This window comes from Argentina silus (genome assembly GCF_951799395.1).
Source record: "Argentina silus genome assembly, chromosome: 3".
Taxonomy (NCBI): Eukaryota; Metazoa; Chordata; class Actinopteri; order Argentiniformes; family Argentinidae; genus Argentina; species Argentina silus.
This window is the reverse complement of record NC_139657.1, coordinates 4,053,351-4,109,057: the sequence shown is the minus strand read 5'-3', so window position 1 is coordinate 4,109,057 and position 55,707 is coordinate 4,053,351. Positions and strand designations below refer to the sequence as shown.

General features: G+C 45.3%; 1 protein-coding gene and 1 pseudogene across 2 annotated transcripts in view; one reads left to right on the top strand and one right to left on the bottom strand.

The window, feature by feature from the left end:
• The first annotated feature begins 20,358 nt into the window (after positions 1-20,358).
• On the top strand, positions 20,359-38,832 carry LOC310802731 (homeobox protein aristaless-like 4; annotated as a pseudogene). Its single transcript has 3 exons — positions 20,359-20,701; positions 37,652-37,780; positions 38,515-38,832. The product of its transcript is annotated as a homeobox protein aristaless-like 4 (transcript).
• Positions 38,833-54,604: 15,772 nt separating this feature from the next.
• The window catches only part of tspan18b (tetraspanin 18b), a 39,126-nt gene continuing 38,023 nt past the window's right edge, over positions 54,605-55,707 (bottom strand). The window contains exon 9 of the mRNA XM_083667336.1: positions 54,605-55,433. Coding sequence (XP_083523462.1) covers positions 55,386-55,433 — 48 coding nt within the window. The 3' untranslated portion in view covers positions 54,605-55,385. The remainder of the gene's footprint in view (positions 55,434-55,707) is intronic.

Here is a 55,707-nt window from a genome sequence, read left to right as displayed (position 1 = left end):
TACATACATACATACATACATACATACATACAATCCCTGATCCTAAATGCTTCTTTATTGTGACACTCCAAATATTGACCCTTTTCACACATCTACATGATCCCCCAGTGTGATAGCATCATTACCCTACCTGATATACAGCGCCCTGCGTAAGTAATGGGACAGTGAAGCATTTTATTCTTCTTCTGGCGCTACATTGCAAAGGTTCGGATCACTTTTGGTAGCCTAAAACAGGGGGACTGTGTCTAAAAAGAGTTGTAATTTCTGAATGGTAAAACCAATATATACACAAATACCGTCGAATAAAAGCGGAGAACCTCTTCTTTAACCTCATAGTAATTGTTTGTTTTCAAATCCAAACATTTGGAGTCTAGTCTAGCCAAAAGAAGAAAAAAAAAAAGTTCACTGTCCCATTACTTACGCAGGGCACTGTATCTCACCTCCATGACAACGTCACTCCAACATCAGCTATATCATCTCATCTCGTGTACCACAGCAAGACTGATTTGTAGAGAAATCCAGGCCTGTTCATTTAGATAAGTGTCAGAATACTGAATACATGACTGCCACCCGCTATAAATCTAAAAAGGCACCCCCCCCCCTCCTCCTCCTCACCGCATCAGACATCAGTGAAAAGACCAAAAGCCAGACCATTTCCAGGAAGTAGACCGTGGCGGCGTATTACTCTTTTGGAAAGTCAATGCAGTGAAGTCCAATTAAGGTGATGGTAAAAGGCGGCTCCTGAATTTTCAAAAGCAGTGCAGATGTGCAGGGAAGTGATGGGGCATGGCGCGGCTTGGCATGACCGTACTGTATTTGGGCGCGCTGCAATTTCCGTCGCTAATTGGACTTCCCATGCCTTGCCTGCTTCCAATCAGCCCGATACAGATGCCCACGCCGGGCTGATGTGGGCGAGGCTGGACCAGGAGGGAAGGCCATGCACAGTTGCACGCTGAACTGAGACCTGCTCAATGTTGGTGCAGTTCAATTTAATAAAAAACAAAAAAACTATTCTGGCACTAGCAGGGGTTTATTGTATTTTCAGCTCTTGTATTGCATGTGTCTACAGACATGTACACACACACACACACACACACACACACACACACACACACACACACACACACACACACACCTACACTGATGCCAACCTCCTGAAGGAACTGCTGCTGTGTTGCCACCCACCTCAACACAATATTTGAGCCCCACCGATTCTCTACACCCCTTCCTCTAAATCCTGCCATAATGCCGGTAGTTTAGGAATCTTGGAATGCCATCCAGACTACGGAGCCTCTTTGGCTCTTGCCTCTCCGGGTCTCCCTCTCTCCGAGCGCTGCCTCACCTGGAACCAATCTGTAACACAATCAAAGTGTCCTGACATGAAAGCCAAGTTCCTCCCTTTGATAGTCCATTTCTCTCTCTCTCTCTTGCTCTCTCTCTCTCTCTCTCTCTCTCTCTCTCTCTCTCTCTCTCTTTACTCACACAATCCTGGCTGGAAGAAGAAGTTTGGTCTGTGTAATCTTCAGACCAAAATAGAGACACCCTTTCACTGAGCATTATGCAAATTGTCCCTGAGACAATGCTCTGGTGCACTTCTGTTCCTCTGAAGACAATAAAATTGCCTCAGTGGCTGAAAATAAACAGTGCCTCAATGGACACTAAGGGCCTGGCTTGTTCTGAAGCATTAAGAATATTGGTTTAAGACCTTGGGGAAAACAAGTTCCTTATTGTGCATCAGGTTTGGTCTGGTCTTACGGACTTTCGGGCAACAACCGCGTAACCTTTTGTTTGAGACCATTCCCCATTCCATTCCATGCATTACAATGAGCCCATCCTCCGATTTCTGCCCTCACCAGCCTCCCCTGTTGCCTCACGGCTCCAGAGCAGGTCCAGGACAGCAGGGCGATTAAACTCTAATAGCAGCCTATTGAGAGGTCCAGAGGGATTTACTCCTGAGTCAACATGCCAGACCCCATTTCCTTCTCTCCCACTGCAGCCTCTCCCAAACCAACAGGCCCCAACCACAGTAGGGCTCTACATGCTATATGTATGACCATTGGCCCCAGAGCCACGTTTACTAGGAGCCTCATTTACATACGGGGATTGTAGGAGGAGCTATATAATATATGCCATTTAGCTGACGCTTTTATCCAAAGCGACTTACATTGGAATGATATGGTCCCGGCGGGAATCGAACCCCCAACCTAAGCGTTGTTCGCGCCATGCTCTACCAACTGAGCCACAGAGGTACTGTATTTGCTCCTTGAGACCTTGAGGGTTGTACTCTCCTCTTCGCACCCTGTTATAACGTTTTTAATGATAACAACCAATCACTGTAGCCGCACCATCACAAGATGGATCTGCGTCACCTCGAAATTCCTAACAACGGACCTCTATGGCAAGACGCATCATTCACTGGAGTTTTGTAAAAATTGGACCAATCAGTGTAATTTTGTAAATGTCGCATCTGTATATGCCACATCATTCACCCAAGTTGTCACAATTGTCCGAGTGGTGTCAGAAATAAATCATGTGTCATACGAAACGAACGGACAGAGACCCGATCCATAGTCCCGTCCCCGATTTCATCGCGGGGGACAAATAACTTGTATTATTCAGTCATATGAAGTGAAATAAGCATTTGCAGCCACAGTGAAGTAGTTTCCCTGAACCACAGCATAAACTCCAGAACAGCGGACACCACCACCATTAGTAGTGGCTACAAAATGTCCTCTCTTTGTCCAGGGGCCACAACCCTCCCACTCCCAGGTAGTCATCCCCAAGACTGGTCACAGGTGCAGGGGATGGAGTGACCCGTCATGGTGCTAACATGCCAGGCTTTTTGTTTTGAAACTTCCCACGAACAACAACACTGCCCCTGTTATCTGGGGACCAGTGGCTTTGGCTGAGGAAACTTCTGCTGGTCCTCCATGTGACTCTAATTGAGTGATTAGACTTAATGCAATAAGCAGTCGAAGGGCAGTGCGCGTGAGTTTTAGGCGTAAAGCAAAAGAGAGCTGGTGAGTGGAACCCTTTGTCTATGACCCTCCGTCATAGCTGCTACCTTTCAGCCCGAATCACGCGCCCTGACGGGCAGCGGGCCAGCACCCCGTATGGACACCACCACCACCACCACCACCACTCTAAAGTGTCCAGTACACCAATTTGAAGAACCACGCACTCGGCAGGTTCTGTACTCAGTGTGCTCCCATGTCTTGTGTTTCCCATGTGAGTCACTATCTTTAGACGGAGACAAAAACATCCCTATTATGATTTGTCCTTGTCCACGTATTTCCACCAACATCCCTCCTTGCCGTGATGGTGACTTATACATTATGCTCCCAGCTCTGGCTATGTTCGCTGTCTGACTCATACTGGAGAGAGCTCAGTGAATAGAAATGCCAGGGGGTATATAGTCTCATACTGCAGTCAAGAGACCTGACTGCCCTCTGCGACAGAATAGACAGGACCTCCACTGTAGTCGTGTTAATGGTAGAGTATTGTGCAATTATCTGGAATTATTGAAATTGTGACATAACCCATCCCAGCATGCAGAATTGTCCCTGCGTGTGGATGTTGAGGTAGTCCAACACTCACACAGCCGTTTAGTGTCAATCTGCGCTGGCTGCTGCAAATCCGGGAGGAAATGGCTGGCGTTACAATAAAGGACATGAAAATGGCCTGCTCCATAGTTTTACAGTGATGCAGTGAAATAGTTCCATAAATTACTTCGAGTCTGCTAATTCTCAGACTAAATCAAAGTCACCAGAGGAACCGAAGTCTGTAAAAACCGTCTCATTACGGCACCAAAGAGACGTGGCCTTCGTCGGGATTTAAAAGTCAAGAGCAGTTAAGGAAAGCAAAGGAAATCAATAACAGTAAATCCTGGATTTCAGAAACACTGCACCACTAAAGCCTTGCCACCATTTTAAATCCTCCCTTGTGTTTGCAAGCAAACTGTTTTTTTATCCAACATGTGTCCTTAATGCATGGTCAGTCCACTTGCCAACCTTCTGTATTGTAAAAAGCCAGGCTACACCTTCTCTGCTTGTTCCGAGTGTGGATTTACAGTTTTGTACAATTGGTGCAATGGTGGAAGCAGAGGCTTGAGAAGCAGCCAGAGGACCTGGGTCTCTTGTGATATACTGTAAACTTTTATCACTATAATTGTTGCATACTCCTATGAGAGATGTGATGATTACTACTGCAGCTGGCCAAAGCACATCTAAATAGATAAACATACTGTGGACCAGCACTACATCATTCCTTCCGTTACAGAAACAAAGTGTTCAAGTAAAGCTGCTCTAAATGTCCCCTAATAGTAGATCAGTGGAGGCTGGTGGAGGTAGAAATCGGAGGATGGGGTCGTTGTAATGCATGGAATGGGATGTGGAATGGTTTGATACCATTCCTAATTCCATTCCATGCATTACATTGAGCCCGTCCTCCGATTTCAACCTCCAACAGCCTAGTAGATACATGGCTGTGATCAATATAGGGTCTTTTTTTTTCTGCTACGTAATGGATGCTATCTTCATCTTCCCCAAAGATCAAAGGGAGGACAGAATAAACATTACAAAACTGTGTCTCTCTCAATAGTGTAATCACATAAAGTTAATATCATTAATCTCTAACTCATTAAATTAAGTCTGGAGTCTGGTACAGTGCATCAGGGTTCAATATGTCAGTCAGACATCAGATCTTTGATGAGGATAAAGTCAAATGAAGTTACAACTGAGTTCAGTTGGACTGTTACTACTCTACTGTGAAATGTCTTGAGCCAAGCACCCATCTGTGGAAAAACACTTAACATCATCACATACTACCCTGAATAGATTATAAGACGTATAACTATACAGCATTAAGACATTATAGACGATGAGACTAAAATCTGATAATCTTTTATGATGATTTTTAGGATAAAATATAACCTCGGATTTGCTCATTCGATCAAGGTGTTATGCAATTTATCTCAGCTGTGATTCTTGCAAACACCTGCTGCTTCTACTCTCCTATGGAGGGATGTTTTAGAGGAAATAAGCGCTTCTATAGGAAATAAGCACTTCTTACTTTATGTGCTATATCATACCAACGGTTAAACAAGCCACTGACCAACAGTGGGGTTGTTTACAGTGGCCCTGAGGGGAGAGGGTATGGCATGGAGGGAGAGGGAGACACACATTGCCTTCAGTGTGGACAAATATTGTCCCGTAGTGCTTCCACAGGGGTGAATAGGACACCAAGCCTCTGCAGCCGTTTGAATGGACACAAGGGAGTTGTTCAAGAAGTGTCCTCCCAAATTAAGAGCAGGGAGCATGACTCTGATTAGGGCCCCTGTGAAAGAGCTTCTTTCTTGTCTCCATGAGGACATTCCAGACCATTAGGCGGATGAGTGCCGCTCTGTTTTCCTCCCGATGGCGACCTCGGTCTCTGGGGTCAGTGATGTTGCAGTACCTGAGAGCCCGGCCAAGAGATGCGCAGGGCAGGGGACCATGTGACGGGATCCATTCCTTAACATGCAACCCTATGTACTGTACATAGCCAGGAGCAGGAGCAGGTCAGCTGTAGTCCAGCATCAACTAAACAAACAAACACCATTGAGCTTTCGTCCCCTCTCCAACATGGCCTGATAAGAGGAGTGGGTGAGGAGTGCTACTCAGCATGGCTGGGAACGGGGGTTTACTGATAATGTTGGTGGCTACACAGCATTTGCCACAAGTTCTGGGGTTCAAGACCCACACACAACCACACTACTTTTCACACAAAACATGCCTATAATTTAAGACACTGGTTCAGAGAGAGAGAGAGAGACAGAGAGACAGAGAGAGAGAGAGAGAGAGAAATGTTTGGACTATCATCTTACACTTAATCGTGATAAAAAAAAATGTTTAACGATACCATGCAGTTTGTCATGTGACTGAAGTGGGGTCCTTATGTGTAACCACAGAGCGAGCTGAGTTCAGAGGGGAGAACAACTCGGCCAGGAAAGTTTATGACGAAGCCACAAAAACCCTATCCGGATATTTCCTTCTGGGAGATTGAATAACGTTTAAAAACCAAACCCACTTGCAAAGAGAGAAAGGGGAGAAATCAGAGAAAACTGAGAGGGAGGAAGAAAGAAAGATGAAGACATGGAGAGAGAGAGAGAGAGAGAGAGGGAGAGAGAGTGAAAGGGAGAAATCAGAGAAAACAGAGAGGGAGAAAGAAAGAAAGATGAAGACATGGAGAGAGAGAGAGAGAGAGAGAGGGAGAGAGAAAGAAAGGGGAGAAATCAGAGAAAACAGAGAGGGAGGAAGAAAGAAAGACTAAGACATGGAGAGAGAGAGGGGGAGAGAGAAAGGGAGAAATCAGAGAAAACAGAGAGGGAGGAAGAAAGAAAGACTAAGACATGGAGAGAGAGAGGGGGAGAGAGAAAGGGAGAAATCAGAGAAAACAGAGAGAGAGAAAGAAAGATGAAGACATGGAGAGAGGGGGAGAGAGAGAGAGAGAGAATTCTTGTGTGGGCTGACATGTGCTGAGCCCAAAGATGTAGGCCTGGCCCACCCTCAGGCGTGTGAAGGTAATACCAGGTTCAAGGTGTTGAGATGAGACCAGAGAACAAAGCTGTTCTCTCTGTGACCTCTTACCCTGACCTTGGCTTGAGCTGCATCAAGGTCCTGTGTGCGTCCTAGGAACAGGTCCCTGGTCAGTCGACCAAAAAAGCCAAACAGACACACACCACTGACATTATCTACAGTAAGAGTTTGCTTTGCCTTGACTTGTTAGTTAGTTTAATTTCATATTCTCACAAGTTCATATTCTTTCATACTTCTAACTTTCAAATGATCAAGTAATTACCTTTTCTCCCCCATGTGACAATAAGTGTAGCTTTAAAAAAACCTCATAGTTATGTCACTGAGCAGATAGACTGCAGGTAACCCGGGGGGAGGGTGACAAACCAAACAGTCAGGTCAGGAAGCCCTCTGTTCTCTGGCCCCCCTGAAGACATTTAGACCAGGGAGAGAATACTGTTTACTCCCGTCCACCGCTGACCCCGCAATGTCTTCCTGTTTAACCTCTCTTCAAGCAAACCTTCAATTGGATTAACTTGGGCCTAAGGGTTAGAGGGAATGGATGGGGGGTAACTCCGACAGAAGGGAGAGAGGGTCACTCAAACTGTTTCAAGTGAAAGTGGAATTTGTGGAATCTTCCTTGTTTGTAATTGGCTGTGTTTGGGGTTGATTCTGACATCCTGCAAAGCCTTAGGGTAGGATAGAGGTTAGCTCTTCTGTTAGCCTCAGTCCCACAGCCAGTGTCCCTGCAACCTGAACACAATGACCCGGAACACACTCCAATGCAGTTGAACCTGAACAAAGTCCCATTATGTCTGTGCATGAATTAGTAGGACTCGAACTAGACTCACAGTTGGTGACCTTTGAACCTGAATCTCTCCTCTCCTTGTCGCCAGTGCAGGTTATCTGAGGCCAGTGGTGTGTTCATCATGATGTCAGCTGTCGGCGTTTGCATGGAGGAGATAGCGGCAGCTAACAGCTTCGTGCTGACATCTCCTCTCCTCACCTCCACACAGATGCTTGATTCCACTGAGATGGCCTCCTGTGGAACTCCTGTCCTGTCAATCAGGACCTACTCCTCCCTCCCTCCCCCACCCCCCGCCCCGCCCCTCAAAGGCTGCTGCTCAGAAACATTACGTAGCATGCATTGCTGACAGCTACTGGAAAAACAATGTGTCATCTTGCTATTCTACTGGACAGTCTACTGGTGTTCATCTCTGTATGTTGTGTGCAAATCATTTGCGAAGACTACAGTGATTTGAATGTACACACACTCACTGAGAACTTTATTAAGAACACCTGTACAACTTCTCATGGTGGAGGTGGTGTAATGGTGTGGGGAATGTTTTCTTGGCACACTTTGGGCCTGTTAATACCAATCAATCAGCGCTTGAATGCCACAGCCTATTTGAGTATTGTTGCTGACCATGTGCATCCCTTCATGGCCACAATTTACCCATCTTCCAATGGCTACTTCCAGCATGATAATGCACCATGTTACAAAGCAAAAGTCATCTCAAACTGGTTTCATGAACATGACAATGAGTTCAGTGTTCTTCAGTGGTCTTCCCAGTCACCGGATCTGAATCCAATAGAACACCTTTGGGATGTGGTAGAACGGGAGATTCACAGCTTGAAAGTGCACCTGAAAAAATCTGCAGGAATTGCGTGATGCAATCATGTCATCATAGACCAGAATCTCAAAGGAATGTTTCTAACACCTTGTGGAATCAACGCCACGAAGAATTGAGGCTGTTTTGAGAGCAAAGGGAGGCCCTACCCAGTATTAGTATAGTGTTCCTAATAAAGTGCCCTGTGAATGTATATTGCACATATGTATTTTTTGAAAGCTTGAGCTCCATATGTTGTGTGCAAAAAAATTGCGAAGACTTTGATGACTATTTGAAAAACAGTGACTTTAATGTTTTATTGCACATACGTGTTTTTAAAAAACATCCATATTGACTAAAACAGTGTCCATAAAGAGAATAAACTGAATCCAACCAAATGTGATAATATAATTCAGGGCTCTAGGACTTCCTGAAATATGCACGTGTTGCAAACTCTGACATCTGACTAACCCTGCGGTCCAAGCTGGACTCCTGCGGCCCACCACTGATACTCCTGGGGTGAAAGGTCACTGCTGAGTCAGTGCCGCTCCTCTGAGAGTCTCCCTCCGCCGCAACAAACCAAAACACTGGAGGGCAGAGCGGCAGGGTAGTCTGGCCACCCCCCAGCCGAACTCCCCAGGACCCTAGCAGGGAGGGAGAAAGCCCAGGATCAGGGTCTCCCCCCTGCACAAACAGAGACGGGGTCGTGGGTCATCCGGGGAGCTCACACGGACCTTTCATCCCAGAGAAGCTCATTTCAGGGGAATGTGGCTCCCACTCTATCTAGATAGGACTCCTCCGTGAGCCCCTGTGTGGCGGCTCTGAACCCCGGATCCATGACATGTTCCCCCCCAGACCACGTTTGTTTTCCTTTGGTCCGGTGTGTCTGCACACACCGCCTCTCCCTGCCTAGGTACTGCTGTGGGAAGATCAGGCCGGGTCATCAGAACACACAGGGTTCTGTTACAACCTAAACACTCACTAAAACTGTATCAAACAGACAAGAGAGAGGAGACCAGGGGAAGAGATAGGCTTCTGGGCCCGGCACGCTGGTCTCTTACCACGTCTGGTGATCTCTCCGACTCTGAGCGGAGGTGATTGCATCGGCTGACATCTACCTTGGCTGAGGTCCCCTTATGAACAGACCGCAGAGCTAACATCCCTCATCTAATATAGTCAACTATCCATGCAACCATATCCATTAAACCACTGCTGCAGTGCAGCGAGGTCAACAAGCACATTACATTAATGTATTGCGTAACATGCATATATAACTGCTTTAAAACAATGGGGAGAAGTAGCATGGTATCTAATAGATACATGTTGCTGTGAAGAGATGGGGCAGTGTAGAATATACCAAACTGTGTGTTCATGTGGCTGCCAAGCCACCCAAGGTATAAACCTAATTACAATGTAATTAGGCTATTAAACTGTTTAGATGTGAGGCCGCTGAAATTGCATTCAATTAAATGAATGTATAGTTATTCTCTTTGAAAACCTACAAGCAAATAGCGAGAACATGTAGATTTAGTTACGTTCATTAACATACAATCCACATACTTCCTAAGTCTTTGTTGAGAAAGCCGTTTCCATATCTTGAGGTATTTAAGAGGTTAATGGAAGTATTTTGAGGTAGACCTTGAGAATACAACCCTCGTCAATCTACAGGTTTATCTGGCAACGCAATACGAAATAGAATAAATGCTTCTTTTCATGTAACTGCAGGGATAAAAGGCGACTGGTATGGAAAGACATAGAGGACTATTTTCAGATTGGAAGCAGTTGACTTCCATTAAGCTGTCCTTGAATGTAAGTCTTTGTCTGACAATGCACATACAGTACAGTGCCATTGTGTGCACGATACAACAGCACTGTCCTTATGGAAAATATATGAGCAGGGAATGTAAACCTCCTACTTGCATCACCAACTATTACCATTAGAGATGTTAGACTCTTATCTTTATATTTGTGATGGGAATGTTATGTTTCTACACAGGAGTTTCTGAGTGTATATCTTTCATCATGTCGGTCTAACACTGACCATTATTAGGGGTAAAGTAACTCCCATAACTCCTATTCTCTCCTACCATAATCTGATTCCTTATTCAAGACAGACCAAGTGGTGTGTCTGGAAACAACCTTGTATTGGTAGCAATCAGAGTTTGTACAGAGATAAATGCTAGAGTTATCCGTTTTAAAAGACACCACTTGATTTCAACTGACAGCACAGGCTTGGACTGTTGCACATGAATGTAAGGGGCCTGGTTTCTAGAATGGACTTTATCAGCATTTGGATCCTTCAGGCAAACCCAGATGTTTTTATTTGAACAGGGACATGGCTAACCTAATCAGTATCGGATGCTGATATAAGCCTTTATGGCTACAATGTCTACAGGTCTGACAGGGTGGGAAAAGGTGACAGTCTTGCTGTCTTTGTAAAAAAAAAAAAACAGTTTTGTATCCATTTCTGTACCCAAGCGATTTGAATGTCTTAGATTAAGTGTATGCCTAGGAAATGCCATTGGTTTGACGGTAATAGGGGTCTTACCCCCCCGCTAAAACCTCTGCTCTCGATAAACTTGCTGGATTGTTCTCCTCCTAATGCGGTATCGGAAATGTTAATTACGGGGGACCTCAACCTCGACTGAATTAAGTCTATATCAGATAAGCTTAAAGATGTATGCAGTGATTTAAACTTGACACAGTTAATATGCACGCCCACACGGCCGAATTTGAAAAACCCGGGGAAATCTACCCTGATTTACATTAACCGACAAATAGAAATATATGTCCAGTGGCATTTTTGAAAATGATAGTGATCACTGCCCTGGTCTCGTGATTTCAAAGAGAAACGTTAAGAATTTCGATACACAATGTCTTGCAAATGAACTGTATCAACGTGATCTACCCAGTACTTCCTTTATTCCTGATGCTAAGCTAGCACTCAACTCAATGTTTATTTCTGTGGCAGATAAGGCATGTTCCAGTCAAAAGGTCCAGAATTAAAGATAGATCCAATCCCTGGAGCTCTCTGAATTAATCATGGTCAGAAATCTAGCCAGGGCCAAGGCCAGATCTACTGATTTAGCCACTGACTGACAGCTCAGATTCATCCATTGTGTTTCCACCAGGGAAGTGTTTGATGTTTTGTTAAAAAGTCGACAGGGGTTGACATGATTTGATCCGTATCTCCTGCAGCTCTCTGCCCTACTGTTAGCTCAACCTCTGGCTCATATTTTTAACATGACAATTCTCTCTGGTACTATTCCCAAAGTGTGGAAGGCGGCCAATGTACTTCCCCTTCATAAGGGGGGTAAATCCCAGCGACTTGAATCATATAATATAATAATATAACACATGACTTAATAATGACGATAATAATAATAATAGACTTGAATAATTACCGCCCTATCTCAAAGCTCTCTTGCTTAGCAAAAATAATGGAGCGCCTGATCAATTCTCAGATGTGATCCTTTTTTATCAATAAATTGCTCTTTAAATGTGCACCAGTCAGGTTTTAGGTCTGAGCATGGCACCATCTCCTCACCAGTAATACATGACATTTTGATCTCTCTGGATGAGAAACTGCATTGCGCAGCCCTCTATATTGACCTCCCTAAGGCTTTTGATACTGTTGATCATGCTATCCTATTACAGAGGTTATCTGCCATTGGTTTGGATCAGGCGGCCTGTAATTGGTTTCAAAATGACCTGCAGGATAGTTCTCAATGTATTTTAGTAGATGGAGTTCAGTCTAGTTTTTTCAATGTTTATAAAGGTGTTCCACAAGGTTCGATTCTGGAATATAAGTACCTGGGCATTTGGACAGATGATAAACTGTCTTTTAAAACACATGTTGAAAAACTGATCAAGAGTTTGCGAGTTAAACTTGTTTTTTTTGGGGCAGAAATAAGTCCACCTTTGATAATAGGAGGAGGATTGACAAGGCGACGCTCCTTCCTGCCCTTGACTGTGGTGACATAGCACACAGGCATGTGGCAGACCTCAGTCCTCCAATCATTTTATCACTTGGCTGATCACTCAGCTCTGCGTCTCATCTCCAGGGATAGTTTCCGCACCTTTCGCATAATTTCCGTCTGTGGGTTGGGAGTCTTTGACTTCATTAAGGGCTTATCATTGGCTTTTATTTGTATATGAAGCAAAATCTCCACTTCACCTCACATCATTGCTTTTACGGCAGGCACGCTCTCCAGAGTACCAAACCAGGTCCCAAGCTTAGCTAGCTCTGAAAGTTCCACGGGTTTGATCTGAACTAGGTAAACTGGCCTTTAGTTTCTGCACCCAGAGTACTTGACCTACAAAACATACTCAAATTAGATTCTCGTGCCTACCTGTCCATATAAGACCTTTATAAATGATCTGTTGTCCGAGGAATTGATTATATTGTGTAAATTGTTGTCATTTTAAATGTACTTTTGATTGTTGGTGTTGTAAGCACGGCTCCCCTGAAAGAGACCTGGTCTCAGTGGGACACCTTGCATAAATAAAGGTTCAATCAAATATGCAAGTATGGATCCTTACTGATTTGAGAACAAAGCACATCTGGGCTTCCTCCAACAATGTAAGCGAACATCAAAATTGCAGGATATCGGTCTAATCTTCTCAGAATGCTCTGTACATGTGGCAATTTGTCTGCAATCAATTTGCACAGCATTAACAGTGGGACCCATTATCGTCATTATCTCGTGCTATATACTCCTACTGATGCTGTACTAGCTTACTATAAAGATGCCCTCTAGCTGCCATAAACAAGTGCTGAAACTATGGACATTTTAACACTGATAGCACAACAACCAACATCTCTGAAGTAAAAATGTATGGCTTTCACACCAATAAAGTTTATACAAATACCCCTTGATGGTGTTGTCATATTTTATGAGAGCACAGTCAATGTGCCTACAGGACTACGCACAGCTTGTGGCCACAACTCTTCAAAAGGACTTCTGAGAACCATCATCTTGGAATCCTCCCATATGTCCCTGGCCTAAACAATCAGGACATATACCTCAATACCTAAATTACTGTGGCGAGAGAGAGAGAGAGAGAGAGAGAGAAGCACCATGCACATGTTACCGCCAAAACATGTGACCAGCCAATTATCCACATACCAGCAGCCAAATGTAAAACACTTGATTTTTCTGTGGAGAGCACACACTGTACTTGTTTCTCCTCCGTGAAGAATTCGATGAATTCTAAATGTGGAACGTTTTTATTTGTACATCGATATCTCTTGGGTAAAATGGGTGAAGCTGTGATCCAAGAGCCTCCTTTCAGTGGTACCCACACACACACACACACACACACACACACACACACACACACACACACACACACACACACACACACACACACACACACACACACACACACACACACACACACACACACACACACACACACACACACACACACACACACACACACACACACACACACACACACACACTCCTGGGAGAGTGATTGGGACACACACCACTGGCCTCCTGAGCCTGGCTTACCCTCCTCTGCACAAGCCCACCTCGGAGGTCTTCCCCAACTCCAAAAAAACGTCTGGGTGTGGGTAGAGCAGGGCAGCCCGATCTACTGGGTTTTTCAAAACAGTATCACCTTTTTCTTCCTGTAGACAGACACACAGTACAGTACACATGTATGTTTCTCTTCTTGCGGAGGGTTATATGAGGTGTTGTCTGAGATGTTGATGAATTGGTGATGGATGGAGGTCTGCTCCTGTGTTGGCCTCTCATGTATGGGCTGAACATGGCTCTTGGACTAGATAAAGAGCTCAGAGAGGAAGGGCATAGTGCACCCCTCTGTCTCCCTCCATGGTCCTGTTTATTGAATTATAGATCAGTACAACCGCTGGCTCTTTTTTCCTCTCTCCTCATCTCTGTTTAATTTGATCAGAGAATCTGCTGACGCAGTGTGTGCCCGACTCATGTGAAACCAATTTAAGCTACACATAAAAATCTGGAGTCTCTCTCGGAGGGCGGGGCGCGCACCCATCTTCTGAGAAGCCATTAGACGTCGCCCATCCCCTCTGCTCCAGACCTCGCTATGAAGGGCTGTAAGGACCTGTCCACCTACTGTATAAGCCCGATGATGGCATCCAGGATATATATAACATATAGTTATACCATATAGCCGGTGGTAACCAAACCGAACTGTTACGGCGAAACGGTACCAAATGCTGCAGCAACATCGGCCAACATTTACACAAAAATAAACAAGCCAGCGGGGAGGAGGGCATACCTCAACACAGACACATCGCATCACCACAGAGGCTCATCGTCTGGTTGCCATGGCGAGAAATCAACAGCGTCGTGGAGAGTTTATATGTTTGCTATGGCAGGGGAGTCGTCGCTTTACTGCAGTTGGTTGCCATGGCGCGGCAGCACCCACAGTGTCACCAATGGCGGTCCATCATCTGATCCCCATGGTGAAGGAACCACAGCGTTGCCGCAGCAACTCATCATCTGGTTGCCATGCCGCACAGCTCCCATGGACTGCAGACACTCATTCATCAAACACCAAACAATCAATCATGAAACACGACACGTTCTCGGTGATAGGATTCATATAATATCTAGTGATAATAATAATAGTATCTTTATTTTCAGGATCACTTAACAAAACTCTTGTCCATGTCCTTGTCAAACACTGTTCATGGCTGGAGTTCTCTCTCATGTTTCAAACAGGGCAAACCACCACACTTGACATCAAGCTGAGAACATAATAGTGGAATACAAGAGACAAAATACAGTAGTCTTCCTATATATAATATATATATATACACTTTTATCCAAAGTGACTTATGTTGCAGTGAGTGCATACATTTTTCAATATACATGGTCCCAGCGGAAATCAAACATTTTTCAGTACACATGGTCCCGGCGGGAATCAAACCCGCAACCTAAGCGTTGTTAGCGCCATGCTCTATCAACCGAGCCACAGAGGACCGCCATGATATCCTTTCAGACATGAAGCAGCTGTCCCGGGACAGAGTGAGGGAAGTAGGGGAATAATGCAGCATTGAATGTGTGCAGACAGACACATCGGGAAGGTCAGTCTAAAATAAAACACACTGCGAAATGACAGGCCGTTACCATTAAATCTGGCGCGGTGCTGTCCGGCCACTGTGATGTGGTGGACACACTGAGGAGGGTTTGTTACAGTTCCGCTGGTATTCCATGAATTCCCAACGTTCCTTTAATTACGAAAGACTCCAAGTATGAGCTGGCAGGACCTCAGAGGGGACAGGTTCAATTCCAACTCCACTTTCAATAAACTCTGTGTTTCTCTTGCCGAAAAGGGGACATATTTTTGGTGTTTTCATTTATTTCGTTAAACAACACAAGAATGTCTGAGTGCAGCTATTTATGCGTATTTCACATAGAATATTAAGGACTTTGACTGAAACTGTTCCATATAGTTTGTACACTAAAAATATGGAGTTCTGTGAGAGATGTTTTTTTTAGAAAGACTATTTCAACATTTTGGATACGTTGAATATTATTCTAGAAAATTGAAATGGTCAATCTCCCATCTCTAGTCTTTCCCACAGGTAATGTGAACATGACTGCCTTACCTTCTCTCCCCCCCCCCCCCCACACTCCCCCTTTCGTACAAGGAATTGATAGCCGGGAGAGTTAGTGGGCCCTGTTACAGATCTGTAGGAGTCCTCTGCCAACATAAACCCCACAGGCACAGAACTGTTGTGTCTGGGGAAAACCTACCCCCCCCCCACCTACCCCCCCCACCCAACCCCCCACCCCCAGCACGGCACGGTGAATACCTGGATATGCTTCCTCCTGGAAGTCAAACAGACAGGAGAAAGGAAACAGTGGACCCCATTTACAATAATAAAAAATAAAAAAAATTCTGGAAAAATGGCAGGTTGAGTGATGTGTATGTCTGTGACATTTGGGGCTCCAAGACCCTGTGGCGGTGGGGTGTTTTGTGTTAGTGGTGGGGTTTTACTCATGCTCAAAACCAGGGGTCTTCAACCCTACCTATTTTCTTTGAGCTTAGACCTCCGTCCTCCGTCGAGAGAAAGAGTGACCTCCACCTTAGCTTTTCACTTCTGGCTCTGCATGAATTAATTCTACATTAGTAAGTGATTTGCATATGACATAAAAACTAAAACATTCCACCAAAATGATGCATCAATTTACCTCTTAAATGTACAAATCACATTATTTCAAGGTCTGCTTATATTGCTTATTATCTTCCTCTTTGTAATACAAATGATTGACATATATAGAGAGAGTGATTCTCTTCCTTCCTTGCTTCCCCCTCAGACATGATATCTGCCTGTTAATATGGCAGAACAATGTAAGTGATTCCTACCCATTTACCATGGCTTGTTATTTTAGACAAAGGTCAAAATTAAGCAGCTATGCTCTAGGCTACATGTGTCATATGGCATATAGGCCTATATTTAACTCTTAATAGCCTCCTATGTCTTGTACTAACTATACAACGAAAACAACAAAACATACAAGTTAAAGGCTTAATTTAATTTGAAAAGTATTGTATTCATGGCTATATCAAAGACAGACCTCAATGTAGAAACAAGTAAAGTGAAAAAAAAACAAAAAAACAAGTAAAAATATGTTTCGATGCAAACGTCTTTGATTCTCATGAAATAAACTTTCACATGAGAGTAGGGATAAAAACATACGAGGTTAGTTAATAACAGAGTTCACGACACAAAACGCGACTTTTCACACAATACAAGTAACCGGAGGGATTACAGTGGTATGCGCGCAGTCAAACACATTTCATTACATTGGATAAGGGAAAGGCCATTTTACAGGAGATTTGGTAATAAAAGAATGACGAAAATACACGAAAAGTCTAGTTAAAAAATACCTGCACAGCACGAGAGCTGCCAGTGGTACAAGACCAGACGAGGCTATAACGCATGCGCGCAGTGTGCGCAATTATAGGCAAATGAAGTTTAGTGTTTTAATAAATGAGCAAATTGGTATTTTTACAAGCGGGCGGTTGACTTGATTTTCTAAATGTGTTCCGTGGTTACAGAAGGAAAATTAAGATTTGATTTGTAAGATTGCCCCGGAGTAGTACACATGCAGAGTCAAACACATCTTGACAACTGTTTCTATTCTTTATACCGACTAACGTGGAATTAAATCAGGAAATACACATTGAACTAATAAAATAGTTTTGTTAGACACAATAACTAATCTTTGTTGAAAATAAACAAAAATGGTTGATATATTGTCCTACTGAACAATTTCAAAATGTGAAATCAATGGTTGATTCAAAGAAATAGGCTACCCATCGTCGCATATCTTCTTCTCTTCTTTAGTGATAATATTAATTCAATGCAACTTGCAGCTTGAAATGACGAAGATGTTATAATTCATTTGATATCCATCACAATAATAATTATCCCAATTGCTACAAGCCTAGACCTATACTACAAAAATAATATAAATCTGTGTAGACTTTGTTCAGACACATGAGCATGAATGCCGTCTTTCTTTGGGCTGTCAGTTGGAGGTGACATGTGGCATATGTGACTCCCTTCAGATCCCATCGAAAATCATAGCCAACTACTGTATGTGACACTTCTTACCCAGAAGGACAGTGAGCAGGTGCAGGGATAATCATAGCCTATCACAGAGCACAACGGCAAGGCTCTTCTCAACCCAAAATATTGGGATTATTGCCATGCGGCATCATCCTCTGCGCAGGTCCGCGCCTGCAACAAATACATGTGACATCGGACTGCAGCGCTAGTCCTCTGAAATGTAATTATATAGCCATTTAAAGTTTGTAGGCCTATTGTATTCATATATATCCATGTAGGCTAAATGGGCCTACAATGCATGTCTCATGATGTAAATTATATTTGGAAATCGTCTTAGGTACAGAGTACAGAATATCTCTAATGGAACGTCTGCACCTGACATGTCCTCCGTTATAGATGGCAAATTAAGGTAAATATTAGGGGGAGCAAGCGCAGATACTAATTTGTGTATAGAAAGAACTTCATGACGCACTTAAAAAAAAAAGAGGAAAAAAAAGGGAGTTTTTTCATTGGCTTGCTTTTTGGGGTTTATGGTTCGGTGTTAGTTCTTACTGTTTGTATTGCATTTATTGTTTATATTGTTTGGATTGTTCGTGTTGTGAAGCACGTAAAAAGCGCTATACAAACGCATGTTTATTGGTTGTTTTCAGGAGCAGAATCACATAGGCCTTCGATGTTTCCCTCTGAAGTCACGACTTGTAGAGACATTCAAATTATTTACAATGCTAAAGGTAAAAAAAAAAAGAATAAAATTAACATGAATCCAGTTTATCATGAATCGATTTGATAATGCAGTCTCCCGTTTGATAATCACACAGTATTTATCATCGAGGTAACTGTTAATGACTCAGTAACCCATCTATTAACTGTCCGTCATAAAGGCTTTATAGGGTAGACCTTAAGGCAAGTGTTACCCACAAGCTAATCAATAGATTTAATTTCAAATTAGATTGCAATGCCTTAGCCTATACATTGTCGCTTCCATCACATTAAGTTAGGCTGCTAAAACAACAACAAATCATAATGATAATACGACTAATACTACTACTAATATATTTATATTTATTTTGTTGTTGTCGATGTTGTTGTTGTATTTTTGCTATCCATCATTACGACTCTTGTCATTTCCGTTATCATTAGCCTATTTCAATTATAAGGTACTAAATGCAATAACCACACAATAAACCATAACGCAGTACATAAAAGGACAAAATTGATAAAGTAAACGTGCTTTCATTTCGGAAGAGCACTGCAGTGATTTAATTTTCGATAACCTTGTTTCCCCAGCAAGATTCATAGAGAACACTTTCTGCATAGACTGCATTAGGAAAAACACAATTATACGAATGGCATGCTTGCGTGTGCATGTGAAAAGATAGGGAAGGATTAGTGCGCGCAGGAAATGTTTAATCTCACCAAATAAAGCATTATTGAATATATTTCGATCGCCACGCAGTTCGCAACGCATTATCTGACTTTTGCGTTTGGTACTAATGAAATGACTCGAGTCAAAAATCGTATGAATGTTTGACTACATGTTGATGATTTTTTTTGTAGCTATCCACAGTGAGATCATCATCATAAATCACATATTTTCTGTAGCAAATATGTAGCCTAGATATAGGCCTAATAATGTTTGAACAACACCTGCCTCAACCAAAGCCCTACATACACGATGCACTGACCAACACAATCAGTCCTATCGATGTTCTATGAGACTCAAAAAGCAGGAAGAAATATTCCGCATGAGGCTGTATTTTGTGATTTGTAATGCAGTCAACATAAAATGCGTTGCTGTTACCCGCGCACAGTAAAGTCTGGTCAAAGTCTGAAATGGCTCACACCAAGGAATTATGTTGAAGAGCCTGTGTATTCTTATCATGCTGTTTCTAGGCTATTAACAAAAAAACAAAAACAAAACAGTCACCTCTCCACAAGTACACTCTTCAAATGAAACATGAACATTCATCCTAATTTAGTGATGGTATGTAGACTAAAACCTAAACCAAACCAGTGAAATAACCGACTAAACCCCGTGGAAATAAACTATTCTTGTTTTAAGCAAGGATAAATAATGTCACTCAAAACATCATTCCAGACGCACAACCATGAAATTGCACCCTGCGACTCCCTCCATGTGCATATCAAAGCAGTTATATTCATTCCCATAATTACATTAATGTCATGTGTCGTGTCTCCCGCGTGTTTACGAAAAAATGAACTTTTTTTTCCCTTGTAGCTTGACCTCCCATCTCTTGGGTCTGCATAATAGCCTAACGGTGGACAAGTTCTTCAAATCTATGGAGCGACCAGGTCGGAGTGGCGTGTTCTGAGGACTGTGGGGCGGCATCATCTATAGAGCACGGCATTTCTTTTACCCCGGTAAACCTTAAGGGGGCTTCTTAGCATTTGTTCAGTCTACAGTCTCTGGAAAACATCTGATTCATTTTCTAACCAACCCCAGATGCGGCAGTGTGTGTGAGAGAGAGTGTGTGTGTGTGTGTATGAGTGCGTGTGTGTTTGTCAGTGCATGAGAGAATTTGGGGAGAATATCTGAGTCGCGCTGCAAGGGAAAGGAAGAACGTTTGGATTTTTTGATTCGAATTTTTTTTCTTTAGGAATGAACGCAGATACGTGCGTTTCATATTGCGATATGACATCCATGGATTCATATTATAACACATCTACGCCGCAAGGTAGGGATCACCAAGGGAACCCGTTTAGGACATTCCAAACGAATGACACAAAATACAGCCCCTCTTTCCTACCAAGCAAAGGGCAATACGGTGAAAAGTCTCGGAGTCCTTTCCAACAGGAATGCCAGTCATTGGATGGAGGCGCTGAGGAGGGCACCTTCAACAAATACCACCTCTTCATGCAGCGACCTACTTGCAAAACTCCCCCGGAAGGCAGCAAACTCCACCAAGAGAGCGGACACAACGGTGCGCTCATCCCCTGCTATGGTGAGTCCAGAACGGTATGAGTGAAGTTTGTGCGAGTGGAACGATCAGCAGCCCAAACGGCTGCAATAAACAGTGGGGAAGGATGGAAATTAAAGAGAAATGTGTAGATCTTAAAAGAGGCCACGAGAGACATTAGAGTTAGAGAACCAAGCGTTATAAAAAACAAAAAAAACAAATACGCCCATGCATTGTACGAGATGGCCACATTAGGCCGAATTAAATCGACACAAAAATGCCCGGTCTTTTTTCACGAGCAAGTTGGCCAGATATCACCAATAATACTGTCGTTATTGTTGATTGAATATTTACTTCCACAGAATAGCCTATGAAGTCCATCATTTCCTGAAATTGACTTGTGTAACTTACTTGAATCTTGGTCATTTAAAATATTGAACGATTGAGTTATATATTTCACAGGACAATCCACGGAATTTGAGCCAAGTGTCACACTCGTCGCAATATATGCTACCACCACGTACATAATTGATAAATTAATTATTGCACAATTTATCACCCACCAATAGCCCATAGCATTCATTTGCACTGCAACTGTCTCACCGAAAGATGTGTCGCAGTCCCAACTCTTTCTCATCTCTCTCTCACTCACTCACTCACACACACACACACACACACACACACACACACACACACACACACACACACACACACACAGTCTAATTGGCAAATGTAATAGACTACTATTTGTGTAAATCAGCATAACACACAAACAGCAAACAAGAAAGAAGCCTTTAACGGAGTTAGACCTACAACCTCCTTATTGCATGTAAACGATTATGCATTTTCTTGCGTGCCCTATTCTTAGGCCTTTCTTAGCGCGTAAAATCGTATTTCTTCCATCAATGTAGCATATAGGCTTATGCCTCACTGCCACAAAACCCATGATGACCAATTAACATTTGTTTTAAAACAACAACAAACAATTTGACCTATTTGAGCCTATGGCACATGGTCCTATCGATCTTAATCGTGATATATAATGATGATTTCAATAATTCTGTCATTTTTGTCAATCTCGGTTATTCCAGAGTAACACTCCCATCATTCTGGCCAACAATCTTTAGTGCCTACACCTAGGCCGTAACTTTGTTTTTGAGTATGCCATAGCCAAAATCAATAACTTTGCCTTATATCACAGTTATGACAAATTAATTGACTAAAAGGCTAGAATAGGCAGTCTTCTGACCATCTTAGGAGGAAGACCGTTTCAAGACGCGCTGTTCAAGGAGTGCGTGAGATTGACTACGTTATGTCGACGGTGAGCGGATGAGGCCTGACACGTCGGTCCGAAACCAGACCGTGTGTGAAAAGCGTCTAATAGAAGAACATTGCAGTCTCTATTTTCACCTTGAGGATAAACACACGGAGGCTTACAGGCCTACTGTAGGCCCACGACAAATGCCAAAACCCTTATACCTCAAACATTTTTATGTGCTTTGACCATAATGAGGCGTCAATCATAGTCTATCCGCAACAGGCCGATAATTATATTATATATTAAATGTAATATGTGATAGGCACAGTAGCCTAAAGGTCATGAAAACAATTTGAAAGCCAATTTATGAGAACACAAAAAAAGTAACCACACGCTTTAGCCTCCTCAAAATTGGAATAATACAACAACACCGTTTGATCTCGCTTTTCTGATATTTTTGTTGGGGAGAATGACGTGCATTTAAAATGTTTAAAAGCGACTGATTTACAGATGGTGTTAGCCAGTCTGTGCTATGAGGAACAAATGCGCGACCTTTAGAAAGAATGTACCTATTCCATCATCCCAAATCGCATCTCCTTTTATGAGACATGGGAGGTTTTAAGCGAAAGTTAAAAAGCCCGTTCATTGAACATTGATTCAAACAAACGCTAAGAAAAGAAGGGATCAGATTGTGTCGCATTGAAGGTTAAATTCTTTACAAGATAATGATAAAAATATGACAATAAAAACAAAATGACAATAAAAACAATAACAACAATAATAATCATAACAATAATAACAATTATGTTAGCCTCATAAAAGGCCTTGCCTAGTAGTAGTAGTAGTAGTAATAATAATAAGCTCATCATTGTTATACACATAATCGCAGTGAACAGATCCAATTTGGGCAGTTGTTGAAATTTGATTGATAGGCTTAACCTCATCCAAATTATCTTAATCTAGATAATCATATTTCGAAGTAATAATAGCCAACATCATCGCTAGGCTTTCCTCTAATCAAGGTTTAGGCCCTTGCCTTGTTATACACTATTTCAACAACGTTATATCACACACATTGTGTCCTTGATTTTACAACTGCATCAGCGATAGCGCCACAACAAATGAAAGCCTAACCAAATAATGAGAAGTTGCATGTCTTCACACTAAAATCGAACACACACCGTGGAATTGTTGGCTTGTCCGTGGGCCTACATTGGTGCGAACAAGGGCTAACGCGTTTATTTGGAGATAATTATACCAAATTAATCCCACAAAACTCGACGTGATGCAAGAAGCGAAAAGTGGCTCACGATTCTAGACAGTGGAACTGCAGCTATATTCAGATAATAAGGACATTATGCTGCAGCTGCCTTCATCCCTCCAAGCCAAAGTATACGCCATAAAGCGCAAACTAAACTGCTTTCCCTTGACTCCAAACAATGGGAGTCAGATCTTTTTATTTTGGGTTATATCGTCATCAGACTTTTAAGTATGTTTTTCTTCTCAAGGTGAGAGAGCCTTTACCTCCAGCTGGGTTGTACACCCCTACATTGAACTAAAATACTTGGCAAGTGCAATGACAGAGTCATTTAAACGCCATCATTAAATACAATATGTCTCCCCGGAGGAAAACTCTGCAATGTTATTATTTAAAATATTGCAGCCAGATGAAGGCATCATAGCTTCGGGGAGGATGACGTTGGGACGAAGCCAAAGCCTCAGGCGTCAACAGGCTTGTGTTATCACGTGTGGTCCTCAATGGGGGACATGTTGCACAACATTAATGCATTATCCCCATCAACATAAGCACAAAAACTGTACACTTCAACAATTTAAAGGAAATGCTCTGAGGGGAACTTCTCCCAATGATACAAGTAATTAAATGGAGATCACAGACATCTATGGGTCCTTGTGACATGTATGTAAAGCAAAGGGGTTCTCACCCATCCCTCTAAAATGTTTCACAAAAATGTACAACAAAATACAACATGAATTGAACCGGAATCTCGGAACCCAGAATTCAATCTCATAACTAGTTTGATTCAGTACTACTCACAGCTGATCTTAAAAAAAAAAAAAAAAAGACACATGTTGAAACACATGTTTGTAAGAAAACGGTACAATCAATCAATCTCACACATTCCATTATTGTTAAATGTTTGGCACTGAAGATCTCCTTGTTCACACCTTACTTGGAACACATCCAAGTCTCCAAATGAGAACTATACCCCCTCCCCCCCCACTCCATTAATGTTATTTTTTATTTTAGTGTGGTCAATGATCTGGTTTCTTTCTCAACATCAAGTGTTGTTATGTGTATGTGTTACAAATACTACTGTGCCTCTATGCTAAGTGGCTGTGCTTGCTGTGTAATGCAGACTTTCTTGTTGACATGGCACATAGGGAGAAGAAAATATGCATGTGTTTTTGTTTCTGGGAGGCAAAAAAAATCTGTGGTAATTTCTATGTTGCTCATTTCAAATGCCAGTGGTGTGTGTGTGTGTGTGTGCGTGCGTGTGTTTTTATCTTGTTTTAGGGAGATTAGGAAGGGGACATCCAGTACTTGTAAACAGAATGAATTGTTTGTCCCTATGAGGTGAACAATAAACCATTCTCTCTCCTTCAGTTCTGAGCATACCAAATCAGCCACATTGCTCAAGTTATACCTTGCGTTACAAACAGAGGCTAACGCTAACTCAATACGAAGCGAGTGCTCCACGCATGTTGCTACAGTACATGCTAGCACTTCAAGCCCCTCGGGCTGTGTTGCATGTAGCAAGGGCAGAGGAGGTTGTGAGCGATGGAAACCTCTACCTGACCACAGCAATGAATGAAATCAAACCACTGGAACTGATCGAGTGCTTAGGAGTCTGCAGGAATGCAGCGCAGCACTACAGGAGAGCTCCCCATTAATCTAATGCAGATGTGCATTACTGGCTCCTATGGTTATTATTCATACTCCCCAAACACAAGCCCCCCAAAGCCACAGAGAGTCCCTGAGATGACAAAGAGGGACTGGTTTACGTAACCCCGTCTCACCAACGCGCGGGGTAAATAGACGACCAGTCAGAAACGGGTATCGAGTTAGAAAGGCGACTTGAGTGACTGAGAGAAACTGTGGGTGTTTTTCGGGGGGTGTGTGTGTGTGGGGGGGGGGGTATTTGCGAGTGTTTACATACATACGAGCTTGCATCACAGGCCTCCAAAGTTCTCTGTATAGTAATGACCTTACATGGGAATGTTCTCCATTTGTCAGATGTGACAGTAATGGATAAAAAACGCTACAATACAAGACTCCCCAGATCCTCACGTCCTCTCATTGTTTAGCCCTCTCCGCAAAATGTCTCCCGTGGCACGTTAGAAAGTTGTGAGCACACTTGTGAGACGTATATGTGGGAGTGACTTGGGGCTAAGTGGGGAACATCTGGGAAACAGAGACCTGACTCCTCATGACATGACATGAGTCTCACTCCACATTAGGGGCCCCGGGGTTGCTGATACACAGGGCTGATACCCGGGGTGGCTGATACACAGGGCTGATACCCGGGGTTGCTGATACACAGGGCTGATACCCGGGGTGGCTGATACACAGGGCTGATACCCGGGGTTGCTGATACACAGGGCTGATACCCGGGGTTGCTGATACACAGGGCTGATACCCGGGGTTGCTGATACACAGGGCTGATACCCGGGGTTGCTGATACACAGGGCACAACGCCCTGTCAGTAGTGTTACCATACCAACTAGCCAGCCTACAGAGACACACACCGAGACACACTCGGACACTGCAGGTCCTTGTCTAGGTTTAAATAGCACACCAATGATAAAACGGATTACGTGTCCGTGTTTGTACACATATTTATTCAACCTTTATTTATCCGGGGAATCTCACACACACACACACACACACACACACACAGAGACCAAGGTTTTTTTTCTTTTTTTTTTCCGGGTTGCGCCCTGTCCACATATAAGTGTAATTACAAAACAACACATTGAATGTAGAACACAGTGAAATACTAAATAAAACAAGAGCAGGTCTGTGTGAGCTGGTCCCTCACCAAGGACTTAAAGTGACTGTGTGGGAGACGGAGTGCTTTAACCTCAGTCTACCCTGAAGATCCTTCCAGAATCATCTGAATGTTAAGTGATCAGCCTCCCCATAAATAGCTTTTTATTTTTTTTACACACAACTGTAAAAGATGCTCGGAGAGCATATCGCGTATTTTGTCACAGATTAAATATTTTTCGCAGCAGGGAAGGGGAATAAAAAGATTCTTGGCTCGGTTTTAAAGACATCCTGTCAAAATGGAATAGTGTAAGTACGTGTTAAAAGACTTAGGGAAGTGAAGTCACAGGATATGCCTGTCCTGATGACTAACATATTGTGTGATACCGAGTGTGTGTGTGTAAGTGTGTGAATATGCCAGTATGTGTTTATGCCAATAACATGTGCAAAAGAAACACACTAACCTTCAACACAGACTATACAGCTTAGCTTAGCTTGTGTTTGTGAACTGTATACACTGAGAGGCTGAAGTACCAACTCATGTATGTGTGTAAACGCATGTACAGTATTTGTCTCTGGGCTGTGTCGCCATTGGTTGACTGTGAACGGTGGTATGGAAGTCGGGAATTGATATGCTACCCTATACCATTTAACAGAAGTTTAGTAGAAAGCTTGTTTTCCCGAAACTCATTCTCCCTCTTCTATTGTTCAACAACAACAACAAAATCTTTCTCATCTATAGTTTCCTTCTCCATCTCGTGCTGTTTGCCAGTGCTCCCTCCTGGGGACACAGAGAGAGAGAGCGAGAGAGAGAGAGAGAGAGAGAGAGAGATAAGGGGGGAGGGGAAGAAAGATCTAGAGAGGGAGGGAGGGGAGAGAGAGAGCGAGAGAGAGAGAGAGAGAGAGAGATAAGGGGGGAGGGGAAGAAAGATCTAGAGAGGGAGGGAGGGAGGGAGGGAGGGAGGGAGCGAGAGAGAGAGCATGCACGCTTTGGCCTCTACTTCCTGCCATCTCTGTTCCAGGGGGAGATACGATCCCCCCCGCCCACCCGAGGTCTCCAAGCAGGCCCAAAAAATGAAAGAAATGATTTGGAAATTCTAACCAGGTGGCAAGCATTTTGATCTCTGACTTCGGTGTTAACGCTGGCGTCTCAGTCGGAATCTTTTCTTTCCTTCCCTTTACTCTCCCTGGTTCTTGTCGGTGAACTGTGGGGTTGATCCAAGCGTTCATAAGTGCTTACACGCAGAGCTCTTGCCTATGCCAGACTCCTCAACCATTGTCCAAGATGGCAGCCAAACGCCCTAACAAGCCATTAACAGCTTATTGACATTGCAGCGATTATGTCTCACCATTCCTAGTCCAAAATGTCCATTACCCTTTACACACAGAGACGTCAATTATGTTTTCTGTCAATAACTATTGGGCTGAACTGAAACACAACAAGTTCCACGTCTCCAGAGAGGGACATGAAAATGACATAACTCAAGCAGCAGCCAGTTGAAAAACCATAGCTTTCCTGTTCACCGAAATCCAACAAATGATTCTCATCTTTGTTTTTGTTTTTGAGGGATAGATAACAGTAACATGTGTAGCTCTTGTCACATATCACAGATATGTGATATTCAGGCTTTGTTGTGTTTTTTATTTTTTTAATTTTTTTAAATCCTCAATAATAATATATATATTTTTTTAAATATGTTTTTAGGGCATTTCTGTTTTCATGGGATAGGGACCGTAGAGATTGACAGGAAGAATGGGTGAGAGAGAGGAGGGATGACATGCAAGACGTGTCGAGGGTCGGAATCGAACCAGGAACCTTGCGATTATGTGGTATGCGCATTAGTGTGTTACGCAACTAAGCGCCCCATCCTCAATAATTTTTAATCTATGTTTATTAATGTTTTACTTATCAAATCAAATCAAATCACATGGTTGACGTCTTCTTCTTCTGCGGCGCGTTGAACTACAACAACCCTCACCAGGTACAGTACATTCATGACAGCGGTGAGGTCATAAGAGTGGCGATTTATCAGGAGCTGAGGTTGAACAGAACCATTTCCCACGGAATCTGCATTCCTGTGCAAGCCACTGGCATTGACCTCTCCTCAGGAACATCTGGGAGCCTCCCTTCCTCACAGTGAACAACACTGAACCTGAACTCCCAGAGCTGGCTGAGCTGGGGCTCAACACACCTGCCTGTGTGACAGCAAACCAGTGGAGGCTGGTGGGGAGGTGGAAAACGGAGGACGGGCTCATTGTAACGCATGGGATGGAATGAGAAATCAGGAGGGCCATTTCCTCATTCCATTCCATGCATCACAATGAGCCCGTCCTCCGTTTTCTGCCTCCACCGGCCTCTTTTGTACTGTAGCAAACGTGCCGAAACAATAGCTGCTGGTCGTTACAGAGCGGAACACGAGGCGACCAACTGACTAACTGAGACCGACCCGTCTGACACTGATTGGTTTAGCCACACGAGGAGCCACAGGAAGGAAAAAGGTCTTGTTTGTGGTCTCACGGCACCGTGCGTAGCTCTGACATATATCAAACGGGGGAGCTTTTTGAAAACATAATTTTTAGACCTCTCCTTTTTAAAAGCGGCTCCTTTCCCGTTCTTTAGTGTTTGATCATTAACCCTTCCCCAGGTTACTAATTTATAGTGTTCCCTTTATATGCCTTCAGTTGACCCTTCCCATCCCGTTCCATAAAAGCCCCGGTGTTTTACAACCAGTTAAATTACACTTTGATGTTTTTTTCTGTTTTCAACAGCGATTAAATGGCCGACCCTAGTAAACATCTGACCCTAGCTAACTAGAGAGGTCTGCCGGTCATCACAGACGGACCTTTGAAAAATCCAATATTAGCGTAACAAAATTCGGGTGTGTGAGTGAGGAATATCTGAAGGAAGAACTACAGTACGGAACAGAGTCAAGGAGCTTGACACTTTTCTGTCTACCCAACAATTGGAGCCAGCCGATGCACTGGAATCTTGGCTCCCGGTAGAGATAAGTGAGATGGCTCTGTTCTCCAGCACAGCGTGGAGCAGGAGAGACAGCTCAGCAGGCAGTAGACACTGGGAGATGTTTGTGTTTGTGGGTGAGTATTTGGAGAGCTTACCGGGTGGAACTCAGGGCCAGAGGGCCGGGAAAAACACTGAAAATATGTTGATTGGTTGGTTTACATTAGGAAGGCATGGTTTTCGGTTTGGAACAATGGAACCAAAAAAACCAAAACCCCTCAAAAAACTTATCCTTACCCAAAACCCTTACTGGGGAGTATGATGAATCAGCCTGGTGTTAAACTCACTGCATCCATATAGTCATGTCCAGGCCTACATCTCAAAACATCGTAAACTAAAATTAGACCACAGAGATTGTGAACACACACAAACACAAACACACGCACACGCACACACACACAGGACTAGATCAGGTAGAAGTCACAACTTCTCTGGCTTTTGTGCACATTTTCCCCTGTGTGCGGCTGCACCCGCTTGCCTCAACCAATCAGGATATGTGCCTTACTCAAGGGCATAGCTGCAGCCTGGCTCTCTGAGGTGATGCCAGGCAGGAACCTCTGGTTGACCTGTCCCACTTCTTAACCATACAGGCCATACTGCTCTCCTGGGGTAGAAGGAACATATTACACTGGGCTCCAGAATAAGAGGCCCGGGCGGGGGGGGGGATGATGTCAGAACATCTGCCCGAACAGAGAGTGTGAGGGGGTCCGACAGGTGGGCCGCAGTGATATGAGGTCATGAACTCCAGCTGGGAGAGCTGTGCTGTTCTATTAGCATCCCAGAGAGGCTGGCTGATCTGAGCCAGGGTGCAGACCAAGGGAGGGGTGTTGTAAGCACAGAGGGATGACTATTGACATCTCAATGCGGGACAAGTTAGCCAAAGGCCCACTAATCCATGAAAACAAACATGCATGTATTGTAGCTCGCAGACGGCCACCGCCTAACCCTCTCTGTCACTACTCAGCTATGCCGTCATCTCACCAACCCAAATAACTCTTTCCCACTGAGGCTCAGTGAGACTAGACCTCCACCCAAGAATGTCATCAGAGGGCATCTACTACTTCGCCCTCAGAGCTCTTGGGTGCCTGAGAGTCTGGTAGGAGCCCTCTGTTGGCCCTTTCTGAGGTAAACATCAGTGACACAGCAAGGAAAATAAGTGCCTCAACTCACATTTGTTGAACATGGCAGGCTCGGGGCTCACGCAACATCTAGAAGGGGTAGGAATAATTCTGAAAATACATATTTACCGTAAGTAGCTTACACGTCAGTCCAGATGATGAGGAGACTGTGATGCCCCTGAACCCTTCTCCATTCCTGTCAGAGGCCGGGTCCGGGACAGAGGCACACGCCATGCCCGGGGAAGGCAAACACACACGCTGACAGAGCACTCTATTCTGCCATACCCACAACCAGTATCCTTTGGCTTATTTATTCACACAGCTGTTTGTTTATTGAAGGAGAAGGCTCTGCGTTATTCATCTGCTAAAAGGAAACAAAAAGCATATTCTAACAGGAACAGAGCAAGGCTTGTCACAAAATGGAGGTTCTTGTTGAAATTGGAGGTGACAAACACAATGTTGTTTACGTCTGAGAGGCAGGGTACAGGCGTAGCGTGGCTGCCTTGATAAACAAGGCTGACCATACATGGTTCAGCAGACTTGAGCAGGCTTTGTATGGTTCATATTTCAGATGGCGTGATTGAGAATTGTTTGCGGAGGGCAGAACTGACTCGGGGGGGGGGGAGGTGGGGGGGGGGGGGGGGGGTGATGAGGGGGCTTTGGGGGTTGTGTCACAGGTTACACCAGTGTGTTGTGACGTATCCTTCAAACCGAAAAGAAAAATAATATCCTCTGAACCTTGAGATGTAGAGATACAAGACCTTTGAACTAGGAAAAACATGAAAGGAACGAAGGACGTAAGCTAAAGTAAATTATACACCATTATAAATAAGTAAAGAGACTGGCTTGGAGGTAGAGGGGCTACACATCATACTGTAAGTGGCCACTTGAGCAAGTATTGTTCATCAGAAGATCCCCACACAAATACTGCTGGCACATACACTGCAACATATAATACGAATGTTCAAACTACATGATTACTTCAGTAAAAAAAAATACAACTGTATATAATTTATGCATTTATAGTTGTGCTTTCTCTCGATCTGAAATTCACATCAACTACACTAACCGCATGATGTTGAAAATCATGGACCTTACGACGTCATGTTATCAGAATTGCTCACGTCCCTCTCTCTGCTATTTCCCCTCTCACAGCCAAGGACAACGGTGGGCTGACAGAGTCTGAGCTGCCCCCCAACACTGACGGACCAGGGATGGACGGCAGCTACCTGAGCCTGAAGGAGCCGGGGGCGAAGGGGCCGTCGGAGCGACCGGGCTCGGACATCTCCAGCCCGATGGACAAGAGCGACGTGGAGAGCAACAAGGGCAAGAAGAGACGGAACCGCACGACCTTCACCAGCTACCAGCTGGAAGAGTTGGAGAAGGTGTTCCAGAAGACGCACTACCCCGACGTGTACGCCCGCGAGCAGCTGGCGCTGAGGACCGACCTGACAGAGGCCCGCGTACAGGTGAGCAGATCTGGCCCGTCACCCGGCCCTCACACCTGGCTGAGGGACAGGGGGGTAAACTATCGATAGATCACCACCACAGTCCATCATCTACGAGCTGTGGAAGCGTGAAGGCTCAATTTTTTAGCATGTAGATATTCATTCGGGGATGTGAGGGAGAAGACTGGCGTGTTGACAGACCTTGTTCTGAACGGCAGACAGCGAGGCCTATTGTTCTGCTTCTCTTCTGGGCCTGCCAGTTTCACATAGGGGCGGGGTGGGGCTGCGGGAATACTCTGCTCTTAGTTCTACCACGTGCAGACTCTGCTATGAGGTCAGAGGCCAAGGGTTTTTCCCTCAAAACTACCATGTTCAAACCATTTCCCCGCACAGCATTTAAAAGAAAAGAAGAAGAAGAAAAAAAAAAAAAAAAAGTGGAAAAAAAAAAAGTCATCATCAAAGCTATTTGGCAGGGGGGGGGGGGGGGGGGGGAGTAAAAAACACTTTGAGATGCCACTTTCAATTTCCAAGCGTGCGCCGAGACATAGTCAGGGACAGAGAACCTCGCCTGGTCGTTACGGAGGTACAGTCAAATAACTGCATTCATTTGGTATCCAAACAGAGACATCCATGCCGCCAGATGAATCTAATTAACGTGCCAGTCTGACAGGCCTGACAGTCTGACAGGCACACAGCACACTCTGTTGAGTCACTGTGTGGGTTGACCCGTATTTTCTAAAATACCTTAAGTACACACGCAATCAAGACTAAACCCCACAATTTCATCTGAGGGTCCATCAAGACAAAGTCCAGGAACATTCTATCATTATACTTTATTATATCATGTGGTATATGGTGCAACAAACCATAGGACCCCTTTTCATCTCAGGGACAACGAACAGTTGACATCCAAACTACGTAGACATTTCCTGCCAAACCCAACAAAAAAACGCCACAGTCAAGGTCCTTCACTTCCAATTGATTGCTTCCATGAACACTGACTCTGCGTTGCCTTGGTTCTTTGTAATCACATCTGTACGTGCGCTGCCTCTCGGTCTATTCGGCACAATTAGTCCTCTGCCTCAGACTTGAACTTCACCACTGACTGGGTGAACGGAGGAAAGGGGTGTGTCTGAGTGATTGCAAAGGCAGTCTATCAATCGCCATGGGCCAGGATGACAGGGATGATGGGAGACGGCTAGACTTCAAAGCTGCGTTTGGAGGCTGTTCTCTCTGCCCTCCCCTCTCTCTCCCTCTCTGCCCTCCCCTCTCTCTCCCTCTCTGCCTCCTGGCTCTGGGGCATAAATAAAGCTCTTTAATGGCTCTGTAAGCTGCCTTTTGCTGTCAACGTCTTTAGCAATTACTGCATCACTGCCCGGCGCTCTGAGCCCAGAGATCTCTGCCGGCGTTGAATCACCTTCTCTGCAGATGTCAGCTGTGTAAAATAAACAAGCACTGTAAATGGTTGCAGTTGGTAGGTAGGTAGGTAGACGTTTCTTCTCTTACGGTGAGAACTGGGTTAATGTCCACATAGTATTCAGGCGTCCGTAGGAGATGTGTCGAGTTGTCTCCCACCCACCCACCCACGCACGCACACTTCTCAATACAGGTATGCTGCTTACTGTACATGTATAACGTGTTAATTCTTACACAGCAGACACTCCCATCAGACCACACTCTCCACACAGACAGCTGTTTCTGTTATGTTAGCGCTGGTCCCTCTTCTCTTGCTGAGGGTCTGCTCAGGGGATTCTGGGGTTGGGAACAGGAGACGTGGAGCAGTGAAGGACACGTCTGACTTCATAACGTTCCCTGAATGAGCTCTCCTCTAAACTATTTGGCCTGTGTGTTTTTCCCTGCTGCCGTTCAAAGGCAGCTCCAGAGAGAGCATAACCTCAGAGTAACATAACACAATATGTACCCTACCAGAATCCAAGAGAGGGGGGACGTACAGTACTGTGTGTGTGTGTGTGTGTGTGTGTACTATGTGTACTGTGTGTGCACTGTGTGTGTGTGAGTGTAGGGGAATCACGTGAACCTATTTGCTTGCATGTGTTTAAGAACGAGTGTGCCTCCATGTTAAGAGTTTGTTATGTTTGTGTTTTGAGAGATTGAAAATATGTTCATCAGAGTGTGAGGATTGAATTCGGTGTGTGTGTGTGTGTGTGTGTGTGTGTGTGTGTGTAGTTGGTCCGCTGCTGTAGTCTGCGAGCCTCTGAAAGGTCAAGGGGGTTAGCTGCGGAAAGCCAAGGGCTTAGGCGTCAGGAAATTAAACATGAAATGAAAACAAGCCCCAGTTTGAACATTCTCCCATCTCACTTTCCAATATCCCCACTTCCCCTCTGTGACTTAAAAGGGAGGAGAAAGAGAGGGAGAGAGGGGTGGGGGAAGAGAGAGGAGGGGAGAACTGGAGGGGGAGGCAGGGCTTGAATGAGGGGGTGAGGCAGAGCAGCAGTGTGATAGAGAGAGAGAGAGAGAGAGAGAGAGAGAGAGAGAGGGAGAGGGGGAGGAAGAGCCTGTCCTTAGATTCAATCTCTTTCTTTTGTTTGAGATTGTTGATGTTCTGTGCCACTACAAAAGTATATATATATATATTTTTTTTTTCCTTTTCTTCCTTTTATTTTTTTATACTATAAAAGTATTGATGTTACTCTTGAACAACCTTTATATAGGCTTCCATTTCATCCACATCCATGAGTGCCTGAGAAACGTTCACACACCTCAGCTTGCTCCAGGTTCTCAGAGTGAAAAAATAAACTTCGAAAAGCACACCGGCTTTCTTGCCACGTCACATTCATGTGGAAAGATAACGTTTCGTTCAACAGACCTTCATCGGGATCTACATCCCTGACAACATATCACAACATTCAGGAGAGGACTATAGAAGACTGTAGCTATAGATTTCACACTTGTCAATCATCTATGGAGGCCTTCCTAGTGGGGATTCCCATGAGAAAACTGAATAGTAATGTTTTGAACTATGATGACTCAAAATAACTATGGGGGAGGGGGGGGGGGGGGTTGACATACTTTTAACACAACCATGACCAAATCCCACTGTGGAGGATAGCAAAGATGGCTAAGCCTTTCTAAACATATGATATAATTCAAAGGGCGTACCCCCCCCCCCCCCCCCCCACACACACAGACACACACAGACACACACAGACACACACGCTAACACACACACACACACATATGCTAACACACACACACCCATGCTAACACACACAAACCCATATGCTAAAACACACGCACACACACACACACTAACACACACACACACTAACACACACAAACCCATATGCTAAAACACACACACACACACACACACACACACACACACACACACACACACACACACACAGTACTGTACGCCCCCCCCTTCTTCACCTTGACAACAGGAGTTGAGTGAGAGGCAGCGCGGCTATCAGGTTACGTCTGTCCGGGGCTGAGCCATCCTCTCATCCCTCCAGCTGACCTGTGGAATGCCTGACTCCAGCCCAAACTCACAGGAAACCTCAGCCTCCACTTACGTCAATCTCTCCCCCTCCTGAAGTGCCATGTCAACGTCACTGATCACGGCTAAATGTCTTCAAGCGGCCATATAAGGGCCTTTCTTTAGAAAGGTGACCAGTTGCATCCCTGTCAGAGTGATGACGTGTTTCAGTGTGTGTGTGTGTGTTTTTTGGGGGGAGTTAGTTAGCGAACGTTCTAGCTTTATCTCGTTGGGGAGCAATCCTCTCGAATTCCATTGACAACTCAATATTCGATTACAACACCCATCCCTGCTGTACCCGTTGCCAATTCCTTCCCCAAGAGTCCTATAATATGTCTGTGTGCCATTACCGCTTTAATTGTGAGAGTCTCTGTGTGTGTGTGTGTGTGTGTGTGTGTGTGTGTGTGTGTGTGTGTGTGTGTGTGTGTGTGTGTGTGTGTGTGTGTGTGTGAGGTGTGTGTGTGTTGTGTGTGTGTGTGTGCGTGCGTGCGTGTTGGAAGAGGGGAAATTGCACGTAAGGGACTGTGAAAACCACAAGCTGATTAGGTTGGGACTCATCCCACAATCCAAGTTCAAACCCCCGTGTCGACACCAGATTGCCGTCCCACTTTGAAGAAGTCTCTCCTTTCCCTCGGAGGATAGGAGGCAGACAACCAATAAATAAATACAGATTAACATGAAGGAGGCCCGTTCACCCCCCTCTCACTCTCCCATGTACCGTACGGGTGACAGAGTTTCAGGCAAACGATGCAACATTTATTTGTGGAAAGTATTTAATCTGCAGATCTTCAAAAACTGAAACGTTAACTCATATGACCACACTGTGATGGACAGAGCACAATGTAGCAGGAAAAGATGAGGGAGGGAAGAAATAGAAGTAAGCATTTTTTGAAGGAAGAGGGGATTAGAGACCTCTGTGGTGAGAGCTGCGTGTGAGTGAAGCAGCCATCACAGGCCAGGAGGAAGGCCGTTAACCCGACTGAGACGTGACCTTGCAGCTGAAGTAATGAAAATGTGTGTGTTTGGGGGGGGGGGTGCAGTGATACTGTGTGTGCGTGTGTGTGTGGGTGTGTGGTGTGGGTGTGTGCGCGCATGTGTGTGTGGTGCGTGTGTGTGTGTGTGGTGCGTGTGTGTGGGTGTGTGGTGTGTGTGAGAGAGAGAGAGAGAGAGAGAGAGTGGGTGAATTAGAGGCTGCTTCGCTTTTGTAGCAAAATTACATTTATAATACGAACAGTTATAATACATTTATAACACACCTTGCTACTGCATCTTACTCATAAAATGTCTTTGACAGTAATAGTTGCAGTACATGCGCTGCGTAGAGAGCACGTCTTAAAGAATTCACACAGCACGTTACATCGGAACGGCATCAATTATTTGTAATGCAGTAGTGCATCGCTCAAGGTACAGTATGACTTCTAACACGGTAAAACAAGTCCTTTCACATGCAGTATGCATGTCATTACTCAATCATGCATCACTGTCCGCTGTTTACACAGCTTTCACGACTCATTTAGTTTCTCTCCATGTCTACCATGATGTACAATGTACTGTATGTAGTACCGTGGCATTGACTGGTCCAGCCTGGTCTCTCTCTCTCTCTCAGAGTGTTGGACTGGATCTCTCCCGACCTGTACAGTCTCTCTCCCAGCTCCCCGACTTCAGTCTGTCCTCCCTCCGCCCTCCTCCTCCCTCCTCCCTCCTCCTATCCCTGCCTCCCCCCTGCTTCCCTCTCCTGGGCTGCAGGAGAAGTGGGCTGCAGAGGGGCCTGCTGCTCTCAGTCTGTCAGCAGTCTGCAGCACTACAAACACACCTCGTTCCACAACGTCTGTCCTTCAGTCTCAGGGAAAAACTCCCAGAGCTACCGGCCTATGCTGTACCTGTGTACACGCACACACACACACACACACACACACACACACAGAGTACATTACACAGAACGACGAACGACGAACACACAAACATTCTCGAGCGTCTCTGGCCAGCCAGTAGTGTAGCGAAGGAGGCGGCTGCCATGCTCCATGAGAGGAGGGATCCCCTCGGCTTCCTGTTGTGTTGACAGGCGAGGTGAGCACACCTCCTAGCGTGATTTATGAGTGGCTGCAGGCCCAGATGTGGACCCGTCGGCACCGAGGCAGACGGAGGGGGGGGCGGGGAGCGGGGAGCGGGGAGAGGGCCCCTGCATTTTCAAAGGGAGGAGCTGAGATCGGCCAGTGGCATAGGGAGATGCACAGACGCACACAGTCCACACATCAATAGCTGTGTGTGTGTGTGTGTGTGTGTGTGTGTGTGCGTACGGCACTTTAAAAGACACGTCAACTCCTAAAAACCTGGGGCAGGGCTTTGATGTCCTGCAGAATTTATAGCCGTCTTCACCCCTCTGCGGTTCCCTTAGCGGACCGGACCGTTCTGGTTTAGATCATACGCAGGTTGGTGATGCGTGTATGATCTCAGTGTGAAAAACGCTAGATTGAAGATTCTCAATGATGGCGTCCATCATTTTCGTAACGGTACCTACAGTGTGCACAGTATGACCCAAAGGGTTGTCCATATGGGCCATGACCAGAACCATATACTGCACAGGCCCAGACGCTGAGATGCAGTTGGAATGCTAGTTTCTGATGGGATCCTTTTCTCCTTGCAGGTGTGGTTCCAGAACCGGAGGGCCAAGTGGAGGAAGAGGGAGCGCTTTGGTCAGATGCAGCAGGTCCGGACACACTTCTCCACCGCCTACGAGCTGCCCCTCCTCAGCCGGCCAGAGAACTACGCACAGGTACAGTCATACATAATATAATAATAATAATGATAATAATAGTAAATGCAGTTTAGTTACAGTGAGGATGGGATCAGGGATCAGCACTAACTAACTAGGCTCTGAAGTGTGGGAGTCAGAACAGTCCTGTCCGTTGCTGTACCTCATTACTGTACGTTAAAAACACAAACAATAGTAACGGTTTGGACAGTCTACAATCTAGTAACATCGTCCCCAGGCTGTTGTGCACAGCTCAGACTAGCCTGGAATATCAACGACTCAGAGATGACTCAAACTTAGCGGGAGTGACCACAGAATTCTATGGGAGTGACTTTAAATGAGCAAAGTATTAGTCACCGTTTTAATTTTAGCAATTTACATGCAAGGCTCAGGCTTCAAATATAGTTGGAGATTAAGCAGAACAATTACCTTTTCAACCATCTTTCTATGGGCCTTACGAAGGCCAAGTTTGACGAGTTGGTCCTCCAGATGTTTCACGCATTCTGGCGGAAGTGTCTAGAAACAAGACCAATAAGCAATAATGGCCTATGGCCCCTGGTCCGAGCATTGATCACTATCTTAGGATGACTGACGGATAGATGATTCACTTACTTAAAACAAGTGTATTTGTTGTAAGTCGCTTTGGATGAAGGCGTCTGCTAAATGCCATAAATGTAAATGTGAAAATGTAAATGTAGTAAGTAAGTAACCCGAGTAATGTCGTTTTACTAACTCTGCTGCTCCTCTTTCTGTAGATCCAGAACCCGTCGTGGATCGGGGGCAGCAGCGGGGCCTCCCCAGTGCCTGGCTGCGTGGTGCCCTGCGACTCCGTCAACTCCTGTATGCCCCCTCACCCCCACGGCGGAGGGGTCTCTGACTTCCTGGGTGTGCCCAGTCCCGGGGGCGGTCACATGGGACAGACGCACATGGGCAGCCTGTTTGGCGGTCCCGGGATGAGCGGCGGCATCAACGGCTATGACCTCAACGTCGACCCCGACCGCAAGTCCTCCAGCATCGCTGCCCTGCGGATGAAGGCCAAGGAACACAGCGCAGCTATATCCTGGGCTACATGATGCTCCCTGCCTGGGACTCATCCTCATCCTCCTCCTCCTCATCCTCCTCCTCCCCATCCTCCTCCACCACCCCCCCACCCTCTGCCCCCCCTGTCCCAGCCCCCTGCCCCCTGCCCCCTGCCCCCGCACAGCCCCTCCCCTGGAGCAGCCCCTCTGGCCACGGCCAGCGACGGGGGAGAGGACGGGACAGGACTACGCCTGACAGCACTAATGATAACACAGGTCAAATGAACCAGGAGGGCCGTTACAGCAAAGATAACAACCGTGACGATGACAATCAGCAGACGCTGAGAATGAGAGGGAGGGAGGGATGGAGGGAGGGAGGGAGGGATGGAGAGATGTAGATGAAACCGGGCTGAGGGAGTGACGCTACCCCCTGATCTCTCAGGTGTCTTGTGGGAATGTGTGTGTGTGTGTGTGGGGGGGGTGGGGGTGGGGGGTGGGGGGGGTGAGAAGGAGAACACCCACTATTTATGGGGTGCATGGTGAACATTGTCGCTGCAACAGAACAAATTAAGTACAGCAACCGCACAATGCCAAAGTGACAAACATTTTCAAATCACCAACGACACAATTTACAGAAGAAACGGCCAAGCCTTTGTGCGCCAAAACGGCCATTTCTTGTTTTTAAGGCATCTCGATTCACTGCAATAACCCCCCCCCCCCACCCACCCCTGCATTCTCTAAGAAATCACCACCCCTGAGAAAAGACCCACTTCAAACTGCTCAATTTGAGGACCGAAACATGACACAACATTAGAATCCCAATAAGCTGCAGAAACTCATACTGATGAAATCGAATAGTCCTTTAGGAGCCTGTTTGCATGCACCAATGCCAGCTCTGATTTTACTTCACACGCCAATTGTCTTAGAAGTATGCTAACAAGTAAACATCTCTGTTTTGTGTTACTTAGTCAACATCTGCGTTGTTTCGTGCTGGGCTGTGTTTGGCAGCTGCCTCTGTTGTGTGTGTGGAGAGAGAGAGAGAAAGAGAGAGAGAGAGAGAGAGAGAGCTGGAACATACAAGAGGGGATCGATTGTCTAAGAAGGTAGACACGGCCCATGCCAATTTGGTCCGGGTGGAGGAGGGCAGGCACAGGATTGGCAGTAATTTCAAGTGAACGTGTCATTTCCTCCCCCAGGGCTGCCTCCACAGGCCTCCCTCCCAAGGCAGGCCTCAGGTTACAGGAAACACAGTCTCCACTGGGCAGACTGGCAGGAACAACACACAGCAGCAGCCCTTCAACACCAACTAAGCAGGCCAGCCTCAATCAGCATCCAACAGGGATAGACACACTCAATCAGTGTCAAAATAAGCTGCCCCTGCTGTGCAAAAACACACACTAATCTATATCACAGCCTACAGTACATGGTGAGGACATGCAGTACTCTCATGCAACACACTGTAACCATCAACTCATCTTTTAGATGTGGGATTATAAGCGCAGATGACTGTCACATGGTATTCTGAAGAGTCCGAGGAAAGTAGCCAGCTATATGATTGGGCGACCCTAATTGGGCCAGGGTTAGCATTCTGTAATGTTTAGGTAACGTGATGACATTAGCACAGGATTGCAGGAATGCAGTGAGTATGTCCAGTGATTGCGTGGGTGTCTGTCCAACTGCCCTTCCGGAATAGACCGTGTCACTAGAGCTGGGCCACAGACTTAGAGCAAGAGCCAACAGCCATTAGTCTCGTGGCTGATCCCTGACTGACGCCCACTAGGCTAGGCTACATATCCCCTTCCGCCCCCCCCCCCCCTCTGGGCGGCCTAGGTCCCTTACTTACACCATCCCACCGCCACAGAGTTAAGGCTGGGCACTCACAACAACATGGGAGGATGCTGGGGCGGCTTCATAACAGCTCAGAAATTGAATTATGAATGTTTTTTTGTTTCTTTTGGTACGATTCTCATTTAACACGTCGACATTTTAGGATGAACTTGGAACCTGTCCTGTTTTGAAAAAACCCCGTTTAAAAACATTCCAAACTTCCCAATAAAGACCAAATTCCTTTTACTGTCAATGGATATTCCTGTTGAGAACTCTCAGCTTAGAACAGGAGGTGGAAAAGCACTGCATTAAACCACAGGAATCTCTGTTCTTCAAGTTAAAAGTCCCTCAGTGCTTTGACAATTATGACAGCTTGACAATGTGATGGTATCTTTGATATCTTAGCTGTTCATTCTCACCCTCTCATGCTCTCACACACACTAACAGTGTATTGACAGCAGTCAGTCACCTCATGAAAGAGTCCCTCAAAAGCCCCTTGATGCCAATTTGTTTCTAAAACAGACTGTTTCTTGTTACTTACATAGGTACACCCAAAACCAGTTCCATCAAATTAATCACCATTTGCTAATTAAACGCAGAGATCAAATCTGATATAAAAAGGTCCAATTAACAAATGGGGATGAAAAGGTATGACTGACGTCTCCTGTGTTCTCCTGCCCTGTAGAAGTGTCTGCGTCCTCCCCGTCTTCCCTGCTGGCCCTCCCCTAGTGCTCCTCTCCTCCGCAGCTCCCTCCATTTTGATACTACTGAAACAGGGCAACAGAGGTTCATGGTTTTTAATATGATCACATTTGTGTGAATGTGTACAAGTGTTGTAGAGTGATTTTTTTTTTTCTTTTTGCTTGTTCATTTGTTTTGCTTGTCCATTTGTTGAATTATGGACTTCCAGAGATAAGACCCTTACCCTCGAAAATGTACTATACATGTTTTTAAGTATTATTATACTCTTGCCAAGAAATTATTTTTGTGTGTTTTGAGGAGATTCTCTGGATTCTACCCAGGTTGAAATGGCTTTCTAATTTGCTTCTGGCTTTAAGCTACAATGTACTTTTTTTTGTATATTAATCTTGTGTTTCTATTCCTGATTGTGACTTTAATATAATTGTGTGTGTCATTGCAATAAGTTATTGCACTTACAAAAAATGTTTGCGAGTGGTAATTCCCACTTCTTTTGGGACAGTATCTTTTCTCAATAAGCCAGCTGTGTGGCTCTCTGATCCTGACTGTCACAGAGTTGTCTACTAAACCCGTCCATGTTTAGGTGAAGGTCCGCCAGCATCAACGAGACTGGCTCTTGGTGTAGGACCTTTGTTTGTACAGAATTAACTTACTGTTGATGTGTTACTGATGTTTTTGAAGTGATTCTGAAATAAATTGGTCTCTGTGAATTCAGCGTGTGGAACCTTACTTTCAAGACCTTATCAGACTTATGGTATATACACCTCACCGAGTGCTTTATTAGGAACATTATACTAATACCGGGTAGGGCCTCCCTGCTCTCAAAACAGCCTCAATTTTTCGTGGCACCACAAGGTGTTGGAAACATTCCTTTGAGATTCTGGTCCATGATGACATGATTGCATCACGCAATCCCTGCAGATTTTTCAGGTGCACTTTCAAGCTGTGAATCTCCCGTTCTACCACATCCCAAAGGTGTTCTATTGGATTCAGATCCGGTGACTGGGAAGGCCACCGAAGAGCACTGAACTCATTGTCATGTTCATGAAACCAGTTTGAGGCTACTTTCGCTTTGTGACATGGTGCATTATTATGCTGGAAGTAGCCATTAGAAGATGGGTAAATTGTGGCCATGAAGGGATGCACGTGGTCAGCAACAATACTCAAGAGGCTGTGGCATTTAAGCGATGATTGATTGGTATTAACCAAAAAGTGTTCCCCACACCATTACACCACCTCCACCATGAGAAGGTGTACAGATGTTCCTAATAAAGTGGTCAGTATGTGTGTGTGTGTGTGTGGACAATATCAGAGTTCCTTATTGAACCAAAACATACACACATACAGTACAGTACCTACAGTATGTACTGTATACAATATGCATACACACACACACAAACGGCCCGGGGTGTCAAAGGTGAGCTGTACATATTCCTGTAATTCTGCCGGACAGCAGGACAGTGAATGTGTGTCAGGAAATGCGGTTAGACTTGAGAGACACACAAGATGCAAAGAGGACAGCCTGGGGAACCCCCCCGGGGAGAGAAATCAACGTTAGACAGTAGTATCAGATTTATACACTAGAGATGTGTCACTCCCTTCTTCTAGCATTGTGACTGCCTATGGCCCCTGGTCTGAGCATTGATTACTTTATCTTATGATGACTGATGGACAGATGATTCACTCACTTAGACAAATGTATTTGTTGTAAGTCGCTTTGGATAAAGGCGTCTGCTAAATGCCATAAATGTAAAACGTAACGTACTCCCTTTGATTCTAGTTTACTATCGGCTTTGCGAGAAACAGGGAAAGGCGGCGCCGCTTTCAGAAGTTTTTGAGAAAGACGCATTTCAGACAGAAGTTTTTGTCCTGCCCTCCCATCGGCTACGTGTCTAAAAAAAACAAAAAAAAACAGCATCGGTCTCCTTATTGAGAAATAAGTGCCCACAGAGGCGTTGCCAAGATGGCAGCAGAGTGAACCGGCTTCCTTTAAAAGAGGCTTTGGTTAATACCGCTACTTCTCTGGCCTCAACCCTTACAAATAATGGGCCCCATGACACCGTGTGTATTGGTACCACTATCCCTTTGTGCTCCTCTCTGTCCTCCCACTCTCATTACAAACCATTATCCTCCAAATTGAGCCCAATCGTCTCAATAGGCCTTAAATACCTCCAGGTGGTCACAGGCTCATACTGTAGCCACAGTCAGTGTCAGACGGAGCTGTCATATATAGTAGGGCTCTCTAGTCCACTCTGTAGTCTAGGCCTAGATGAGCTCATTCAATAGTCTCTCAGTCTCTCTCTGTCTGTCTGTCTCTCTCAGTCTCTCTCTCTCTCAGTCTCTCTGTCTGTCTCTCAGTCTCTCTCTCTGTCTGTCTGTCTCTCTCTCTCTGTCTCTCTCTCAGTCTGTCTCTCTCAGTCTCTCAGTCTGTCTCTCTCAGTCTCTCTCTCGAAAAGGAAAAAAGGCAAGTAGAAATAATAAACCATCCACATCCATCCTCCATTTTGAATATTGTGCCAGAGTTCATCCAACATCCACTCGAGATACGACCCTTAAAGACTACTCCCGGAGACAAAGGGAGAGAGGCACAGCCAGGAAAAAAAACATCCATGCCAATTCACAATTCACCGCCATCGACTCGACTTTGCCCTGCGAGGAATGTTGGAGCTCTCCCATTGCTGCATGCTCGTAGAAACAATCGCTGCCTTTTCCACAGTTGTGTAAGAGTGTTTCTGGAGTGTTCTACAGGCACGAACGACTCAGCCCGGGAGAATGCTTGTCACCCAATAAACCCTCCAGCAGGACATGACAGCTCTTAGGGATCCCAGAGCAGAGCTGGAGATCATCCACAGGAATCTGTCAGGGAGAAAGGTCCTGCTTCATACAGGCCGAAAGATCTGAACACCTCGTTTTCATTCATTGAGTGAATGCTGGCTTTTTATTTATTTATTTTTGCCAAAAAGCCCCACACGTTAGAAACTTTTATACATTAGGTGTTGAAGCTTTTCTTCTACGAATGACAGCGCCCTGGAAATGCCTGAAAATGCCCCTGAAAATTATTTTACAGGGGCAAAAAGCCTACCCTGACCTGCTCAGAGGAACATGGTTTTAGATTGGGTCAACGCCTCTCTACTGTTCATGATGGGGGAGGAAAAAAACAAAATACTCTCTAACAGACTATTCACAATGAACCAATGAAACCGCAATCTTGTCCTGTAAACACTGTGGTGCAGAGACAGAACGAAAACATTTACAAAAGGAGAGAACATGTTTAAAGATTCACTGGATGAATGAAACAGCGGTGTGTGTGTGAGAGCCACATCCAGGACCCGACTCCTCTCCTCTCCTCTCCCATCCACTCCTCTTCCCCTCGGGCTGTGTGGGAGTGCATGAGATAAATAAACAGTGCCAGAGGAGAGTAAGAGGAGGCCCACTGCGCCCCGAACAGCGCTCATTAAACCTAACAGGTCACGCTCCTCCAGCCAGGCTCCACTGAGACCCTTAATAGAGGCCTGCACGGTTAGGGAACCATGAAGACCATTAGGCCACTTCAAAGTTCACCCTGCTACATTAGTGCCATGCTGATACAGGCAGAGTGGGGACAGATCCTATTCTTCACTCAAATGTTTTATTTTTTTTCCCCATTCCGGTCTACCTGTCAATCAACCTGCTCCATAAACAAGTGGATGCTTAAGCAGCTCGTTAAGGGCCATCGTTAGCAGGTTCTGGGCAGTAAATCAGCGCGTATATCAGCTTTCAGCAACACACCGCTAATAGGTCATATTTTAGACCCTGACACTCGGGCTAAATTGTTAAACGATCCCTCCGGTTTGACAGTTAAGCTTGGGGGTTGTATATCAAATATCTCCACTCACTGTTGGGTGGAGTGAAGGGACTCCTATACCTGTGGGTTGGAGTGACTGGAACCGATGGAGAATTATGTACAGAGTGACCATTTACAATCTGGCTTCTCCCAGCAGAATGGGCCGTCTAAATTGGCACAGGCACCGCTCGGGGCTATAAAACTGTGAGTAAAGAACCCTTTGGGTCTGCCTCACCCACACAACCTCAAGCAAAAATCTAGCATAAATCAAAGCAGTGAGCAGTCGCCTGATGTATTGATGCTGTCCCGTGGGGCATTAAAGACTGAGAAGTCTCCTGCAGGGAAGTCATAAGTCAGAGCCACGACCAAACAGGCTTGGAGTGGAGACAGACATGGAGGAGAGGAGGGGGCTGAGGAGGAGACATGGGGAAGAGGAGGGAGGAGAGGAGGAAGGGAAGAGTAGGGAGGAGAAGAGGAACAGAAGAGTAGGGAGGAGAGGAGGAGACATGGGGAAGAGGAGAGAGGAGAAAAGGAGGAGAAGAGTAGGGGGCTGAGGAGGAGACATGGGGAAGAGGAGGGAGGAGAGGAGGAAGGGAAGAGTAGGGAGGAGAAGAGGAGGGGAAGAGTAGGGAGGAGAGGAGGAGACATGGGGAAGAGGAGAGAGGAGAAAAGGAGGAGAAGAGTAGGGGGTTGAGAAGACAGACATGGGGAAGAGGAGGGAGGAGAAGAGGAGGGGAAGAGTAGGGGGAGAGGAAGAGACTTGGAGAGAAGAGGGGTTAAATCACGGTAGACGTTCTTGTCCTGTACTTGGGATAGGCCTAGCTGCAACTGCAACCTGACTGCTTACCATTCTGGTTGCACACAAAATACATACAGTACCAGTCAAAAGTTTGGACACAAACTTGCCAAGAGTGTGCAAAGCTGTCATCAAAGCAAAAGCAATATTAATCTACAATGTAGAAAATAATAAAAAATAAAGAAAAACCATTGAATGAGAAGGTGTGTCCAAACTTTTGACTGGTACTGTGGACAAAAACAGAAAAACACACTGCTGCATTGTATCGTTGAATAAAAGTCTGCTTCAAGATATCCCGTCTTGTTTGTTGTGTTGTGGGCAGTTAAAATTAAGTAAAAACAGTCACCAGAAGAGATGTTTTTCTCATTTTCTCCTGTGGCGGTGATGTATTCCGGGTGCCGGCTAATGCAGTTGAAGCTGGGATATGCCTCGGCCTACATGAGTCTTCTGCTTAGGGCCCATCTACAGTACCAGTCAAAGGTTTGGACACACCTTCTCATTCAATGGCTTTTCTTTATTTTTTTTATTATTTTCTACATCGTAGATTAATATTGAAGACATCAAAACTATGAAGGAACACATATGGAATTATGTAGTAAACAAAAAAGTGTTAACCAAACCAGAATATGTTTTATATTTTAGATTCTTCAAAGTAGCCACCTTTAGCTTTGATGACAGCTTTGCAGGCTCTTGGCAAGTCCAAACTTTTGACTGGTACTGTAGGTACAGTAAGGGCGACTACAGGACCAGCAGAGATAACTGGCGCTGGCGCCATGACAATTCACTTGTTAGACAATGACGTCACACGGCGTTAACGTTGTGCATTGCGGGGCTCACGCGCAGACGCCGAAGGAACAACTCCAACGTGAACCATCTTGCTCGTGTGAAGCTGAAAAAGTGAAGTCATCATCTCATTTCCTGTGGTAACGCAATATCGCTGAACATACCTTTTAACTCCGCTGTAAAAACCAGCATTTACATGAGGACAAATCAATGTGTCACCGACTGGCACAGAGGCCAGTGTGGGAGGAGATCTTGGCTCAACGGTGAGATCAGAGCTGAGAGACAGAGAGGCTTATCTGAGAGGGGAACATGGAACACTCCGCCTCCCCTCCCCTCCCTGAGCCTCTTCTAATGGCCTCTCTCCTCCCCTCCCTGAGCCTCTTCTAATGGCCTCTTTGGCTCCATCCCTAGTCTCACTATCTGCAAGGTTTTACAACTCAGCTCAACTTACACCACACTACTCACCGTGTACAGTGCAGATCACACAGAGTCGGAATACAACAGACACACATTCACATGTGGCAAAATACCTTTACACACCACGGACGCAACTCACACAGTCAGATAACACTGACATCTAAAGGCTGCTCTAAAGGCTGGTCTAAAGGCTGATCTAAAGGCTGCTCTAAAGGCTGATCTAAAGGCTGATCTAAAGGCTGCTCTAAAGGCTGATCTAAAGGCTGCTCTAAAGGCTGCTCTAAAGGCTGATCTAAAGGCTGCTCTAAAGGCTGATCTAAAGGCTGATCTAAAGGCTGCTCTAAAGGCTGCTCTAAAGGCTGCTCTAAAGGCTGATCTAAAGGCTGATCTAAAGGCTGCTCTAAAGGCTGATCTAAAGGCTGCTCTAAAGGCTGCTCTAAAGGCTGCTCTAAAGGCTGATCTAAAGGCTGATCTAAAGGCTGATCTAAAGGCTGCTTTATGCTTTTTAATGCGTGTCCATCGACATGTCGTCGCCCGACAGTGTTGTTTCGTCTCGCCGTTGACGAGAACGTTAGAAGGTTCAGGATTAGCTCCTCCCCCCCCCGGCACACTCAAAAGTGTCGACAAGACGCTCTTTCGATGTCGATCGACAGTTGTCAGCAGTGTCCATCGTCAAAGCTACAATGAAAATTCATCCCAGGGCAGCAGCCGGGAGAGGGAGAAGAAGCTGGTGGCGCTCTGAACCTGGGGGCTTCCTCCAGCAACACCTCCATCAGTGTATGTTGTTGACGATGTATGTTGTTGTTGTTGTTGTCTTTTATCTTTTTATATATATATATATATATTATTTATTTATTTTTAAAAATAGGTTATTACCTTTGTATATATGGGACAAAACACACACACACACACACACACACACACACACACACACACACACACACACACTTGTTCTTATCTAAAGTTTTACTTGCGATGACAGTGACGTATAGTTGACTCACTTACTTCAGACAAATGTACTTTCGCTAAACGACGACTTCGCACAAACGCTGCTGCGCGACCAACTGCCTCTCTGAGGAAATTCAAGTTTTCTGAATTTGAATCCAAACTACCCATCAGCCCTCAGTGCCCACCAAACACAACCCCACTCTCTGCTGCCAGCTGTCTTAAAGGGATCTCTGCGGTCTGTCACCATGGAGACAGCCGCGCGGGCGGCGGCCCCTAGCATCATTCACAGAGTCCCACTAATAAAACTCTGGTTTATTAGCGTGTGGAAATGTCTAGTGTGGCTTTCTGACATGCTCACATAAACAAGAGAAGGAGAGCATTTAAAGTGACATATGGAAGTGGGTTTTGGGGCAGGGTAAAAAGAGGTGAACAGCACGGATGTAACCACTAGGTTACTGTGTTAAGTCAACACTCAGGACTTGGGATTTTCTTTTTACTGTACAATAAAACACAAATTTGACGAAGTTCCCTTTAAAAGCATGGCTTAAATCCAACGTGGGGAAAGAGAGGCTGCTTTAGACCCATGGTCAGGTTGTAAATGGCTGTCCTACAGTCATCATCATCATCATCAGGGATGATGATGCCCTTATGGGAATGCATGTACATACTGTATCTCTATCACGTGAAGGGGTTAGGAATTACCATAGGTCATAGGTCAGGGGCACCCCGTTAACATATGAGAGACAGTATTCCAGTTATGCATCTGTTGTGTGAGCTGATGGGGGAAGGGAGAAGGGGTAGGATGGGGAGAAGGGAGGAGGGGTAGGATGGGGAGAAGGGAGGAGGAGAAGAAGGCAGAAGGGGTAGGATGGGGAGAAGGGAGGAGGGGTAGGATGGGGAGAAGGGAGGAGGAGGAGAAGAAGGCAGAAGGGGTAGGAGGGGAAGAAGGGAGGAGGAGAAGAAGGCAGAAGGGGCAGGAGGGGAAGAAGTCAGAAGGGGTAGGAGGGGAAGAAGGGAGGAGGGGTTGGAGGGAGAGAAGGCAGAAGGGGCAGGAGGGGAAGAAGGCAGAAGGGGTAGGAGGGGGAGAAGGGAGGAGGGGAAGAAGGCAGAAGGGGCAGGAGGGGAAGAAGTCAGAAGGGGTAGGAGTGGAAGAAGGCAGAAGGGGTAGGAGGGGGAGAAGGGAGGAGGGGAAGAAGGCAGAAGGGGCAGGAAGGGTAGGAGGGGGAGAAGGGAGGAGGGGAGGAAGGCAGAAGGGGTAGGAGGGGAAGAAGGGATAGGCGGGGGATTCCATATTTAGACGACTCACCCTGACCCAACTCCTCACTCCGTCCATGAGCGACTGGCTCCAGGCCATCTCTGGTCCTGTAAAGCAGGAGGGGCGACCATTAAAGAGAGCACGGGGGGCTCTCCCACCCCCACCTCCACCCCTGAACACGCAGGCCAGGCCCCCCCTCCTCCCTGTCTCCACCCCAGCTATCAGCCCAGAGGGGCCACAACCTCCCCCCCCCCCCCCTCCTCACCCCTCATAGAGCAGCCCCTGCCTCTCAGCACCGCTCCCCCTCTCCCCCTCTCCACAATGTGCTTTCAATTAGGACCCTGGTGGATATGGGGCCCCCGCAGACAAAAAAAAAAAAAAAAAACCTTCTGATTTATAGAGTGCTCTGGGTCCAGTCCTGCTCAGCACGTTTTCACTGGGAACGCAAGCTCTCCTGCCGTAAGGGGTCAAAGGTCAGAAACACAGCACGGTTAACCTCTTGTGAGCTCGTGTGCACTATCGGTCTCTCTCTGATCCTGATGGACAGAAAGGGGCGGGACACACGGCCTTGACTGACAGCAGAGAGCAGGCCATGGGTGGGGGTGGTGGTGGGGGTACAATATGGAGGGTAATGGGGAATTAAATGCTGTGGTAGACTCCTGCAGCGTTACTAAGCCAGAGGAAGAGAGGACGAGGGGGCTGGTGAGAATGGAGAAAGAGAAAGGCCTAGCTCATAGACATAGAGACACAGGGAGAAATAGTGAAGATGACACCCCGGCAACCAGCCAACGGATAGCAGGGAAAGAAGACCCACCAGGCTAAAGCACTTTCTCAATTGTTAGGAACACGACTCCTTGTGTCCTTCACTGACTTCGTCCTCAAGAAGCATTGGAGGAGAATATGTAAGGGGGGGGTGGAGCCTAGATCTTCTCCTCCAATGCGAGCGGAGCACGGAGGAGAGGAAGCCATACATCTCCTTTACCCAGACGTTCCTCTTCCTCATTGTTATGAATTCTTCAGGTGTGGTCATTTCAGACGATCCCTTACTGCGATAATCCTGTCATGTCTTAACTCATGTTCAACCTCCATGGCCCTGACTCAGCGTCAGGCGACCCAGAGGGGGGATACGGTGTCTCCTCCCCTGACTGGGTAATGAGCTCCATCCATCTCTCTGCAGATCTTAGATCTCATTACTCTGAGCTCCACGTCCGCCCGCACTTCTCACACACTCTGATCACGTCCGATAACTCTGACGAAGAATAATGTTCTACGGTGGAAATGAATTTTCGAGCGCTCTTAAATAGCCTCAATCAATAGCAGTGGAGGTAGGAACCGTAGGACGGGCTCATTGTAATGGATGGAACGGAATGAGGAATGGTATCAAACAGATGTATTGGATGCCATCACTCACTCTGTTCCATCCATTACAATGAGTCTGTACTCCCCATTTCTCCATCCATCAGCCTCCACTGGTCAATCGTCTGATGACTGCTCGCGGCCTTGCAGGACATCATTCTCCCATTGCGTCTGACAGCACAGACGCAGAGCGGTTTGTGGTCATCTCACATGGTGCAGTTTGGGACATCTATTTGTAGTCACCAGCTAAATCCAAGTCCTGTTGACCAAAAACACATGGCCATGGGACCGAGTCACAGACAGAGAGAGAGAGAGAGATTGAGAGAGAAAGAGAGATTGAGAGAAAGAGAGATCTCTCATGACAAAACTGACGCTCTGCCTGAGAAAATTCCCCACAGATTCATTTCCTATAAATTCCTGCTCACTTCCTGTGACATGGCGGGCAGTAGGCACCACACTGTGCGTCACGGAACCAGTGTGGGCCAATCAGAGGGCTCTGGTTCTGTGGGACTCTTTCGCTCAGCTCTGGGAGAGCATCGTCATTGTGGTCCTGTGAATGGGCAAGGAGCCAGGCTCCAAAAGATACCCCAAGATCTCGGCTACAGACTGCATCTCTGTTTGCAGGGCTTTGTGTTGTGCAAACACATTATCCATCACATCACATCACATCACATCTATCAGTAACTGTGTTTTGATGCAGTACTCACATTCACTCAGTGGGCTTTGCTGTCTCGTTTGGAGTCGAGCTGATCAAGGCTATTTCTGGTTTCTGTTTCACAGTCCCCAGGGGCTTCTTATGTCCAGACACTCTCCACCGGACCTAACACCTTGCACACTGGATAAACACAACACAGGGAGAGACTTAAAGTTTTATGTCAGAGGAGGTTTTACATGGAGGAAAAAATACTTTGTAATTCCAGTGGGAGTCCCACCAGCCATAAATCAGCAAGCAATGAAAGTGAGTTCCCTCCACCAAACAGGGGGCTAAAACAAACTAAGCACCCCCATTACCCCCCCTCCCAAACTCCCCCCCCCCCCCCCCCGTCCCTTTCCTGCCAGGACTTTTTATTTTTATTTTTATTTTTTTAGAAGAGATGGCGTCGCAATGTATGTTTGAAGATCCAAGACTGTTTCTCAAGCCCAAAAAACTGAAATGCTCTCAATTTATTTTATTTTTTTTAAACTTTACGCAGCCAGATGGGGATGTGTAAAGGACCAGGCCCGGTAGGACACAAGAGGCAGTGAGTAGGGTGTAAAAACAAGCTTGTGGACGGTACAACTTGAGAGAAAATAAACCGAGGTAAAACGCAAAATGAAAGAATAACTGCACATAAATACAAGAACTGTTTTAAGCCTACATCGAGTAACTGAGGTCAAACAGCAAAACAGAACTCAGAACCAGACCATCTGGCTGCAGAAGGGTGTAAACTCCTAATTGGCCGGATCCATACATCCACTCAAGGGATGCTTCACAGATACACATATCATTTGTTTGGTATGAAAGAGCTAACATGATGATCATATTCAAGTCTCGAGGAATAAATCACATTGATAGCATTGTATTAAGTATACATTAATTATTGAATAATTAGGAATCCATCTTCCATTTAGGGAATCCATTTCCCCCTACGTAATTAGCAGAGGTGGTATCACCCAGCACCTCTTGGGACTGAATACAGGAAATCGCCATTTAGCTTGCATGCCCTTCAACAAACATGGCGCCCATGCTGCAGGAGAGACTACAGGTCAACACAGGGTAAACGTAAGCATGTGACTTGCTACAAGAACTACTAAAAAGTGTGCACTCAACTTAGGAAACTAATGTCGGACACATGTCAGTCAATAAAGGTATGTTATTCGAAGCAAACCCAATGAGTCTTGTTATTACTTGTACTGTAGATTGTTAGGTGTACGTTGCAAATTAAGCATTAATGTGCATAAAGAAGAAAATAATATTCGAATGTGCATCCCATAGCACAGCCGCCACACGATGACAGCATTTTTATTGAAACACAGCTCTGCAGCTTGTGGCTAAAATGTGCTTGGTGCAGAAAAAGAGTCTTTAAGCCAGATGCCTGTTAACTGATACAGTCCTGGCAGAGACAATGGAGTTGGCTAATCTCTGAAGCAGACTGGCAGCATACCAGAGCGGGCCATATTTATGTTCTGGTAATCTTCAGTAAAATGTGTGGTAATATGTTATACCCACGTGACTCCATATAGAGGCAGCCACGCCAAGACTACGTTGCTCCCGAGCTACATTTCCATCTGAGCTGTTCCTTTGTTGTGACCACTGATCAGACGAAGATCCACCTCATCCAAAATCCACATTTGAGCACCAGTTCCCAAACTTTGGGTCGGGCCCACATGTGGTGTCCCCTGATTTAAGCCCCTGACAAAATCTAACCTCTATGATTTGATAAGGACAAACATTTGTATTTTCAATGAAGATGAACGTGTCTGTGTATCGCACCTGTAGCCTATACTGCAGTGCTTTGGGGTTCATATCCAACATATTTTAGGCTATTAGGATACACTTGGATGTCATTATTATGTGTTGGCATAGCCTGCAATCAGGTTTTTGGGGGTCACTGAAAATTCTTGATGTCAATTTGAGGTTGCAAGACAAAAACGTTTGGGAACCGCCGCATTAGGAGGTAGTTTGGGAGCAAAAAAGCGACATAAGAGGTCCTCTTCTGAGACTGACAGTCAAGGCCGACTGAGGAGGTGAAGCTGACGCCAGCAGGTCTTGATGGGGAGGCGCACACCTCCAGATCGTGTTAATGAGACACGCGTGTGAAGTGACCCGAGCAATGCCGAGGGGAGCGAAACACCAGGTTCAGGAGCTACTGCTGACCACCAGTAACACTTAGCAGCTGTTAAACACTTAGTGAGCTCCTGGCCTGAACCTCTACAGACACTTCAAATGGAGGATTGGGGGGGGCGGACATGACAACTGCTACTGGTGCTATACAGTCTGTTTCAAAGGTCAGACACTAAATGTTTTTGAAGACACACTGTTTTAATTTAGGATCAGGCATTATGGTCACGTCAGTCTACTGCAGTAGAATCCAGGATTTTTGTAGACTAGTTGGCTTTGCAATGGCCTTCGCAATGAATGTTGGCCCATGGGAAGTTCAAGGACTAGGGACTTGCTCTTCCGGGCTACACATTCAATCCCCAATACATTAGGTCTCCTGAAACGAATCTACTTACCTATTCTGAAAGAATTTTAACTATACATAAAACCAACGTACCCGACAAAAGCTGATAGCTGTGGGGCGAACTCTGCTGTTGCTTCTGTCTTCCCGCTCGTTTATTGCACCACACCGATCGATGCAATCATCAGCTGTCTAATGAGCGATGTTGGGAGATGAATTGTTGCCGATGAGGAAGTGTAGTGTGACGATGTGCAGGTCATCAAAGAGGTTGTGAAAAAAAACAATAGATTGGTGGTATTAGAAGTATCTAAAGAAATTTGAAGTTTACGGATTTTTGGAAATGACTGCTTCGCTTCGTGTTTAGGAGGCCACTGGCTCTTGGCACAAGTTGATTGATTCAAATCATCATGTTTACCCTTCTGTAGGCTAGGATATGGGTTTGTGGTGACTGGCATTAAAGGTAAACAAACAAAACTACTACGAGAGGTAAGATTTCTTATTCAGACAGGTTCTGGATAGAATCATTTTCTCATAAATGGTCCACATTCACCAGGTGTAAAGCAAGGAAACAAATCAAGAGTAATACAGCACTAATGTGCTGCTGCCCCCTTGTGGTGGGCTACAACAACAACAACAACACACATTTATTGACACCAGCAGATGTGAATGCACCACCTTGGCCTAAATTGCAGTTCCAGCATCAGAGGAGTATTCTTAAGAACGAACACATGGGCCACACTTTAGAATGCCATTTTAATGTCATTATCTTTTCAAGAATCTAATACAAATGCATACACATACATTTCACCTAAAACCACATATCACCACTGTCGCAATGAACATCACAACACAAATAAAAAAAAAAGTATCAGAAAGTTGGCTTTCAAGCTTGGGGAGGGTTCAGAAAGGGCCACATGCACACATTCACACAAGTATAGACACACACACACACACACTCTTGCACACGGCACAATGCACATTCACGCATACACACCACACTCACTCTAATATGGGGCTTTATAATACAGCATTAAAGAGGTGTGGCTCTAATGTTATGTGGGGGGGGGGGGGTAACAGTAGAGGGGGGGAAGGAGGGGGGGGGGGGTAACAGCCAAAGTGTACATAAACACATATTTCTATACAGTTACTAACTTTACTCAGTATAAATATTCTTCATCCAAAAGTCAGTGCAGTGCCTTTCTGCTCAGGCCTCTCCTTGTCCTCTACACCCCTGGTCCACTTTACCCCCCGGTCCACGTTAGACCTGGTCCACGAAAAAAAACCTGTTCCACTTTACACACAAATCACTTTACATCTGTTTTCTCGTCTCGATTTTCTCTAAGGTTTATGTTTTTTTGTTGCTGTCACCCAGTACCTCAAAGGTCCAGCTGTGAAGTACGAGTTGTTTGAGGGTTGTTTTAGTTTTTCCCCCCACCAATTGGAAATGCAGATATAAAAGAGGACAACAAATGTACAAGTGTTCATTTTTTCTTCTTCTCCTGATTTCCCTTTTCAAAAAGTCCTCTGGTACAGCAGTCAGTCTTACTGGATCCCTCTGAAGAGACACATAGCGAAGACCATGGCAAAGAGCTGTGGAATCAGAATCAGAATCGGAATCAGAATTGGAATCAGAATCAGAATTCTTTTATTTGGCCAAGTATATTTGCACATACAGGAAATTGACTTGGTGAGGTTGGTGCATAGGACATAAAACAACGCTATATATATATATGAGAAGAGATGGAGGAGGATTCAGAACAGAACAGAGAAAAGGGCGAGATGGTCACTTTATCCACACGTACACGGTAGCAATGACTCTACTCAAACATGACCAGAACTGTACCGTAATAAAATGGTTAAAGGT